This window comes from Carcharodon carcharias, chromosome 7 (assembly GCF_017639515.1).
Source record: "Carcharodon carcharias isolate sCarCar2 chromosome 7, sCarCar2.pri, whole genome shotgun sequence".
In the NCBI taxonomy this organism is placed as follows: domain Eukaryota; kingdom Metazoa; phylum Chordata; class Chondrichthyes; order Lamniformes; family Lamnidae; genus Carcharodon; species Carcharodon carcharias.
The window spans coordinates 145,411,306-145,483,394 of NC_054473.1; the positions used below are offsets into that span (position 1 = coordinate 145,411,306).

At 41.5% G+C, this 72,089-nt stretch overlaps 1 protein-coding gene across 1 annotated transcript; it reads left to right on the forward strand.

Moving 5' to 3' along the window:
- The first annotated feature begins 18,639 nt into the window (after positions 1 to 18,639).
- On the forward strand, positions 18,640 to 47,795 carry n4bp1 (nedd4 binding protein 1). Its single transcript, XM_041191261.1, has 7 exons — positions 18,640 to 19,163; positions 20,727 to 22,288; positions 36,413 to 36,543; positions 37,004 to 37,100; positions 38,621 to 38,728; positions 43,838 to 43,945; positions 45,900 to 47,795. The coding sequence occupies exons 1-7, from the start codon at positions 18,840 to 18,842 to the stop codon at positions 46,168 to 46,170; spliced, it is 2,601 nt and encodes an 866-aa protein (XP_041047195.1). The 5' UTR covers positions 18,640 to 18,839; the 3' UTR covers positions 46,171 to 47,795.
- Positions 47,796 to 72,089: the final 24,294 nt, after the last annotated feature.

A 72,089-nucleotide genomic window follows, 5' to 3' on the forward strand; every position in this document is an offset into this window, starting at 1 on the left:
ACCCACGCCCTCCACCAGTGCAGAGACACACACCATGGTGAAACTTAGCTTTAGAGTTGCCTTGGGATCACAACCTGGTGAGCATATTGCACTTTTGGATCCACAGCAGGCAGAGGCAGGGACTTCCCAGGTCCCCGGCACTCGGAGGACTGTTGGAGACCTGAACATTGCTGAGTCCGAGTCAGGTGATGAGCCTCTGGACTCGGTCATGTCACAGTTGCTGGAGCTGCAAAGGCAAGCTAGGGAACATCAGGAAGGGATGGCAGCAGCATTCCTCAGATTGCAAGGTGCAATGGAGGAGTCCATCCATCTTCAGGCTGAGGTGATAGCGCCAGCATTGCAATGCACCGAGGTCAACACTGACAGGATGGCAGCTGCAGTGGAGACCTTGGTCCAGGACGTCACTCCTGCACTGCTGCGCGGGCTTAATTCCACTGCTGATACTTGGCCTCCAACAGTGTGTACGCGAGAGGGTTTCTGAGCAGTTTGACCTCATTCCAGCTATCCCTTCCACTCATGGAGTCAGCCAGGGGTCCTCGGGCACCCAGAGGGAGAAGGATCAGCAGATGCACACTCCGGGGCCATCCACGCTGTTGACTCTGGGAGTGACCGGCCCATCTGACTCCCCTCTTCCTGTGACTTCCGCAGCTCCAGCTTCACAGGCCAAAGAGGGTGTCTCTGCCACACAGCTGGACCCTGAAAGCAGACCATGGCCCACCAAGTCTCAGCCTTCCAAAGGACACTCGCCAAAGTCATCACAGACAGGGTCTCACAGTCAGCAGGCTGCCTCCACCTCTGCTGTAGATGTCCAGGGAGAACCAAGATGTAGCAGCAGGGTCAGGAAAGTTAGGTAAAAGCAGTTGCACGGCCTGGCACAGATGTTGATCACTTGTACATAATGTTCACAATTGTCAATGAAGTCCTAAGAATGTCTCCCTGCCTATGGCCCCTTGTCCTGATGAGCAGTGTTCTTGTCATTCAGATGTGAAACATTTCAGCACAAGATAAAGGCAGATGTCTAAGTCCAGGGCCTCTTCCCTGTGCTCTGTGTGGCCTTCAGACCACAGTGAGGGTCCAGCCATATACTCCCTGGAAACATTACTGATGCCTACACCTCAGTGGTGCTGGTCATTGCTGCCAGAATGTAATGAGCAGGCACCACAGTGTCTTCTCATTCTCTCCATGTGCTCTCAGCACCTTTAAGGTGGGGCTGGCCCCCATCACACCAGCATCTACGACCTATGATGCTGTGCACCAGCTCTTGAAGGGCTGAGGTGCTGAAGGCCTCCACTCTATGACAGGAGCATTCTCACAGAGGGTATTGGCGGTGCCATAAGCCAGACTGGAGACAAACTGCAATGTGAGGATCTACGGGGACACCTCACTACATGTCATCATCACCCTCCACAAATCTGGCAGCTACGAGGGCCTCCTGAATGCGCCTGCCTTGTATAGCCAGTGCGAGAGCCTTATTCCCGTTATCATCACCACCACGGACCCCCTCACCCTCATCCCTGTTGGCATCCTCCTCATCTGAGGAGACCTCCAGCTCCTCCATCTCCTCCTCAGCCAGCTCGTCTCCCCGTTGGAGTGCTAGGTTGTAAAGGGCACAGCAGATGACGATAATGCGTGGCACCCTCTGCGGACTGTATTGCAAGGCTCCACCAGACCAGTCCAAGCACAGGAACCGCATCTTCAGCATCCCTATGATCTGCTCCACTAAGTTGCGAGCTGCTGCATGAGTCTCATTATAGTGTCTGCTGCAGTCTGAGTCCACCGCACGGGTGTCACCAGCCACGGCCTCCTTGTCCCCGAGGAGGCAAAACTGCAGCCTCTGTGGACCCTGGAAGACTGCAGGGATCTGCAAGCGACTTGGATGTAGGCATCGTGCACACTCCCTGGAAACTGTGCGCACACCTGCAGGATGCATTTCTGGTGGTCTCATGCCAGCTGTGCTTTCAGTGAGTGGAAGCGATTGATGAAGTCCACTGAGTGTAGCGATGGGGACCTGAGCTCCACATGAGTGTTGTCAATCGCACCCTGCAGCTGTGGGAATCCCGAGATCAGGGCAAAACAATAGCCCTTGCATCCTGGCTGTCCCGGTCCCAGGCAAAATGCACAAAGTTGTGTGCCATGGAGAAGATGGCATCCGTGACCTCATGGATCCATTTGTGGGTGGCAGATTGTGAAATCCCACAGAGCCACAGAGGTCACCTCTGGAGCCCTGAAAGGAGCCACTGGCATAGAAATTGAGCACCGTGGTCACTTTCACAGCCACTGACAGTGGATGCCCTCCATGTCCCCTTGGCGCCAAGTCCTGCAGTAAGTGACAGATGTGAGCCACCAGATCTCTATACATGCGCAGTCGTCAGCAACACTGGTTCTCAGTCATCTGCAGGAATGGCAGGCGGCATCTATAGACCCTGGGTGTCACTAGGAGCCAACCAGCCACAGCTCACTGTCGCTTATGGGCAGTGTGTGCGGGATTCCCTGCTGTCCCTTCTTCATGAGGTTGCTGCTCCTGCCTTTATGCAGCCAGGCACCTCAGTTGCTCTTTCCTCCATCTTCTATGGTCTATGTGGGCCATCAGGCATACAGCTAGATCACCAGGATTCATGATCCTGACGTGGTCCTCCTGCAGCATGGAAGAGAGAGAGAAATGTGGTTATCATGGATGTACTTAGCACCTTTCTTGGCCCTGTGTGACCGCCCTTTAATGTTTCCCGGAGAGTGCTGGTCACCTCTCGGATGGTCAGAGATGAGTGTGCTGCATGGCTGCCCTGTTAACTTGTGACATGGGGGACACTGGTCCAAACCGGATGCTGAGATTGCAAGGGAATGTGAGCACTTTCAGCAGTGACTGCTACATGGCGAGCATTGGCAAGAAGATTGTGCAACGTGTGCAGTCCAACTGCTCCGCGGTCCAATAAAGTGGTGGTGGACTCGAATTCTATGCTGGGGGTTGGGGAGGGGTGGGGGGGGTTGGGGAGTGGGGGAGGGGGGGTGGCGCGGGGTTGTTGGATGTTAAGTTATGGAGTGCTTGATGGCCCTTTGATGCCACCATGTTGTTTGCATGGGCGGGCAGACTAGGAACCCGACCCCAATCATATCACTTTGGCTGCGCCTGATCGGTCTCAGTTGCAGAGGCATGGTCAGTTTATACAGGTGCCCCTAATGTGTGGACACTTCTCATGCTTACCCCCCTGACCCCCACCTCAATTGCCTGTGCGCGGGATGCAGTGCCAGGGCAACACTTGACCCTCCCCCACACTGACAATGGTCGCATCCGAGGCTGGCCAGCACTTTTCCCGCCCCCTCAGCGTCCCTAAGGCCTGTAAACAATGAGCGAGCTGTGGAGAACGCTGCTGCTCACTCACCTCAGTTCCCCCAAAGTGAAGGCCCCCATGTGCACTTCGCCTGCGTGCTGTTGTGAAACACATCGACATGCTATCCCGTCAACATGGGCAGATGATATGATGGGATACCAAGAGCCTGGCGGGATGGCCTTTTAATTATAAGCTGATGTATTACAATTAGCTCCCCACCGACCGATAGCGGGAAATGCAGCCCACCATTGGCGGGCTGAAGGGACGATCGCGGCATGCCTTTACGCTGTCGTGAAGCAGGTCACGCCATATTTTCTGTGCACGCCACCTGTCATGCCCACCGCCAGCGGGCTCAGAAAATTCCGCCCTAGGTTTCTGATAAGGAGATTTAATATTTTTGGAATAGAAAGGGGAGAAACATCCATGCCAGCGAAGGAGCAAGGCACGCCTAAGACAAACCAGTAGGCAGAGAATTCAGACTGGCCTTTGACCTCCCTACCTAAGGAACCAGACCAGGGTTTTGCCACAGGGCTTCAATTGCGCCTCGACTGGAGTGGAACAAGAAAACTGCTACTGCAAGCAATAAACATCAGCAAACCCTTCTTCCTAAAACTTCTAAACTCTTTTCTTCAATGAGCCAAAAAAGGATTACATCATTTTCAATTCTTCACCCTGAGGAAAAGCAAGTGTGATAAAGAACTCTTGAAATTTTAAGACCTAAATTGCATGCTACCTTTTGTAATCATAATCTGCTCCAAGGAGCCTGGTTGGTATTTTGAGTCTCAGGCCAGAACCCTCAGCGTATATGAACATGTGTATGTCTACAAGTGTACGAGTGATTGTAGTTGGGTAACTATTCGGGTGTTGAATAATAAACATTTATTTTTCTTTTTAAAAACTTAGGACACAATTGTCATGTGTCTGTTCTGACAGTTATAGCACTCAAGGGGTCAAAATACTTTTTTTTTCTGTCTTTGGTCATTTGAGAGGTGAAAAGGGGTGGGGGGGGAACCATCCTTATCATCTCTCCCCTGCCTGTGACTACAGCCTTGGTTAGAAGACAAGTGCCTTCCCAGCACTGCTCATGGCCCTGGAGGAGCAGGAGTGCTTTCTCCCATTCCCACCAAGCTCCCCCGCCATCGGATGAACACTCCTGACAAAAACACCACCCCATCCCACCATATCAGGGATCAGACGCCCCCACAAATGGATTCTAGTCCCTCACACTGAGGTCTGCATTGGATAACGCTTCCCTTTGATCAGGAATTGAACCCTACTGCAGAATCAGACACCTTTGGGTCGCAGGTTGTACGCTTTCAGGATCAAATCCTTCCAGAGTCACGGATCAGACCCATCCCTCTACCATCCTTTCAAGATTGAATCCTCCCAGGGGCCAGAAATCACCACCCTCCCCCCTGCAACCCCCCCACGCCATCCCCCCCCCACCACCCTCCCCTCCCCCACCAACATTCAGATCTGTTAGAATCATATCTTTCAAGACTGATTTTTTTCTTTTACAAATGGAAGGGCATGGTATGACCTGGACATTTGGATGTTAACCTGTATATTTTTAAAAAGGTCATATGTTCACCTTGGAACTGTCAGCAAGCAAACCTCTTCCAAGAAATCACCTGAGCTTTATGGTACTTGAGGAAGATTTGATTGTTTGTTTTGAGCTGCAATCATTTTAATTAATGGAGAAAAAAATGAAAAGGAAGTTTGGTAACTTGCTGGAAATCACATAAGTAAGAGGAACAATCACTTAAGTTGTGAACCTGTTTTGAAGGCAGTCTTGTTAGGGAACAAGCTGAGGAAGGAAAGCTATCTTAAATGGCTCCATCTCTCCATGTTGCCTAAAATTGCGCTATCAACCTGTAGCCAGAAAACCCTCATTTGAGTGTAACTAGTCTGCATTTGGGCCTGCAAGGCCAAGACCAGTTGGTGAGAACTTCCAGACGTCCACCAGGACCAGCAGCCTGTTTTCACACAAGGGAACTCCAGGTATACAGCGTCAAGACCCTGCAGGCTTTATTCTTTCTATTATAATGCCCATCCTCTAAGCCCATCTCTGCAGAGAAACTTTATTTGTTTGTCCTTTGTTTGTCTGTGTGAATGTCTGTGTGTGTGCTGGGGGAATTCTTTAGGAAGAGATAAATAGTTATACTTCGTGATTGCAATTGTGTGTTAACTTGTTCTTGAAACTTGTTTAAAAGGAGTTTTGTTTTATAATAAATTAATTATTCTGAGTATTTTGAAAGAAGCCTGGTCAGAGTTTCTTTTCTTCTGGGTACTAGAAGTATAGGTAAACAATTGGCCATATCGGTGAGAAAATTAAACATTTAAATTAATGGTATGGCCTACGGAGTAGTGGGGCTTGATAATTCACGCGACCCCTCGCATCCTGATCATAACAGATCGGATTGCCGCCAGAGGGGTCAGGAATTAAACTCCATCAGGAGCGGATTAGAACCCCTCCCTGGTGTTAGATATCGGATTCCCCTTCCTGATTGGTATTCCTTCCAGGGTGGGGATAAGACCCCTCTTTGGTATTGGACCATCTCACCACCATCCTGCACCGAATTGGGGATCAGACTACCATGTCCTGCAGCCTCCTCTGGACGACTCCCACCAGCTTCCAGTCCAGGAATGTATCAGAGTCAAAAGTTGTATGTTTTGGCGTTAAAACTCCACTGCTTGTGGGGGAACCCAAAATTCCAGATTCCCAAGCTCTACAAGACTCCGCCCTCCCACTCCCTGCTCCCAGAATGACAGCAAGTACAAATTCCGGCACTGTGTCCCTGTTTACATTGCTCGATCAGAAATCTCCCATGTAGCTCTGTAAGGGAACACCTAGTACTCCCATGGCCTCCTGAGAGATGTTTAGGGCTCAATCCACAAACTGCGATTTCTAAATGAGCATATTACTCATATTGTCATAAGTGAATATGCAACAGTAATTTTGAAGAACCCAAGCATCTTCATGCAGTGTGAGTTTAATTTGGGCCAATTATGTAAGATAGCATTATACATGTAAATATTCTTTTTAATGTTATAGTAGCAGATGAGAGGCAGCCATGTGATTAATTTTCAGCCACATCAGCCTCCTGGCCTAACAGTAGAAATATAAATTAGTTTAATTGACGTAATAAATAATTTTTCTAACTGTGAATGTTTTAAAACTCTATCATTCTTTTTTGTTTTTAGCAAAATTAACTGATTTCATCATCATTAATTGTATTAACATTGATGGTAATTTTCTGAATTGGGGGCATTAAGTATCTTTGACAGTTATCTGGCAGTAAATTCCTTCACTTATCATCCACAGTAGAATGCTGAAAACTCTGAAAATCAGCTGCTGAAATTCCAACTGAACAAAGTTAAGAGATCCAGTGAAATCTTGGTTGTAATAATTCAAATTGATGGCCTACCATATGCTAATGTATGCCAATGATTGCTTGAATGTGACACTTATGGTAGTAGTGGTATCAGTATAGGAACAAAATGGTGTCCAGAAAGAAATTGCGATGAACATATTTCTCAGAATCTCAATTGTTTGTTTCAATCAATTTGAAAGAATATTCAAATGTCTTTGAAATTCAATTGATGCCTTCTATTCCACAAGATTATCACCTTCACCTTCTCAAGGGCAATTCAGGATAGGCAACAGCTGTTGGCCTTGCCAGTGACATTCACATCCATTGAAAGAATAAATAAAATTATGCACAGGTTATGACTTTTTTTTAAGTCAGTAAAATGTTTCTAATTTGATGAGCAGGCTTTCATAATTAGGATCAAGTCAATAAGGAATACAAGTCCTTACTTAAAAATGAGTCTTTTCATTTAAAGTTCAGTTTACAACCAACCACTAAATTTGCCTCTTTCATGAAACTGACCGAGAAATCCCAATGCTAAAAGTCATCTTATTTCAGATTTACATTGAAATCTTAACGAATTATGATTGTTTCCATATTGAATTGGCCAACTTGGAGTGGCAAAAGCATTTACTTGTTTCAGGAGGTGCTAGTTTCTCCAGAATGCAGTACAATGATGTGAAACTCTATCCATATTAGCAGAGAGCACCACTGTCCCAGCCATCTGCCATATATCATAGAAGAGGCTATCCAGAAGCTCCATGTGTGTTTGATGCTCTGCTAAGTAGTTTTCATTTCATGCCAGGATCTCAGTGATCACCATCTACATGCTCTGTAGCCAGGGGCAGAAATTTCTTAAGCCTCAGCTGCTAAGCAATTCATTTCCACATCTGTGTCCCTTGGCTTTTTTGATCTCTGTGTCTCTACACAATTCAAATTCTCATCTACATCCTCTGTACACCTGAGACTAGCAAGTTAAATTAAAAAGGCTGGAGTCAATTAAAGGGAATGGTTAGATTAGGGGAACAAAAATCTGAAAACTTTTAGATAGCCTCAGAAGACTTCATGGCCAAAGGGTCAAGGAGTTGAAAAGTGGCAAACTAAAATCAAGATGGAAATTCTCTGTGTAGGCATGAATCTTCAAACATTTCACACAGCAGCTGAGCACCAGGCCCACAGTTTGATAGCTGCTCAAATAAAGGTGGTTCTATATTAAAGGCTTTAAAGACTAAAAATTTGATATGGTGGTTTTCAGAAAGGGGATCATACTTTGTGATCACCATATGCCCATGCAGCCAAGGCAATGCAACCTGATAGAAAGCTTCACAAGACTGATGTCAGATTAGGGCCACTACTTTTCTTGATTTATATTAATGACTTAGACTTGGGTTTACAGGGCACAATTTCAAAAATATAGATGACACAAAAGTATAGTGAACTGTGAGGAGGATAGTAACAGACTTCAAGAGGACATAGACAGGATGGTGCATTAGTAAGCCTGCCACAGAGCCTGATGTCATTTCAAGGAGCGTGGAGGAGTTGGTTTGAACTCAGTTCACAGGGCTTTACATAGAGCTTGGAGCCCATCCTTTCCATGAAAATGCTGGCCAGCTCCATGAGAACACTTGCAGACCTACCTGTGACGCAGCAGCTGGTGGTAAATGTCTCAACTTCGATTGCAGCACAGGCAGAAGCCACCACCTATCTGAATGCTGCAGCAGAAGTTTAGACTGAGGCATGAGATCCATACTTGTTTCCATGCAGGCCCAGCTTGGTGTGATGCAGGCTCAGAATGCCTACAGTTACCAGTGTTCAAAGGGGTACAGGCTCTTGCTGCAGTCCAGCAATCAATGCTCCAGCAGATTAGGATTGCTAAAGCAACAAGCAGGAGAATGGCAGTGGTTCCATGATTTGCAAACATGCTGACCTCTCTCAGGTGGAAAGCGTTCATGCTCCGACCACTGCCAGTCCGTCAGTGCCATTACTGTTGCCAGCCCAAATCATTGGCATCCATCAGGAGGTGGTGCAGCCCGAGGCTGAGCCCTCAAGCTCTAGTTGCTTGAGAGAATCCTGCAGTCTCCCTCACTGAAAATCAGTTGCCTTTCACTAGCCATGCTGCAGCCACTGTGCTAACACTGCATTGGAGCACAAATTCAGGCAAAGGGAGCCACGAGACAGGCACTAAGGGAATGCACATGGGTGATTAGTTCAGTTTTGTACATATTATTGAAAGTGTTGTTGAAAGAAGTTGTTCTGGAATGGGGTTTTTTTGGGCATCTTTTATTTCAGGGTTTTAGCTAAGAGGACACTGTTTTGGTCCATAACAGAAGGATGAATAAGTGGGGAATTGTGGAACAGCGGTAATATGGGGATGATTTTAGGAGAACAGATTAATGGTGGCTGCTGCTGAGAAAATGGGCATTCACCAACATGATGCTTTCTCATGATACTCTGTGCATAGTTATACACTAATTGCATATTGAGTGGTACACCTTGTGATTCCTGTACATCTCCCTGTTGATATGTGGCACCTGCATAGACACATCATGCAGGCAATGGCTCCATACACCATTACGAATCCTGCTAGCTTGGTGAATATATGTACTCACTCCTTCTGCTTCTCACTAGCTAAAGATGTTATGAAATCCCCACTCCTTGCAGACAGGGCCTGTGTTCCCATCCAGATGCAGCAATGCATAGTGAACTGAGAGGTTTTAGCAATATGACTGGCCTGGAAGAAAGCACTGGTATACAAATTAAGGTCCATGGTGATCATCACAGCCAATGGCAGCACCATCCTTGTCCTGCAGCTGTCAGTTCAGTTGAAGGAGGTGGCACAGTTCAGTCACCAACTCCTTGATGAAGCGTAGCCACCTCAAACACTGCTCATGGTTGTGATGGATGTAGGAGAAGTGCCTCCTGAAGACCCTAGGAGGGTACAGACTTTTACTGGGAACCCTCCCACACCTCTCTTTGAGCACAGTTTCCCCTCTCTGCTGCCTGTGCTTTATGTCCCTATCATGTTGCACCCCAAGAGGAACTGCAACTAGAGCCCCCACGGGTGATAGTCGGCTTTCTTCTGACAGGCTTTCAAACTCCATTGAACTCCTTGGAAAAGTCCAGCACCGACCCCTTCCAACTCCAACAACTTTTCAAAACTCCTTCAACAACACAGTACTTTCACTGACTCTGCATCAGCAAAAGAAGATCAAAAGCACCTCACCTGATCATCCTATGCTAACTTCTTTTAAATAGCACTAGTGGAGGCAGGGGGTCCTCATGCGGCTGAATCAGAGATGGCATTAACAGGACCTGCAAAGCCCCAGACTGGCAAGTCCAGTGCCAAATCAGCATTAGATTCTGTGTGGTGTCACAATCTGCCCTCTCTGCATGTTTCCAGCATGAGCCCACTAATGCGAAGCATGACGTACACAATCCAAATTATTCATTGAGTCAATCCTCATGGGAAGTACTGGACAACACTGAGTGAAATTATTTCACTTCTTCTCATCAGAGTCAAAGGTGAAGTCTAGCATAAAGATGCATTAAGTTTTACAACTTTATTTTATAAAGAGCTATGCTATTACACTTAATACCAATATTGAGTTAAACATTGAGAATTAAGTAAGTACTTAGGTATACTTTATAGACACAAGTCTATATGACATAATGTCATATGACACAGACATAAAGTATTTGCTTTCTTACGGCCTGTAATCAGTATGTTTTATATGGAAAGAGGCATGTCTTTTCTTCCCCTTGGAATGTGTATTCCAATTAAATAATTCAGCAGCAGGCTTTTGTGAGTTTAAACTAAAGGTTATTTATAATCACACACCTACCCTGAATTAAAGCAATATCATACACACAGTCTCTCTCACACACACACACACACACACACATGCAGTTCTGATCCAGGTAAAGGTAGTGTACTTTTTTTTATAGATTACAGTTAATTCAGTCTCTTATTTATGATTGCCAGTCTCCCATGTGGCAGGCCTCTGGTTTCTTGAATGGATTCAATGATTTAAAGTTGAAGTGAGGGTCTTGTAATGCGAAGGGTTCACAGCAGATTCTGAGCTTTCTTGTAGTCAAATATCTAAGAGGTTAGTTCTCAGGTGAGCTTTGAAACTGGAACAGGTTAAATCCTTTGGCTGCTTGATGACTTGCAGCTAGTTTCAGTGTCTGGTTCTCAGACTAGCTAATGACTGATGGTTCTGATGGATCTACTGGGTCCTAGGGTAAAAAGGATGCAGTTCCTGAAACCAGCTTCAATCATGAGTGATAAGTTAATACTTCTGAGGCCCACCCAGTGTAATTTGGATAGGGAGGCCATCAGGACACAAAGGGAAGTTGATAATGGCCATTGAATTTCATTCTTCCCTTTTGCCTAATATGAAACATGGAGACAGGCAGCCTGGAAACTCCTTGGTCTATCCTTAAACAATGAAATGTGTTATTTCCACAAATGGCTATGAGGTACTCTCACCTATGGCCATATTTAATTAGGTGTCTGATGGAGACTTGATACTCTCTTTAGTCCAAATGCTAAAAATCACATGATTTGTGACAGCTATCTTAACAGCTTGTTTCTGTCCAATTTTTTAAAGTATTGACTGAAGGTTTATAATACGACATTCCTTTACTGGCATGACAAGAATCTAAGGCAATACAGACAAAAATGTAATTTAAGCATAGCACAAAACTCAGCAGTAACTAGGTTTTCTTCATCATAATAGAAAGGCATCAGATTGCAATATAAGGTTAGAAAAGGAAAATTTTATTCAAAGTATCACTGATTTTAATAGATATGAGTACAAAGATACAATATTCTCCTTATAAATTTTTTTGTAATATAGACTGTTTGACTTCCTCTGTTTTGTCCATCTTTACCTCTCTGGTGAGTCGCTGTCCATGGAAATTATCTTTTCTCAGCCTTCTTCTTGTCCCTATATATACATGTTTCACTGTATTATTATAATGCCAATTTGATCTTGAAATATGGTTCCAGATATCAAAAGTTGTGACACACTTTGTAGACCAGAACTAGGGTGCTTCCTGAATTGCATCTGGATCTCTGAATAATTACGCAATGAGCCAGCACAGGAAATGTGAATTTCTTTAGCACTTTACCATACTCGTAAGATTAACATTAGTATATTACTACTTAGACCAAAGTAAATGAAAATTAGCCCCACAGACTGTATCAAGAAACTGGTGGGTAGCCATGAACACCAAAGCCTGTGTTGGAGAAAATGCCTAACCCCATAATCAGAGCAAATTTTCCTCACCACTTTATGTCTCAGAGCTGGACTGGGGCAGCGTGCCCAAAATTTTGTGTCTTCCCCAGCTGAATTGCATCTTAATTTAGTAACCCAGGCTATTACTGGGGAAGTAAAAGCAGCACAAGTTCAGGAAATTCAACCTCATCTGTATAAACAGATGGAAACGTGTTTGTACTCGAAAGAGTTTCAGGAAATTCTCAGACAACATCAGGGGATGTAAAGGTCTCCACCCCCATTTTCCTAACCTTCATATCCAGGAGGTGGATGTTCCTTGGAGGAGAAGGTCAGGAAAACTTGCACTAATAACGACTGCCAATTTTGAACAGCTGTCGAAATGTCTATAGGCTTGGGGTACAATGAAAAACCTATAATCGGCAACGTTTTAACTATTCAGGAGCTGATGGAGGAGCTTCTCTGAATCTCTCTCAGCAGCTGAGATACTCCAATTCCTTTACTAGACGGCAAGGCTTGCTGGGAGAAACCGAAAGAATATAACAATGTTACGTTTCAGTCCTCAGACAAAAACATGTTGAACATTTTAATTGGGAAGCACAACATTGACAGATTACAACAAAAACATAAAATGCTGGAAAAACTCAGCAGGTCTGGCAGCAGCTGTGGAGAGAGAAACAGAGTTACCATTTCGAGATGTGCTGTCATCACATTTCCACTTCTCTGCAGCTCTGAAGAAGGGTCATATGGACTCGAAACATTAACTGTGTTTCTCTCTCCCCAGATGCTGCCAGGCCTGCTGAGTTTTTTCAGCATTTTCTGTTTTTGTTTCAGATTTCCAACATCCACAGTATTTTGCTTTTATATTGAAAGATTGCAGTTCAATTTCTGTTACTTCCTTTGTTAAAAAAAAACTGTGAGCAATTCTTAAAAAAATATTTGGGGGAAAGGCTGGTGTAGAGTTGCATCCTGTGACGTTCCTCAACAACTTTGAAATTTTACCAATAATCCTTGCTAGCATTTGCAGTGCTAAGGAATGCCTGCTGGTGACGCTGCTGAGTATCTCTATTTACTGTGCTTAACTGCACCACCAATAGGAAACTAGTAGTACTGCAGGCTTCAGTTCATGACAATTGTCAATTTTGCACACCCATAGTTGTGTTAATGATCAAAAATGCAAAAGTAGGCAAAAATGTGGAAAATAAATGATGGAGGCTGCAAGATCTGTATTTAACCCTCGACTTGTTAGAAACATAAATAATAATTTATTTCCGCTTTCTGACTTATCTATCTCTCTCTCTCTCTTCCTTCTAGCCTGAACTTTTATTCATTGACAATCTAAAGTGAAGAGCCAAGGACTAAGGTTTTCAAAAGCAAAATAAAGTGAATACTAGAAAACCAAAATAAAAACTGAAAATGCTGGAAATACTGAGGTCAAGTAGTACCTGTGGAGAGATAAACAAAGTTCTGACAAAAGGCCAACGATCTGAAACATTGTTTCCCTCTACATAACCACTTTGTTGGCTGTAAAGTGCTTTGGGACATCCTGTGGCCATGAAAGGCGCTATATAAAGGCAAGGTTTTCTTTATGATTCACTGATCAGTGAAAATAGTTTTCCCCTATTTGTCTTATCAAAATCCATCATAATTTTGAAAGTCTATTAAAGCTCCTAGATTTACAAGCTTTAAAAAAAGAAACCCAGTTTCTCAAGTCTCTCCAATTTAACGTTTCCCAAATCCCAGATTCACAGTGGGCAAAATCCTGGGATCTCAGAATATATAAATACCTGAAAAAGCACAGAGCACATATTTTATTGATAACATTATTGAACATTCAAGCAATTTGTTCTGACAGATTAAACTATTTTTTTTGTACTAATTTGGCAGTATTTAATTTTATATTTCCTTTCCTGTCACAAGGAACATTCTACCTCTTCCAAACATACAAGATGTTTTGTGGAACATTTTAATAGGCTATTATGATTTCCATCAACTCGCTTGACAACAGTACCCAGGTTATTGAGGCTACTGAAATTTTAGAAATGTAAATAACTTATAGAATTGAATGTAGTGGCAAATTAAGTGCATTACCAATGTATACAATGAAGGCTATTTACTAATATACAAAAAGTAAAAAATACAAGTTCTTCCTGTTTTGGCAAGAGTCCCATCAAATAGCAATCTAAAGATCACAAAAGATCATTCATCTATGTTTTGAGGGTCTGAGACGTGTTTTTGGTTGCTGATAATAGTCATAAAGAGATTGAAGAGCTTAAGTAGACAATATAACCATGGTAACAGAATTATTGTAAGAGATGGAGATGAACATGAGTGTGTCTTCTTTGGTCCTTGTCATCTGAAGTCTGCATTATATGTCTTTTAATGTACTGTAATTTAGTGTTAGCATGCATGGAATGTAGGGATCAAAGTAGAATTGCTATAAATGTTTTGAGTAAACCACTGTTTACTGTAGCCAGGCTGAAATTGTGAGCATTGTATCTTAATTATTCTTTCACGGAATGTGGGTGTCTCTGACTAGGTCAGCATTTATTGCCACCTTCTTGAACTGTAACAGTCCACATGGCATAGGTACACTCACAGTGCTGTTAGGAAGGGAGTTCCAGGATTTTGACCCAGCGACGGTGAAGGAACAGTGATATAGGTATTAATCAGGATGCTGTGTGGGTTTTTTTTAGTTCATTCACGGGATGTGGGCTTCGCTGGCTGGGCCAGCATTTATTGCCCATCCCTAGTTGCCCTTGAGAAGGTGGTGGTGAGCTGCCTTCTTGAACTGCTGCAGTCCATGTGGTGTAGGTACACCCACAGTGCTGTTAGGGAAGGAGCTCTAGGATTTTGACCCAGTGACAGTGAAGGAACGGTGATATATTTCCAAGTCAGGATGGTGAATGACTTGATGGGGAACTTCCAGGTGTTCCCATCTATCTGCTGCCCTTGTCTTTCTAGGCAGTAGTGGTCGTGGGTTTGGAAGGTGCTGCCTAAGGAGCCTTGGTGAATTCTTGCAGTGCATCCTGTAGATGGTACACACTGCTGCTACTGTGCATTGGTGGTGGAGGGAGTGAATGTTTGTAGATGTGGTGCCAATCAAGCAGACTGCTTTGTCCTGGATGGTGTCCAGCTTCTTCAGTGTTGTGGGAGCTGCACTCATCAAGGCAAGTGGGAAATATTCCATCACACTCCTGACTTGTGCCTTGTAGATAGTGGACAGGCTTTGGGAGTAAGGGGGTGAGTTACTCGTCATACAATTCCTAGCTTCTGACCTGCTCTTGTAGCCAATAGTATTTATATGGCTAGTCCAGTTCAGTTTCTGGTCAATGCCAGCCCCCCGGGTGTTGATAGTGAGGCATTCAGTGATGGTAATGCCATTGAATATCAAAGGGAGATGGTTAAATTCTCTGTTGTTGCAGATGGTCATTGCTTGGCACTTGTGTGGTGCGAATGTTACCGGCTAGTTATTAGCCAAGCCTGAATGTTGTCCAGGTCTTGCTGCATATGGACAGTATCTGAGGAGTCGCAAATTTGCTAAGCATTATGCCTTCATCAGCGAACATCCCCACTTCTGACCTTATGATGGAGGGAAGGTCATTGATGAAGCGGCTGAAGATGGTTGGGCCTAGGACACTAGCCTGAGGAACTCCTTCAGTAATGATCTGGAACTGAGATGACTGACCTCCAACAACCACAACAATCTTCATTTGTGCTAGGTATGACTCCAACCATTGGAGAGTTTTCCCTGATTCCCATTGACTTCAGTTTTGCTAGAGCTCCTTGATGCCATACTCGGTCAAATGCTGCCTTAATACCAAGAGCAGTCACCCTCACCTCACCTCTGGAGTGCAGTTCTTTTGTCAATGTTTGAACCTAGGCTATAATGAGGTCTGGAGCTGAGTAGCCCTGGCAGAATCCAAACTGAGTGTCAGTGAGCAGGTTATTGCTAAGCGCTGCTGATGTCAAGGCTACCGCTTCATTGGTGCATGCTGTGTTCCTGCCAATCCTGCCCTCTAATATGGCAACATGGTATCAAGAAGAAACGGCAGATTCACAGCCCAGTTCAAACTTAAAGTCATTGAGATGCAGAGCAGACAAATAATTGTGTTGCAACTAGAGAATTCAAGATATCAGAGAATTAGAGATTGGAAGTAGCTCTCTACACAGCTTAAACAGGTGCCTAAGAATAAATGTGCAAAGGAAAGCCTAGTTGGGAAATGATGTTGCAAAATACGTCATTGAAAATGCCAGAATGCATTGTCAGTTGCTCGCAGACCTATCCAAATCTTCACCCTGAAACAAGCAAGAAAATCATGCATTGCAGATTTCAAAGCCAGGCCTGGAAGGTGCACCAGGTTTACGGTGAGAAACAATTTTGTCCTGATACAGAAGACCAAGATTTCACAGCATCACCCAGCAGAACCTGATGACAGGCTTATCACTTTTCAGCAGTTTATAATCAAATGTCAAGAAAAGAATAGATACAGACTGGCCTGTATTGGGAACTGAATGAGACTCCCATGAGTTTTGACATCCCAGCCAGTCAAAGAGTGAGCAAAGTTGGAGAGAAAACAGCGTTAGTGAAAAAAACCAGCTATGAAAAAATGAAATTGTATAAATTTGTGTATATAGTTTTTGTTTTTGATAAATTTAGACTGTTAGTTGAAGAGGAAGAATGTGCAGGGTTGTGGAGAGAAGATGGGAGAATAGCATTAAGTGAATTGCTCTTTCAGAGAGCCGGTGCAGACACAATGGGCTGAATAGCCTCCTTCTGCACTGTAACAATTCTGTGATTCTGAATTTAGTGTACACAAATTAATGTCTGTCTCCATGGAAGTTATCATTTACTTATTTATTTATAATTTAATATTCAATAAAAAAGGTACTTTATGCTCATTTTGTGTTACTTTTGGCAATGAGGTTGGTGGAAACAGTCCCAACCTGGCAACTCTGCAATAGTGAGACAATGGGAGAGGGTGGTTTCAAACCCTTGAAAATATTACTCGTAAAAGTCCACCGCTACTTTTTGGCTAAAATTGAGTCTTAGAAACTCGACTTTTACACAAGTATATACAGTACCAGTAGTCACTGAACAACTCTTTTGTTGCCTATTTTCTAGCCTTTCTTTTATTTCACCTGCATATTCACTGACTAATTTCCTGCCTTCCATTTCCGGCCTTGTTTCTCTCCCTTCTGAATCTATGCTCAGCTTTCCAACCTTCTGTCAAGCTAGGTTTCACCAGCCCTAGTAGCACCAGCAAACCTCCATGCAACGACATTGGTCTTGGTTTTGTTGAGGTGCAATCTGTCCTGCCTCTACAGGATCCATCTTCCCCAGAACCTGTCCCAGAACCTGGAATCTAAAGCTCTCCCTTCTGCAACATCTCCCGAGCCAAACATTCATCTGCACCATTGGGCAATGGTGAGTCAGGGAGAAGGGGAGTTTGGGTGTTCAGGGGAAGAGAATGTGATTGGTGAAGAGAAAGGGAGACTGGAGAATAGGTTCGACATGGGGACCAATATTCTCTGCAGAGGCAAGAGCAGCAGTGACCTGGTGAATGGGAGCAGCACCATGAGAGGAGAAACCAGGAAAAAGGTGCGTAACTTGGTATCTTATCTTATTACTGTTGGTTATGAGGAAAATTTGAGTTTTACCAGTATGACTAGCAGTAGGTTATTATTAATTATTGGTGGAATCAAAAGTCCTTTACACCTCTGGTTTCTCCTGTGTATCACTCCCCTGCTTTTGTTTTCCCTTCTTCACCTGCTTGTGGGTGGTATCCAGGTTCTTGAATCTTCTCATACAACAGCTGCTTCTACAAAACAATGAGCAGAGATACTCAATTACAGGGAACCCAACAAAATAAATATAGTAACAGTTGCTGATGTGGTAAGAATATTTAGAGGGGATGGTAGGATAGTGGTATTATTACTGGACTAGTAATCCAAAGACCCAGACTGATGGTCTGGAGATGTGAGTTCAAATCCCACTGTGGCAGTTGGAGAATTTAAGTTCAATTAATTAATAAATCTGAAATAAAATGCTAGCTTCAATATGATCATGAATCTACTGGACTGTTGTAAAAACCCACTAGTTTAGCTAATGTTCTTCCTTACCCAGTCAGGCCTATTTGTGACACCAGACCCACAATTATTTGGTTGTTTTTAAATGCCCTCTGAAATGGCCAAGCAAGCACTCAGTTGTAGGCAGTTCATCACGAAGGTGCTCAAGGTGGATGCAAATAATGTTGGCCTTGCCAGTGACACACACATCCCAAGAGCGAACATTAAAAAAAATCAAACCTCAAGGAATGCCTGCACCAGAGTTGGCCAACCTAATGAGGTCCCCATATGATTTGACAGCATTCATGATGCATATTGCAACAAAAACACATTTTTTCATGATTGTCCCTTTAATAGTAACCACGATCGGAATTATTTTTTTTTTCCTCGTGACATACCCTGTCATTTGTAGTTTGCATGCATAATACATTAAAAAAAAGCCCCTGCCATGTCACTGTCATCCATGCAGTAAGTGGAAAGTCCCAGTGCTGTTCATGCCATGGGGGCGCTCGCGTTGACTCAGGCGGGCGCGCGCGCTCGCTCTCCCGCTCGCACTCGCGCTACTGCCCAATGATTCTACGACGTGGGGACGCTCGCAACGTGAGGACGTTCATAGTGTGGCGACGGCCGCAGCGTGAGGACGCCGGCGCCACTGTGACATCACGGTTCGGGGGATTTCTCGCTCCCCTTCCCGGAGCAGTGATGTCGGAGTTTAGAGACGTCGCCTGTTTTGGATTTGACGGCTCGGGGAACAGAGCAACGCTTCACGGTTTTACCACCATCAGCCGTCGCCGCGTGTACCTGTAGTCTCGCCAAGCCCACTGATCGGTCCAGTTATGGCCGGTGTGGCGACTTCGAGCGGTCACCGACCTAAAGCACAGCCCCATAGGCCTCTCGCTGCTCCCGAGGCCGTCGCCGCCGCCGCACCCCCTCCTCCCGGCTGGCAGGCGCAGGCTGGCGACATCAGCGACGAGTTCGCGGTTTGCAGCGACAAGCAGGATCATCTGGAGAGTAAGAAGGCCGACATCGAGGAGCTTTTCAAAGTGGTCCTGGCCATCTCGCTGCCTCTGTCGATGGCTCATTACCCATCTGAGCCTGCTGGCTCCCAACAAATCTGGGTGCAGCTGAAGGGGAGACGCGAGCAAGTCAGAAAAGCCAAGGTACGTTTGGGGACCGGGTTGGTTCTGTCCCTGGAACTAGAGGAGTCTCCATTCGCTCGGTCTGTACGGAGGGGGTGGGGAGGGGAGCAGAGCCGGAAATGTACAAGCTTTAGTCACTCTTGAAATGTGATAGGTAGTTTTAAAAGTAAACAGTGCCAAGAATACACTTTGCTGAAGTATAGTAATTGTTTTTTTGAGCAGGAAACTTGACCTGGTGTTTCCCGAGAGTTTGGGATGCTGTTTATTGGGGACTTTTTGTGTAAGAAGTTAATTTTGGGGGTGGGAGACATTAATGACAGAATCAGAATGGAATGATTCTCATTATTTTACACTAACCGTGTCCCATCAGCGGGAGGTTATGTTGCTGAAATAGATTTGCTCCAGAACTTTTAGTCAATACATATCAGGAATCTTGTATTTTTGGTAATAGTATTTTTTGTGGATGTCAACAGCTGAACTTGGTCATTTTAGCAACAAGTTGTCTCTTTAAAGTTGCCTTTTTCTCAATCTATGATGTTTTTGTTCTAATGCAGATTTATTTAATCGATTATAAAAACAGAAAATTTGTAACCAATATAATTTTTATTGTGTGGTAAATTTGATTGTAACATAATTACTGATTGGAACTAGACTCAACTCTGAAAGAAACTAAAGTCCCAAATCTAGTAAGATGACATGAAGTGTTGTTGAATGTTTTTCAAGTCTACATCGAATGTGTTACTATGGAATTCTCATTGAATTACTTGATAGTGACAGAAAAATTCCACGGTTGCAACATTTGGAAGCCAAGATCATATAACCTTGTTTGGCTGCTAAGCAATGGTACTATAAAAGGAAATAAGATGCAAATGAATGTAGGAAGTCATAATTTTGCTTAGCCAACCAATTGCTGTAAATTTATATTTGTTTGGGCTAGGTAGCTTCAGTTACAAAACAAGTAATTTTGCTAAGTTCCCATTGACTATGCTATAATGTGCGCTTCTTCTATTGACATATGTTTTACGGTGTATTGAACATTACCTCAACAATAAATATTTTAAAACTTGTGTGCCCCTAAGCATAGAATGTGTGTTGACTTTGGTGTGAAATAGCTTTTGAAATTGTGTTAAACTTATAGATGCAATCTCAACAGCAATAAGCAATTGGTTTATTATTACTGTATTTAATTTGTCATTGAGACAATTGAGGGAGTGAATGTCACTGTTTTCAGCAAGTGAAATCAGTGTTTGAATTGGAACTTTTATCATTGCAAATTATAATTACATATTTACAGAGTACAAGTGGCTTAGAATATTCCACCTGATTCAATATCCTTGTCCACAGGTCCAAAAACAGCAAGTCATTCTGAGCAGGCCAGTTGGATCAGCAATGATCATCCTACCTTTCCTCAAATAGTTAGTTTACAAGAAGTTTATTTCAACATTTGCTTGATTTTCTTCCTCTCCCCACCACCCCCACCCCCGCAATGAGTAAGGAAACTGAAGTTTTGCAAACAAAATTTAAAGTGTAATTAATTATGCATTATTGATCAACAGTTCTAATAGCCTCTTTTACATTTTATAGGAATATATCAAGGGTGTTTGTAATCCAGAATTTCGCCAAATTGAGTGTTATCCAAAGGATATGAATTGTATTTTTGAAGGAGCCGAAGGCTTGTTTCTCAAATGTCTGATACAAGATACCTGTGCTGATATCTCCATGGCAAGTGCTGGAGTGATTGCCATTACAGGAGGTACAGAGGCGGTGATCATGGCAAAAACTCGAATACAGCAGTTTGTGCAACTCTTCAAAGATAACCAAAGTTTACCAAACAAAAGGGAATCCTCGATTAAGAGGAACTTCAAACGTTTTATAGAATTACATGCTGATAAATATACAATGGATTTGCTGCTCTTGCCCAGTTCTGTAAAGGAGGAACTTATGAATCTTGCTGAAGATGTACTTCATCATGAAGAACTTATAGATCTTACTTTGGAAGCTGATGATCATTCACAAATTGTTAATCATGAAGCATTTAACTCCTCCCAAAACACTGAGAATTCTGAGGCAAAATCTAAAGACCTGCTCTCCCTTGAAGAAGCTAGAAAACAGGCTGGCACACCTGTATCTGAACTTGCTCAGCAAATGGACACAATGCTTACACAAGTAACTCAAAAATCATTTGGTCCAGAATCCGAGCAAATATCTTGCGAGGCAACTTCAGCGGGAAAGGAGAGACTGTCATGCAAAAGAAGATCATCTTCTAGCGAGGACAGGCATACAAAGCGTCAGTTTTCAGGAGATATTGATGAAGTTGCAGCAGTTGTCACAACAACTAAAGTGCCTTGTAATAACTTGGTCACTGATGATCTCGATGTCTGTAATGCTCTCTTAATTGAACAGCAAGATAATCAAATTGAAGAAGATTCAACAGATACTACACCAGAAATGGAATTCAACATGCTTGTAGAATTTTTTAGAACAATGGGTTATCCCAGTGATATTATAAAAAGAGTCATTATTGAAATGGGACAGAATGAAGAACCAATGTTACTGCTTAAAAGAATTGTTGAAGAAAGTAAACATTTGGAAGAAGAGGAAACTGCTGGTGTACATCAGGCAGCTGTTCCAAGTAGCTCAAGTGCAAGTTCAATGAATGAACCAAAGAAAAATCCACAAAGAGAGAGACTGGGAACTTGTACTTTCAGAACTGCAAAAGTTGAAGAAAGTAACACACAGTCTAAACCAGTAGCCAATTATTTACAAGACCAATGGAACAATGAGACACTACATCCTGTAAATGTAGCATTGGTCAGTAATGCCCAGGGCAACAAAGATGAAGTCTTAAAAATGCCTCCTACATTCAGGTTAATTAATGACACTGAGAATTTTCACCCAGTCAAGCATTGTAATAATGATTTAGTTACTGAGAGAAGATTGTTAAATGAAAGTGATATTGTAGCAAGAGGCAGTTCCGAACAGCCACTGTTGCCTGTGTCTTCCAATCGACAAGTGGGTCCTTCAGTGACTGGAGTTCAGCGGTTCAATGATTTACTGAAAAGCCCTTACACATTAACCCTAACAGGCGATCCAGGGAAACCAAATTTAAAACATATTATAATTGATGGAAGTAACATTGCTATGGCGTGAGTATTATTAAATTACCTTCAGATTTGTGCATTACACAGGATGTGGCAAAATTTTGGACAAGTGTTAGTTTTGACTCCGTTATGGTGCCCTTCTTTGAATAAGCTTGAATTATACTCCAGCATATAGTCACTCAATCTTTACTCCAACATTTAGTTATTCCAGTGCAGTACTTATTGAATATTACCTTGCTAGAGGAAATGTTTTCTGGAGCAGACTGAGTTCCATGGCAATGCTAAACATCCCATGGCACTATTCAAAGAAGGGGAAAGAGCTCCTCTGGCCAACATGATTCCCTTAACCAAGTCTCAAAAAGAGTTAACTGATTATTCTTTTCTGTTGCTTGTGAGACCATGTGTGCAAAATGACTGAAACAAAGTGTCTAAGTGCATATTACTCAAATTTATTCATTGCATTTCAAGTGCTTTGAGTTGTTTGAAAAATATAATGTGTTAGATAAATGTAGAAGTGTTTTGAAGGCTCTACCACTGTATACTAGGTCTATGCTGATTTGAAATAGTTAAAAAATTGAATACATTTCTCGAATGAGCCAGTTGGCATTGGCATAATTGAAATAACCAACCAGGTTTGCAAAATAAATACAATTGACAAGTTTATTAGTTGAGGTTAAGTTTACTGTTTTAGCAATCTTTTATTTCATTATACTTAATGTCGTAGTCTTCACTCATTGCTGATGGATCACATTTCCAAAGAACTAAGTTTCAATTATTCAATTTGATTTTGAAAAACTGGACAAAAACCAGATCCAGCTAGGCCGGATGTAGAATTTATAATTTCTGTGGCAGACATGTTTGTATTGTGAGCAAAACAAATAGCTATCTTCAACTTGCTTAAAAGTGATGAATGCTTGAATCTCAAAGAACTGAATGATTAAATTGATAATTGCAAAGGCTGTGACTATTCGCTATATACTCAAGCGCTATGATAATCCTAACAGGCCCTTTAGACAAACACCTTTGGGAAAATGTACAAGGTTACTTCAAATGATTTTAAGTTCTCATCAAAGAACATAGAGGCAATAAATAGGGTTTTTTCATAGAGAGAAGTAGATTCCGGAATAAAGCTGTAATCAATTAATGAGTTTTCAGAAACAAAAACAAAAAATGCTGGAAAAACTCAGCAGATCTGACAACATCCGTGGAGAGAAAGACAGAGTTAACGTTTCAAGTCCGTATCACTCTTCAGAAGAAGTCTGAAGAAGAGTCATACGGACTCGAAACATCAACTCTTTCTCTCCACAGTGCTGTCAGGCCTGCTGAGTTTTTTCAGTATTTTTTGTTTTTGTTTCCAATTTCCAGCGTTCGCAGCATTTTGCCTTTATATTATAATTTTTCAGAGGTGGTTTCAGGCTAAGCAATTAAAATTAACAATGTATGTGGCAATTTCTGCAGTTTAAAGTAGATGATGGTAATTGTGTTACCAGGTGCTGGAATCCATCATGAAGTGAAGAAGCACGGGTTTAATTTTCCCACTCCTCTGATTGCTTTGGGGGAAGTGAAAGAGAAAATGCCAAGGCTTTGGGAGCAATCAATAATTATCTACTGATTAAATTATCAACCTCTGGGTCTGTAGCCAGGTGGTCAGTGGAAAGATGATGGGTAAGGGATAGCAAATAGACTTTAAGGTGGAAAAATATATGGAAATGCATGGTAGTATAGGAAATGTTTGTGCAGTGTATGACCCAGATTTCACAATTGGCAACAAAGTGCCTTACTTACTGCTGACCTCAAAGAAAGCTTCTCACTATAGTCAAGGATGTTTTTTTGCCAGCCTGCACTAGCTTTCTTTAGGAGATTGTTAGACAGTCATGAAAATTGTGTGTTGTTATTTCAATTATGATCTTTTCTTGCTTTTCATTCTTAATTATTTAAGGGTATATTTACATAAGAATTTTAGAGTTCTTCTCTCCTGTATTAGAATTGGAGTACAGACAGGCTTTGTCCTGGGATACCCTCATCGGAACTGTGAAGTATTGATCATCATAGCTGCACCCCGCCCCCGTTCAAGTTAATAGTGTTTGTTTATTTCTATGAGAACAGGAATAAGGCCATGTTTCTCTGCTAGCCATTCAGTTAGATCATGGTTGTCATGTGTCTTAACTTAATCTTCCTTGCCTTGGTTCTGTAACCTTTATTATCCTTGTCTATCAAGAACCTCCAATCTCAGTTTTGATATTTACAATTGGCAGCTTTTTTGGGCAGGAGGAGAGAGAAAGAATTTCTCATTTCCCCTGTGCTTTTTGTGAAGAAGTGCTTCCTCACACCACCCTTAACAACCTAGGTCTAATTTTAAGATTATGACCCTGGTGGACTTTCCATCCAGCAGAAATATTCTCTTTCTCTCTCTCTCTCTCTTTCTATCTCTCTGTCTCTGTATTTACACCCATTCTGCATTCATTTGCCCTGCAGAGAAAAAAAGAACAATATGAGTGAGTGGCACAGAAATTGTTTTGTGAAATGATAGATCTACTTATTAGGGTGATAGCTTGCTTATATGTTCTGCTACTGGGGAACTTTGAAGGCATTTCTAGTATGCCCTTGATGATGAACTGCTTCGTAATTCAATAACAGGAGCAGTAATAGCTTGTCTCCCTGGCCAACACAGATTCAATGAGTTTTGTGTGTCATCCTTGCACAGAGGCCAGTAAGTTGGTAGTTTATTTGCTGCTGGTGCTGAATTGAATAAATAAACACCTGGCCTGAAAGCACTGCTGATCACCCTCTACATTGCCACATGAGGCAATCCAACAAGGCACCTGTCACGAAAGGGATTTCCTTCAGTTTTTAAACGATTAAACAAACATGAAACAAAAGCAGAATGTGCTCTAAACACTTGGGAGCACAAGAATTGAAGTAGGCCATTCAGGCCCTGGAGCTTGCCCCTCCATTTAATTAGATGATGACTGATGTGTAGCTCAATTCCTCCTCAACACTGTTGGTCCATATTCTCTGATATCCTTGCCTTATAAAAATCCTCGATCTCGGTTTTGACCCAGCATTCACATGCTTTGGGGTGGAAGAGTTCCACATTTCAACCACATATCTTTTTTATCAGATCCTTTTCCCGATTTAAACACCTTGATTAGGACACCCCTTAACCATTTTAAATTCTAGTTTACGTACCCTGCCCTTATAATTTGATCCTTTAAGCCCTGGAATCATTCTGGCGAATTTACAAGAACAGACAGTAAGGTAAATCTGCAGTTTTTTTTAAGAGACTGAGTTTGTTACCTTGTCTGTCCTGGTTAGTTTGTTGTATTTTTCCCAACACTGGTCACTAAACCCACCCCCAGAAATCCCCAGTAGCCACTCACGATGCCTTTCTGTAAATTACAACTGTTAGAGCAGCTTGTAGCTATTGTCTCTGTTCCAGGAATTAGGGTTCAAAGTACAGTTTTAGTTTTACAGACTTTATTATAGAAATTGACACTCGGGGGTGCCACAATGACAGTGTGAAGGCTGCAGGAGACCTCTGGTTTCAGGTGCTGAGCTTGGTTACAAGATGATTTAGCTATCCAATTCTTCCATACCTTTAGGAAGGTTTTGTTTTAATAATAGCTGAACTGCCTCATGAACTTCACTTTCACATTTGCAGCTAACTTGCATCAACTTCATTCCAGGGAGTGGGTGTCATAACAAATTCTGTCCTTACAAGTACAGAAAAGATAAACAGATTGTCGTCAAACAGATGGGTATATCTATTAGACTTGGTTAGCTCTTATCATCTATCAAGATGTCAATCAGTACAACGTCAGAGATTTGAGCCATTTGTTATTCTACAAATATTGCTTGTTTAAAAGTTTTTGAAAATCCAATTTTTATCTTCAAATGGAGCTCTTTAATAAAACCTTTCCTGCTTCTTAATACTTACCAGCAACTGAAGGAACGGGTCCCTATTAACAAAACTTGACAGCTCTTATTTTGACTTTGTCTTGCAACTTCTGTAAAAATGAGCATTCAGCCTCTGAAAATTACATTTTTGCAGTGTTTTCCAACAATTTTGAACTAATATTTTGAGTAATTTTAAACAAGAGATACAACATGATAACACTTGCCTTGATTTCCAAGCCTCAGGAATGGCGTATGGTGTTTGTCCTGAGCTTTTTATAGTGGCATATGATTGGCTTAAGGTGTAAACAATTGTCTGCGGTGGTTCTGGGGCCTCTGATTTGTAATTATGCCTGCTACAGCATGTTAAAATTATTTGAGGAAGTTTTGATATAAATTTTCAATGCAGAGATTAGATTAGATTACAGCTAAGCTGTAATCTAATAAATATAAGCATGGCTCATATTTCACAACACTATTGCCTGTTAGGTTAGATAAGCAAACTGGCCCAATTGCACTTGGTCAAGGGGAAAAAAAACATCAGCTATTAAGAGCTTCAAAGTCTAATTTCAGATCTTTGACTCTAGTGTAAACATAGCTTCAGCATTTAAAATTTCAAACTTTTCTTTGTGAACAGGTTTGTAACATCCCAACAATGGCATCATGAGGTTTTAGAAAGAGAAAGTGGACATGAATTTTGAAGAGCCAGTGTACATTTATTTTCTTTGGAACAATGTTCTGTTCACTTTTTAAAAAAAAGAACTGCCACTAGCTTTTCATAAGAAATAGGAACAGGAGTAGACCATTCGACCCCTCGAGCCTGCTCTGCCATTCAATAAGATCATGGCTGATCTTCTTGTGTTTCGACTTCCAGATTCCCATCTAACCCCAATAACCTTTGATCCCCTTGCCCAACAAGAATCTGTCTACCACGGCCTTAAAAATATTCAATGACCCTGCCTCCACCACCTGAGGCAGAGAGTTCCAAAGTCTCACAGCCCTCAGAGAGAAAAAATTCTCCTCATCTCTGTTCTAAAGCAGTGCCCCCTAGTTCTGGACTCACCCACAAGAGGAAACATCCTTTCCACGTCCATCTTGTCAAGGCCGTTTAGGATCTTGTATACTTCGATCAAACCACCCCTCACTCTTCTAAACTCCAGTGGAAACAAGTCCAGTCTGTCCAACCTTTCCTCATAAGACAACCCACTCATTTCAGGTATCAATCTAGTAAACCTCCTTTGAACTGCCTCTAATGCATTTACATCCTTCCTTAAATAAGGAAATGGCACACAGTATTTGAGGTGTGGTCTCACCACTGCCCTGTGTAGCTGAAGCATAACATCCTTACTTTTATGTTCAATCCCTCTCATAATAAATAAAGGATAGCATTCCATTAGCCTTCTTAATTACTTGCTATACCTGCATATTAACTTTTTGTGACTCCTGTACTAGAACACCTAGATCCCTCTGCATCTCAGAATTATGCAGTCATTCTCCATTTAAGTAATCCTCTACTTCTTTGTTCTTCTGCCAAAGCGAACTTCATGTTTTCCCACATTAAACTCCATTTGCCAGATTTTTGCCCACTCACTAAACCTATCTATATCCATCTGCAATCTAACGTCCTCTTCACAACATAACTTTCCGACCTCTCTTGGTGTCATCTGCAAACTTAGCTGCCACGTCTTCACTCCCCTCATCTAAGTCATCGATGTAAATCATAAAAAGTTGAGGCACCACTACAGACCCCTGTGGGACTCCACTCCTCACATCCTGCTGATCAGAAAAAGACCCATTTGTGCATAATCTCTGCTTTCTGCCAGCCCGCCAATCTTCTACCCATGCTAATATATTGCCCACAATACCATGCACTTTTATTTTCTGTAATAATGTTTGATGTGGCACCTTATCAATTGCCTTCTGGAAATCCAAGTACAACACATCTACAGCCTCAATTTTATCCACTGCGCATGTTACTCCTTCAAAAAACTCCAATAAATTGGTTAAACATGATTTTCCTTTCACAAACTCATGCTGACTCTTCCCTATTTCCTTGAGCTCTTCTAAATGCCCAGCTATAACCTCCTTAATGATTGATTCTAATAACTTCCCCACAATTGACGTCAAATTAACTGGCCTATAGTTTCCTGATTTCTGCCTCCCTCCCTTCTTGAATAGATGGGTTATATTTGCTACTTTCCAATCTGATGGAACCTATGAAACTAGCAAATTTTGGAAAATTAACACCAGTGCATCACCTACCTCATTATCCAGCTGTTTTAAGACCCTAGGATGTAGTCCATTGGGACCCGGAGATTTGCCAGCTTGCAGCTCCATCAATTTGCTCAGTACTGTTTCTCTAGTGATTTCAGTTTCACCAAGTTCCTTTCTCCCGTTCACCTCCTGATTTGCAGCTATTACTAGAATGTTTTTTGTATCCTCTATAGTGAACACAGAAGCAAAATATTTGTTCATTTCTTCTGCCATTTCCTTATTATCTACTATTAACTCATCACTGTCACTCTCTAGAGGACCAACGCTCACTTTAGTTACTCTTTTCCTTTTTAAGTACCTGCAGAAACTCTTACTATCCATTTTTACATTTCTAGCTAGCTTCCTCTCATACTCTAACTTCTTTCCCCTGATTAACCTTCAGCCCCACTCATCAGGGAATCCCAATTCCTATGACATTCCTAGCAGCATCTAATCATGTCCCTTTCATTCACTCCACTTATGGTGGCTTAATTTATACTTGAATATATCTTTTTGATCTGTATTAAAGTTTTTTACATCTATGATAACCTAAACTATTTAACTATAAATTGCATAGCCAGCTAAAGTCAAGAGCCGAAAAAATAGCTGGCTACTTGTAATGGGACTGATTCTGTTAGGAAATAGCTGAAATATTTAAAAGTCAATATAACATCTGTAAGCAAAAAGACATTGTGATGAAGCTAATGATCTTTGCAAAGCAAATAAGGATTAATAAGTAGGTAGAAAGTTTGAAAGCTGGCTTTTGCATCATAAATGGGAATAAGTAGTGCTGTTTTTGTTTTAGGTTTGTTAAATATCTCCTCTCTTTCAACTTCTTCAGCTTTAAGATATAATAATTTATTTTCCTTTGCACTCTATTCCATATTAAGTTTCCTGGTAAGCTGATTAATTCAGCATTTTAAGAACATTAGTGCTTATGAAAAAAAAGTCAGCTTTGAGATTAGCAGGAATTTGTAATATCCTGCTCTTACGTCTTATTTTCCACACATTACAAAAACAAATTGGCATTTCATTTTTTGAACTGTTTCACACACGATCAAAATCTGTGCACTTAATTCATAATCTGCATCTTATTAGTTAATTACAGGAACTCAAAACTCCTTTCTATAATTTTGCAGATCATAGAGTATCCCAATGCAGCTGACTATGGTTTTTCTAAGAGTTAGATTTACAATTTTCATTTTTGTCCCATACCAAAGGGATTCTCAATTACCCAATTAAAAACCATACATGAAGCTAGTGTGAGATATGAGACTACCCTTTAAACAGATTCTATCAAATGTTTCAGTGACCAAAGTATGATTAACATTTTTTCCCTTCCACTCTGCATACTTGTGAAGAAGTGGCGGAGGCGTGTCACTCCAGAGTATAAATTCATACGTAGATGTACTATTCACAGTAAAAAAAAAAGCAAATAGTCATGTCAATCTGAATCATATCTAGATTCTTTGTGTCACATGTAATTGTGTAGTTAAGTTGCAAAGTATATGCTATTTGGTATTCTGTGGAATGAGTCACTTAATCACCATTTGTGTTCTAATTGGGGGATTCCCATATTACCACATTACCATAAACATCACTGCTTTGCAGTAACCTTCGGTATTCTGTACTTTCCTGCCGACAACTAGGTGAACAAACTTTTGACAACTGCTTTTATAGGTTGTTGTTTCTTGAGAAATGTTTCCAAATCCTTAATTTAGTTGCACAAGTCTTCCTCCTACTAAAGCATATAGAAATCCTAGCATGGAACTCCTGGGAAGTTATTTTTGTTCTTTTTTTATTAGTGACAGAGAATTCTGATTTGGAATGCTGGGCACTATGTTGCAAAATGTTTTTTCATTGGACGTGTATGTTTCTTCCATAAAAGCTATGTTTTTCAAAACTATTGGGAATGAAGAGAATTATGTTAGTTTTTAAATAAAGGAAATGTAATCAGTACATGCTGAAAAATTATAACCTTGAAAGCGGTGATTGATATCTCCGATGGGAATTTCCACAAATGTGTGTTTTTTGGCCCTTCTGTTTTTCTATAAGAAAATATGAGAATGAGCCTCAGAACTCATAAGTGTACAATATAGCCTTGCATTTGCAAGCATTCCTTGTTCACAAGCATTACTTGTATCTGGAAAAGTACATCATTGTACGTCCATTTTATGGGCACAGTTTGCCAATAACTCTAAAGTCAATAGGTGCTTTTTGGGAAAAAGGATTCACAGCATTTTTGGATTAATTGAAATTTTTGATATCCAAAGTAAATTTTCAACAAAAAAAATCTAATTTACTTATTTCATGGTAAATTTATTAATTGAATTGTTTTTGCCTTTAAAATTCTCATTAATTTCTTAATTTTAAGATACCAGGTTTTCTTGAAAGCATATAAATTTTGTTCCAAGTGCTGAATGTTTTAATTTAAGGCAGATCCTGCAATCTGAGCATATAGAATGGATACAATTTCCTAAGATATCACAATACCACTTAAATAATGTTTCTGTCTGTCCCCAATAGAATCTTTATTTTTCAAAATTGTTTGATGTAAATCTAGAGGGCAATTATCACAAGCTTCATTCAGGTAACACTTGTATTAAGTTTCTTTTTTTTAAATATTGTTTGTTTGTTGTGACACAGGTACACAGAGGCAATGTCTTTCCTCATCCTAAGTAAAGTTCTGTTCGCCTACAAAAAAAAATTCAAATTTGAAAGCGAACAAAGTTTCAAGATTCACAATTGTACATCATGTTTAAAGTTTAGAGTTATCTTTGTTATAAAACCAGTGCTGCCAGTTGTGTAACACCCTCGTTTCCTCACCTCCCTAACAGTGCTGTTTGATCCATGCTTTCCACCTCTGTTTACTCCTGACAGGTGCCAAGGCTCCAACTGTGAGTCATATCCAACATTTCCATCCATATGCTGCTCCACCCCAGAAGCCCCAATACAAGTGTTGCTGAATTTAATGACTCCCCACCATAGTGTTATCCAAGACTACCCTGCAGAATTACCCAAGTCCTTGATTGCCAATAGTACAGCTAAAGCCTAAAGCCCATTCCCCTTGCATGCTACAACAAAATAACAGACTTATAACTCCAACTAGGATACTTTGCATACTAGTTTGCTGTGTTTTCTTAACATTGACACTGATAAAGTGTAAAGAATGATAACCTAAATAAAAGAATACACATTAGCCAATCTGCCATTGTGTTATATATAGTAGTTAAGACCAAATGCTGTATTCAAGACCAGTAGGGTTAGAAGGTGAAGGAAAATGGAAGGTTAATTGAATTGGGCAATGAATGGGGAGTGAGGAGGAAGCTGTTCAGATGGTGGAGAAAAGGCAGAGACGAGGGAGAAAGGTGAGTAAGGAATAAGGAGAGGAAGAAGAGAAAGGAGAGGCAGAGGTTGGTATAAGAGGATGGAAGGAGGGGTTGAAGCTGACCTGTTAAGTGATGAGCTACATTACATAATGCTTGGCTGATCAAGGAGAAAGGGAAAGATGATATTGCCTTTGAGTTCAGGGACTGTTATGCTGCATATTGCTTCAGTGAGTCTCAGGGGTGAGAGGGAGGGTTAGTCTACTTCGTTCAGATGGTTGGGATTGGTTGCTAAGAGGAGGGGTTTGTTGTATTAAGATGCTGAATTGTTGAAAGTTGTAGGGTTCAAACTTACAAAGGATTGATGGTTGGGAGCAACATTTTTTTATTTGTTCATGTGATGTGGGCATCATTGACATTGAAAGTGATGGTGAGCCGCAAAATGTCAAATTGTGGCGGGGTGGGGAGCCAACTTGATTGCTGTGGGGGAGAAGGTTGCTGTGTGTTATTGGAAAGATACTCAATTTGTGGGACTTGTGGAATTGTTAATTTGTGTGGACACGCCAGAATTTGGCAAAAGAGTAAAGCAGCAGGTCTGGCAGCGTCTGCGGAGAGGAACACAGTTAACGTTTCAAGTCCTTATGACTCTTCAACAGAACTAGTTGCAATCCTTATCCTGTGGAATTAGCTCCTTGTAATTACGATTTCTCATCCCTGTCAGATGCTGCCAGACCTGCTGAGTTTTTCCAGGTATTTTTATTTTTGTTTTGGATTTCCAGCATCCGCTGTTTTTTGCTTTTAATGAGTCAAGCAGGATGTTTATACTCTCATCAGCAATGTTAATTATTAATTGTCAGAAATATCTACTAAATTAATGTTTGTTTGAAAGTAGATATCTACTTCGTTGAAGACCATGCAGTTAGGGAGAATGACTGTGGACTGAGAAAACATGGTCCTATCACTAAACAGCTGTCCTGCTACGGACTTCTATGAGAAACCCAGATTACTTCTTGGTGAATATTGGACTGCAGCAGTTCAAGAAGGTGGCTTATTGCCATTTTCTCCAGGGCAATTAGGGATGAAAAGTAAATGCAGGCCTTGTCAACCACACTCTCATCCCAAGAACAAATTTAAAAATTACAATTTATTAACAGTGGTTCCAGGTAATAACGTGCATATTCTCCAGACCAGTTTCTATTATTTGTGTATATTTACTTGCTTGTCTTTTCTTTTGAAAGAATGGAAGTTTGAGGAACAAGCAATAAATGGTTTTTGAAACCTAATCTTTTAAAAGCAAAATAAGGATTGCAATGTTCAAGTATATTCAGAGGAACATTTCATGGACCGTATGGAAAGTTGAAATTGCGTACACTTAACTCATTTTTACAGCAAAGAAGAGAGGCTTTTCCAATGTTCAGCTTACAGGGAATTGCAAGATAAAGAACATCTCCAGAAAATGGGAGGGTGAAGAATACAGTCATGCTGAGGTTGGAAGGACCATTCTCCTAAAGGGTCACCAATCCAAAATCTTAACTCTGTTTCTCCCTCCACAGATACTGCCAACCTGCTGAGTATTTCCAGCAGTCCTTGCTTTATATCTATTCCTGTGGAATTAGCTCCTTGTAATTACGATTTCCCATCCCTGGCATCACCTTAGTGAAGCTACACTGTTTTAATGCCCCTTCTCTAATTGGACCTCCAAAACCTCACGAGTACACTCTGAAGTAATCATTGTTTATGTAAATTAATTATTACTACTTTACTGTTTTACTGTTGGCCTCTATTTGTAAAACCTAAAATTCTATTGATGGTTTTATTTACCCAAAGTTGTCTCTGCCCATTCAGTCTCCAACGTCTCTTCATTAATGGAATAGTCGTATTCCTTGTTTTATCTCCCAAAATGAGTTACCTCTTACTTAGCCACATTAGTTTGGCTTACCATTCTACTAGCTTTGTCTGTTTTTTCTGAAGTCTTTTGCTGCCCTCCTCACTTTGACAAACCTCCAACTTTAGTTTTGTCACCTGATTTCATGATTGTGTTCTTTATTCCCAAGCCAATACCAGAAATAAAAGTGGGCCCAGCAATAGACCCCTTGACTACAGCACTTTCACTCTTTCTTTCCAAGTAATGCCCATTTACTGCAAGATTTTACTGTGCATCAACTAACTTTCTATCCATGCAGTTCCATGCTTGAAACAAGAGAAACGTGGCAGTGTGAGTAGATAGTCGGTTAATGGACAGTGAACAAACTTTTTGTAAGATGCCTTATGGTTTTCAAAGGCATTCTATATACACTGCATTTATTGCAGTACCTTTAATTGGTCACTATTACACAAGAAAACTTGATCAAGAACAGCTTGCTTTCAGCAAATCTATACCAGCTGTTCTTATTGAAACATAGAAGATCCTAAGAGGACTTGACCAGGTGGATGCTGAAAGGATGCTTCCCCTTTGTGGATGAGACTAGAACTGGGGGACACAGTTTAAAAATAAGGGGTCTCTCATTTAAGTCAGAGGTGAGAAGATTTTTTTTCTCTGGCGGTCATGAATCTTTGGAACTCTCTTTCCTAGAGAGCAATGGAGGCAGGGTCAATGAATATTTTTAAAGCAAAGGTAGATCGATTCTTGACTAGCAAGGGAGTCAAAGGTTATTGGAGGTTGGCGAAATGTGAAGTTGAGGCCACAGTCAGGTCATCCATGATCTTAATGAATGGTGTAGCAGATGCAAAAAGCTGAAATGGCCCACTCCTCCTAATTCGTATAAATGTTCATAAGTAACCAGTACATTTCAAACTGTTTATGAATTTTACCTCAAATTATTGATTCTGAATTTGTGTAAACTTGATAATTTAGGTCAGTAGTTAGCAGATTTGTTGCCCTTCCATCCAACCGCATAATTTAAAAAATTGATGAGGATAAAACAATTTTGTCTAGTACCTTGGTTATCTCCCTTCTGTCTTCGTCAGCCAAGAATGCATGCCATCAGGACCTGTGACTTGTTTTTTTAAAGAACAACCTAGAAATAATTCCTTTTCTGTAGTTCTGTTACTCGTTCCATATCCCTAGTGCATTGCTTTCTCACTTCCACCATAGTTTGTAAAAACTCATGGAAAATATTTATTCAATATCTGTGCTATACTTTCATTCTTCACTCTTAAACTCCCTCCTTCATCTAAACGTCCTTACTATTTCCTTTTAATGTCTGCTAACTTCTTAATCTTTTTTAGGCCTTCTAACCTTTTTTTCACCTCCCTCCTACACTTCCTTTCATGTTTGTTTTGGTTTTAATCTGTGTCTTTATTCACAGATCTCTAGACTTTGCATCACCTTTTCATTATATAGAAATTTTTTTATGCTCCACGTTTTTGCTGATTTTTTTTCTGCTCACTTAATTTATGACAGCTCCCTTTTTATCTCAAAGTTTGCTTCATCCAGTTCAGCATCCTTTACTTTTGACTGTTAATTTTTCTGTTTTTACATGGAGCCTGTGTCATAGTCACTATTTCTTAATTGTTTTCCTAATCTCATCAACTATTTGTCCAGTTTTATTTTCCAGAATGAAATGCACTTTGTACATTTTTAATTTTATATAACAAAACTATTTTTTTTAAAAAGGCCATTAAATAAAAACAAAGCACAGAGGTTCACTTCTAGGGCAATAGAATTGAAAAGAGGAAGTGTTATGTTAAACTTTATATATAAACTTGGCTAGACTGCATTTTGAGTATTGTGCACAATTCTGGTGTCCATATTACTAAAAGAGTATCGAGGCACTAGAGAAGGTGCAAAAAGGATTTACTAGGAGGAGGACACCAGGATACTGGAAATTATCAAGAAAGACCAAAGAGCCTAAGGCTCTCTCATCTAGGGGAAAAAAAAAGTGCTGAAGGTCAACCTAACTGATGTTTTTAAAATTATGAAAGTTTAATAGAGTAGATAAACAGAAGATGTTTTCCACTTGTGGGGAGTCCAACACTAGGGATCATTAATAGTCACCAATAAATCCAACAAGGAATTCGGGCGAAATTTCTTAACTCAGAGCGGTTAGCATATGGAACTGCCTAAGCATATGGGTAATTGATGCAGGTAACAAAAATGCATTTAAGGGGAAGCTGGATAAGTACATGAGGGAGAAAGGAATGTTAGGACGCACAGATATGGTTAGTTAAGATAGAGTGGAAAGAGACATAGACCAGTTGGGTCGAATGACCTGTTTTTATGCTGTAAATTTACGTAATTAATGGAGTTCAGATTATATCCTAAAACCTCTTTGTAAAGGTTTCATTATGCCAAATATTGTGTGGCTGTCTTGAATTATACATTAAAAAAACAATTAAATTAGATTTGCTTGCAAATTACTATTTGAGACAGACATCAAATAATTTTTCTATGTAAGTGATTTTCTAATTCAAGTTATGCTCTCATTTGAAATCCACTCTTACTTTTGAAATTGCTTAACTGTACCTATTGTGCTTATTGAATGGCTGGGTAATTCTGATATTATAAGGGAAGAAATTACTTTTAAATTCGTAAACTGTATGTGAATACTGACATTTGTCATTCAGAGAATCTCCAGGTTCTTATCCTAAGCAGCAATCAGGGTTGATTGAATTCATATTGCAAGAATTTGTGGCACAAATAAACCTTTGTGTCAATAGTTTTTTAGTTTATCATGTTCTGTTTTTATTCTCATAGCCATGGAATGAAAAAAATATTTTCCTGTCGTGGTATTGCTATTGCAGTGGAATATTTTTGGAATCGCGGTCACCGAAAAATAACTGTGTTTGTTCCTCAGTGGAGAACCAAACGTGATGCCAAAATAACAGGTATGTTCGAAAAATAAAACCTGCATTAAATATTTAAAATATTGGGATCTCTGTGCTTGAGTGTCACTATATTTTGTATTTACTGAATTTATAAACGTGCTGACATTCTTGAGGCCATAAGTTATTGACTGTTTGGCATTGCTGATAACCATAGAGCTGTAGAAAAGTTACAGCGCAAAGCGAGGCCATTCAGCCCATCGTATCTGTGCCGGCAATTCTAAGTCCTAACGACGTTCTTAGTTCTATTTGGGTTTACAAAAACTGTGTCTTCCTTATTCATTTCCAATCTGTGGCTTTTTGGAGCTGCATATCTGTAAGTATGAGTCTGTATAAATTTGAATAAAATTTGGACTGTGAAAGTCATAGGTTTTTCAATACAATCAATTTTGCTCATCATTTTAAGTTCTAGTCTGAAAATTATAAGATGAATGTGATAAAACCATCTTTGTTTTTCAAACAGAGCAGCATTTCTTAACTGAACTTGAAGATTTGGGTGTGCTTTCTTTCACACCAGCTAGAACTGTGTGTGGAGTAAGAATTGCATCTCATGATGACAGGTAAAATTACATGAACTGCACATCTTCACTGTATTCTTACTCCAAACCAATGCTGATGAACTTTGAGTTATTTGAACTCAAGTTATTTCCTGATATGTACTTTTTCTTAAATTGCAATTTTTTTTTAATTCTGTAATTTAGAATGAAGCCTAAATCAATTCAAGTACTGCATATTTATTAATAATTAATTTAAAGTTACTTCTGCTATAAAATTCTACAACAAGCTGTTTACTATGTTAGCACAGTACCAGCAATTACACTTCAGATGCCAAACTTGCAGTTGCCTTAAAAAAGATCACTCGAATTACTTCTTTATTCAGGTTCCCATTAAAAAGAAGTGTTTTCTTCCCCCATTGAGTGAAGTGTTCTATAATATTGTGAACTCTGTTGCCCACAATGTTGGCAACTTAACTTGAGTGTTTATTTATAGTGTCAACATGACAATAGAGTTTGCCATGTGGTCCATTTTCTTCTGTATGTGGGTAGTCTTGAGATGAATCAAGTAGGAGATCCAGGGTGTTGTAAATTAAAGGATCCATGTAAGACAAATTAGAGGAAATGATGAGAAACCATAAAGCAAATGGACTGAAACTACAAACAATTTGAGCCAAATTAAAAACTACAAAGGAAGGCAGGAAGGAAATTTAAATAAAGAAGCATGAAACTTAGCACAGTTGTTACTTTCCAAAGATGGATATGGGTTATTCAAAAAGTAATATTAGTCACCCAACACTACTGTATTTATTGATTTGAAAAGATCAGATGCAACTACTGGCTCTTCAATCAGTTGACGTCTGAATGATGAAACAAGTTGGATGTCTTTAAGTGTAAATAATTATAATAAAAGACATTTGTTGTAATGAATGGCATTATAGCCAGCAGAAAGAAAAAATACTCCACAACCAGCTTGGAAGCCTCTTGCCTGGCAACAATTTACTTTCCTATCGGTACTAGCATGAGGAAAGTTGTGATGGAATACAAAAAAGTATTGCAGTGGCATAAGGTGCAATCTATTGCTTAACCCACCTCTAATTTGTGAAAGAATTCTATTGGTATAGAAGTAATATGATCTAATGAGCCATAAGTCATAAATGGCCAAGCTTCGCTCAAATTTTCATACTATTCCTAATCCCAGTTTATCATATACATTCCATATGAATGTAATGATTTGAATTCTTGTAGCCTCTGTAACGTAGCAAAATGTCACAAGAAAATCTGGCACCAAGCCAAGGGATGAGAGATGACCAGAAGCTTGTAATTTAAGGGCGGGGAAAAGAGCTTAATGTGTGATCCAATATCAGCGGCAGAGTTAGGATGGGCCTGTTCATTTGGAATTCAAGCCTGAGATAGTGACAAAAAGTAGGAAATCAGAGGGATTGTGATGGGTTAAGTATGGATTGGCAAAGTGAAAAATCTGAAAGATATACTGAAGTGCTTCCCGCTTCCAGTGCTTCAGAACTGTAGTTTACGGTTTATTCTAATATTTCCAAACTATTTTATGTACACTTCCCGTTTTACAGGTTCCTGTTGCACCTCGCTGAGAAAACTGGTGGGATTATTGTGACTAATGACAACCTGAAAGAATTTGTGTATGAATCTCCAGCCTGGAAAACAATAATTCAAGACAGGTAACCGTATGGCAGTTTTGTTCCTTTGACAGTATTATACCAGGTATGCAGTGAAATAAAGGCTGTTGGTGTATGGTTTACGTCAGGGCGTGTTCCAGCGGAGTCAAAGAGGGATTTTGGGATCAGGGAGTATTAGCAAATCAGTCTTGAAGTCTGAGAGCATTAGGGGCAGCTGTGAGTTTTTGGAACACTGGGAATGCAGTCCAGTGGCAGAATATTTCCTTCGGCGTGCGCGGGCGGGCCCGACATGCCGATGCGCAATAACACCAGGTGTGTGTCCCGAAGCCATCGTGCACCATTTCGATATTTTGTTCGGCGGGCGCTCGCTGGAGGCGGCTGTGTGTCCACCGAACTGTCAACGGCCTATTAAGGCCATTAAAAAAGCAATTAAAGTTGTTAACCACGCTGCCCGTCCAACCTTAAGGTTGGCAGGCAGGCGAAGAGCCCAAGCGGCCTTCATTTTTTCAGGAAACCTCATCCACGGGCTGAAGCTTGTATAAACTAATTAATTAAATTTTGCTAAATTCACAAACTTCCCAGCTCATGTGACACTCTCATATGACGGGGCATGTTTAAATAATTTTTTATTTCCTTTATTAAGAAGTTTTATCATCAACTTAACCTCCCTGAGGCAGCTCCGTGCCTCAGGGAGATTGCTGCACGCATGCAGGCCCCAACCCTCCCTCCTACCCCCTGCCCGCACAGGTAGGGCTGAGTGCTATGGAACGCATATTACACTGTGCAGGCTTTAATTACTCTGAGCAGGCTCCCACCCAGTAAGTGGTTCTCAAGTCCAGCAGGACTGTGAAGTAATTTTGGAACATGAGAATGGCTAAATGCCTCATGGCACTGATTGGGGTTGCAGGAGTCTTGACAATGCTGAATGGAGCAAGGTCTAACTGCCCTGTGGATGGGAGGCAACAGAAGCATGAAACCTAAATTACCATTGTTCACTTTCTAACCATCAGATCCCCCAACGCTTTCTCCCTATGTTCTCATTATTGTTTTCCTTCATCTAACCCATCCGTTATTTTCTTAGTGCTCTCAGGTGTCCTGTCCATCACTTTCCTATTATCAGTTCCTGTCTTCGTTAATCCTGCTTTACAACACATAAGCAGAACTTTTCTGCTTAAAATAACTGGATGGGTTACATAATTTCCTGATGTGCACTCCAAACATGTGCCAGCAGTTCAGAAATAAACAATTTAGTGCACCCTTGTGAGGTGACTGACTTTCGCAGTCGTTATTAGACAAATTTCCATAAATAGAAGTTAATTCAAAAGTTCATCATTTATATAATTTCCATATTTTAGTATTTGAAAAAGATCCTTATGCTTTAACACCGATTTAGAAGAGATTTAACTAAAGTGAATAAAAATTTTACATTCACAATTGGCAGTCTGTTCACAGTTACTGTCTATGTGGTAATTTCTTCATCTAAATATTTAATGCATTTAAATAAATGCCAGACACTCTTGAGTTAAAGCTTTTGAGAATCTTGTCCCCTACTCCTTTCAAAGTCTTAGAAAAGGCAAATAAAGTTTCCGATCCTCATTGACTGAGAAGTGCCTTACTACCTTTCAACAAAATTCTGCAAACTGAATAAGCTGAGTGCACAGAAAACAGCCACTTTTTAAGCAAGTTTTGACCCCGCAAACCTTGACAATGAAGAAAACATCTTTCCATCATGAGTATTGTTTTTGATATTAAATGTTGTGAATAATAAAAATTAAGACTCAAAATCAACACATTAAGTTTTGTGGAGAGGCATTCTGTGTGAAATGCAAAAAATTTAATATAATTTTCCGCATTTCATTCCTTCTAAGGGTAGTGACACATAATATAGTTGCACAGGCACCAGTAGTCCTTAGAGATCTTACTAAAATGGCCAAAACTCATGGCCAATCTTCATAAAAGCAAAAAACTGTGGATGCTGGAAATCCAAAACAAAAATAAAAATACCTGGAAAAACTCAGCAGGTCTGGCAACATCTGCGGAGAGCAACACAGTTCTGTTGAAGAGTCATACGGACTTGGAACATTAACTAAGTAAAAATAGAAAAGAGGTGAAATATAAGCTGGTTTAAGGGAGGGGATGGGACAGGTAGAGTTGGATAGAGGGCCAGTGATCGGTGAGATAGCCAAAAGATGTCATAGACAAAAGGACAAAGAGGTGTTGAAGGTGGTGATTATTATCTAAGGAATGTGCTAATTAAGGGTAGAAAGCAGGACAAGCAAGGTACAGATAGCCCTAGTGGGGGTGGGGTGAAGGGAAGGGATCGAAATAGGCTAAAAGGTAGAGATAAAACAATGGATGTAAATATATTTAAAAATAATAGAAATAGTTGGGAAAAGAAAAATCTATATAAATTATTGGGTAAAAAAGGGGGGATCAAAAAAGGGATGGGGATGGAGGAGAGAGTTCATGATCTAAAATTGTTGAACTCAATATTCAGTCCAGAAGGCTGTAAAGTGCCTAGTCGGAAGATGAGGTGCTGTTCCTCCAATTTGCATTGAGCTTCACGGAACAATGCAGCAGGCCAAGAATGGACATATGGGCATGAGAGCAGGGTGGAAGCGACAGGGAGGTCTAGGTCATGCTTGCGGACAGACCAAAGGTGTTCTGCAAAGCGGTCACCCAAACGCAGACTGGGTGACCGCTTTGCAGAACACCTTCGGTCTGTCTGCAAGCATGACCTAGACCTCCCTGTCACTTGCCATTTCAACACTCCACCCTGCTCTCATGCCCACATGTCCGTCCTTGGCCTGCTGCATTGTTCCAGTGAAGCTCAACGCAAACTGGAGGAACAGCACCTCATCTTCCGACTAGGCACTTTACAGCCTTCTGGACTGAATATTGAGTTCAACAATTTTAGATCATGAACTCTGTCCTCCACCCCCATCCCCTTTCCAATCCCCCTTTTTTTTCCAATAATTTATATAGATTTTTCTTTTCTCACCTATTTCCATTATTTTTAAATGTATTTCCATCCATTGTTTTATCTCTACCTTTTAGCCTATTTTGATCCCTTCCCTTCACCCCACCCACCCCCACTAGGGCTATCTGTACCTTGCTTGTCCTGCTTTCTACCCTTAATTAGCACATTCCTTAGATAATATCACCACTTCTTTGTCCTTTTGTCTATGACATCTTTTGGCTATCTCCACCTATCACTGGCCCTCTATCCAGCTTTACCTGTCACACCGCCCCCCCCCCACCCCTTTAAACCAGCTTATATTTCACCTCTTTTCTATTTTTACATAGTTCTTTTGCAGAGTCACATGGACTCGAAACGTCAACTGTGTTGCTCTCCGCAGATGCTGCCAGACCTGCTGAGTTTTTCCTGGTATTTTTATTTTTATTTTGGCCAAACTTCATGTTGAGTTTCGCTGATATTTGTTGGCTTTATCCATGAACTACAGCACCACCTTGTGACCGGACCATGCAAATGGACCTTCCAGCAAGAGCAACTGGATAATAACTGGGAGCAGAAAAACTGCCTGAACAACTTATTTTTTCCCTTACTCGCCCCAGGGCCACAGGTTCCAATTGTAGTGCAGCAATCATTGCTTGGCTGACGTTAAATAATTTGTGTAGACCATCATAATTGTGTATCTCAGTACAACAACAACATCTTGCATTGATATAGTTGTATAATGCCATAATTGATGCATTTACCTATTTAAGCAATTGGGGGTATTATTTTTGTCTCTTGTAATTGGGATCAATAAAATCATATGTCTGAGTGACACCCGGTAAAATGCTATAATGTTGGAAGATTAGCTTCATATTGAATTTGAAGCTATTCTAATATCTGGTACAAAATTTGATGATACAGATCTGTGCTGTTAAATGTTTGAAAGACTATATACATTGTTCAGCACAATTCGAGAAGCAGTCCATGTCCAAATGCAGCAAAACCTTGACAATATTGAGGTTTGGGCTGACAAGTGGCAAGTAACATTCGCACCTTCCAAGTGCCAGGCAATGACCATTTCCAACAAGAGAGAATCTATCGCCCCTTGACATTCAATGGCATTACCATCGCTGAATCTCCCACTATCAACATTCTGGGGGCTACCATTGACAAGAAACTGAACTGGATGAGCATATAACTACTGTGGCTACAAGGGCAGGAGAGAGGCTAGGAATCCTGTGGCGAGTAACTTGCCTCCTGACTCCCCAAAGCCTGTCCACCGTCTACAAGGCACAAGTCAGGAGTGTGTTAGAACACTCTTCATTTGCCTGGATGAGTGCAGCTCTAGCAACACTCAAGAAGCTTGACACCATCCAGGAGAAAGCAGCCTGCTTGATTGACACTTCACAAGCATTTACTCCCTCCACCACCAACGCCCAGTAGCATCAGTGTGTACCATCTGCAAGATGCACTGCAGGAACTCACCAAGGCTCTTTAGGCAGCACCTTCCAAACCCATGACCGCTACCATTTAGAAGGGCAAAAGCAGCACCACCACCTGGAAGCTCTCCAAGCCACTCACCATCCTGACTTGGAAATATTCACCGTTCCTTCACTGTCGCTGGGCCAAAATCCTGGAACTCCCTTCCTAATAGCACTGTGGGTGTACCTACACCACATGGACTGCAGCGGTTCAAGAAGGCATCTCGCCACCACCCTCTGAAGGGCAGTTAGGGATGGGTAATAAATGCAGGCCTAGCTAGCAACTCCTACATCCCAGAAATGATTTTTTTTTTAAAAATGTTCATCCAGTTTGTACTTTATATTTAATGGTACATCTTTAATTACAGTTCTAAAGTTTAATATTATTTGTTTTCAAAACTATTATATACATATTCATTCACATTGATGAAGTGGCATCTAGATTCCTCAATTTATCAAACTATCTGATTAGATGGAAATTAGTGCTGGAGTTCACAGGCCCTATAATTTGCCACAAAGTGAAGTTTTAATCTGATTTGATTTCCAATTTAAGCAAATATTTGTATGATTTTTAATGACAAAACACCTCCACTTTTGTAGGGAGAAATTAGCAGTTATTTTCCAGAAATTCAGCTGGAAATATTCTCGCGGTGATTTTTAAAAAGTACACATTTGTTTTGATACGCTGTAAACTATTTATTTATAAACTAGGTTACTACAGTATACATTTGTTGGAGATATATTCATGATACCAGATGATCCCCTTGGGAGGCATGGACCCGGATTGGAAGCTTTCCTGCATCAAGCAGATGCTTGCAGGTACTTGTTACAAAAGCACTGTATATCATATGTTCATACTGCGCAAAATGGTCAGATTATTTATGACTTCTTCCACAATTCATTTTTTTTTAAATCAGGAACACCAAGTCTTTTTATATTTTTAAATTTTTTTACTAAAAGTACTGACTCCTTGTTGGCGCCTAGTTTCATGAGCACTAAGAATCTACAGTATCTTGCTGAAGTAGCTCTTTATGCTTGAATATAGGTATTGTCAGTAGTGTCAACAGTGGGAGCTGTGGTTATGTGTTCACCTGACATCTGTTATGTTCTTTAGCCTGGGAGCACTGAATAGATTTTTTTTGTCTTCCTGGGGTACTTATTCCAGCCATGACACTTCTATTGTCAACAATACTGAATCAGCAGTGTCCAGGGATAGAATATGGAACCTTCCTGCTAAATGTTTCAACCAGCTGAGCCAATATAGAATCACCATCTATTTTCATAATTTTTGCTGGAAAAAAGGGGTTTTTTTGTTGAAGCTTTTTGTCTTGCATTCATCAGGACAATTTGCAAGAAAATGCCAATGCCAGGGAAAACAGCAATTTATGCTGCATGAGAAAAAGAGGGGCTGATTTGTTGGCAAGTGGACTTTGGTCGAGGCATTGCCATGGAGAATGCATGGAGATGGTGACTGACAGTTAACTGCCAAGCATTGTTTGAAATTTAAACCAGGCAGCTTGACTCTGCCCTGGGGAAAGAACCAGCGAACGGCTGTCACTTGTTCAATTGAAACAGACGCAATGTATGTACATGTTCTTTCTGTCTGCAAAGAACAGGACCCTATGTATTAATGTATGTAGCTTCCAGTACATGCAAATGCGCCACACTGCGAGCCTGACTGACATTGATTGTCAGCATAATTCTTAGCACACTGAAGATTAGCACTATAAGATTGGCCTTATCGACAACCTCTTAAATAGGGCCTGAGCCTTTTGCTCACCATGTAAGCTTGATGCTGAAACATGATGCATCAAAGCCATCCTGCGGGATAATGGCTACTCTGATCAGATCATTTCACACAGTATATTGCACAAACTTACAAATGGGCCCAAGGCTGTCACTTTCGGCCCTGAAAAGGGCCCAGTCTACTTCAGATTACTCTGGAAGGGCAAGGTATCTCAACAATCTGAGCAACAGGTGAAGTTAGCTGTTTCATGCTGCTACTATGCAGTAGCAATATGACTGGTATTCGCCACTAACAGGATTCTGCCGTCAAGCCATAAAGACATTCTGCCTATCATACAAATGAGTATTGTATATGAATTTAAGTACCAGTGTGATACTAGGTATGTAGGCCGTACATCTCGTAGACTGGCAAATCGTATCAAATGGCATATCCCTTCTGCTGTTCGCAACATTCAAGGTACAGACCATACCCTAATAGTCTGTGCTTGCAAAACTCAAAACAGTGTCCAACGTTAGACACTGTGATTCCACGAATGGGCAACATTTGCTAAATAATCCTCAGTGAAATGGCTCTGACATTCCCTGCAGGAGCCATTGAGCCTAATCCCACTCCAGGAAGAGGAAGTTGCTGTCATGTGGTGAAGTATTCAACAGATATATTGTTAAACCTGTAGGATTACCTTTCAGCTGGAAGTTTTCACTTCACCAATCACATCAAAGTTCACTATATCGAACAACCCTGGCAGAATTTCATGCAAGTCTATTTAACAGGATATTGATGGACTTTGCATTCAGAAATATGAAAGGAGTTCATAGTATTACTATTTAGATGGCAGGTGTTTGATTACAAATCCACTTGAAAAGGAGTCTTTCAACCAAAAGAGTTTGAGAACCACTGGCTTAAAATCATGTTCATGTAGAAACAGCTGAACATGTGGCGATATAATCCATTATATAGCAAATTGCACTTCTAGCAATTCTTTGAATTGAAATTAATGCCCTTTTTACACTTTTGTTTTCTTTTTAGGGCTTTACCAGAGAGGGCAAATGTAATGCTTAGTCAAAATATACCCTTTACAGCAACATCTGCCATTTTTCCATTCATCTTGAGACAACCTGGGATCCCCCCTTTACGATCGAAGGAGGAAACTGAACAGCTAAAACAAGAGTTGTTGAAGATATTTCCTGAATTCAGACAAAGGCAGAAAATTGATCAAATTTTAGCAGCACACCCACACATGAGGGACCCTAATGCCCTGTCTGCAATGGTGCTGGATCAAGAAGAAATTGCCATGTAATGGACCTTGAAATGTTCATAATGTTAAAATATTATTGGTCATTTTTTGGGTACCAAGTCTAACTTCACAGTTGACCAGTTGTAGAGGGGTAAGGCTCTTCTTCAAAGCACCATGATTGCTTGTCTCAGAGTTGGGGCAGAAGATGGCCTTTTATCCAAAAACATTGAGGCTTTTGCCCAGTCAGTGGCTGGAGTATTTCTACTGGACAATGAAACGAAACTTGTGGCAGTTTCTATGAAAATACTTCCAGCTTACATATCCTCCTCCTATGACGACTGGAATAATGTTGAGTCAGACATGTTTTTATTTTATTTACCTCTTTTCAGTCAAGTATCTGTGATGATGGAGATAGCTTGAAGAACAGGATGAGGAAAATGTGGTGATGTTCTTCAATTTCAACCCTTCAACATTACTTTACATAAAGTGTGAGATCAGAAGGAATGTTTAAAAAATAGGTTTTTAGCAATAGGTTTGCAAATACTGAACATCCACTGCAAGTTCATTTGTAGACAACTCAGTGTGCACACAGGGATGACATTTTATTTAATTACTGGCTATAAGAACATGTAAATAGTACAAAAAATATATATTTTTGTTCATATACCCAAGTGTAAATTTCAAAGCCAAATTCTTAGATTGGTTAGCAACACGTTTTGAGAATGTATTTTGTTAAACAAAAATTAGCTAGTAAAACCGTTGTAAACATTGAACAAAGTGTTGAGAATACTCCAAATTGATCACTACTGAAATGGCTAAAATCAAATTAAATTTACTTTAATACTTTGTTTTTCTAGTATACTACTTATTTCTAACCTACTTTCTAAAATGTTGTATTCTTGTTGTCAGTAGACAATAAGAAAGCTGGCAATCGAGTTAAGGGATTCCCTGATCATTCTGCACATTTATCCAGTGGCCAGAGCTGTATAGACTAAGATAATCTAGAAATTTTATTCCTTAACCCTGCTGCATGAACCGATGACATCTGTGGGCTCGTGTGATTAATGGCCACCTTTATGTGGTAATGGAGAGTGGGTAATTCTGTGAAATTGGAGCCTGAGAAGCAGTTAATGACTTCTAGAAATGTGAGGGAGAAAAGAGAAAACTGCAAACATCTTGTAAGCTCTTGGAAAATTACAATTACAGCTAAGTGTACTTTTCTTTTAAGAAAATGAGTAATATGTATTGGATTATCATTTTATTTTTCTGCAGCAGACTGGATTATTGGGATATTATGTGGGTTTAATATCATTTGCATCTAATAGGATGCTGATCTAAATGGTTTATTTATCCAGCGTTTTGTATAATGTTACTGCCTTTCATCAGTTGTAAAATTTGTTTCTTAGTTTGTAAATAATGTTTAAGCACTGCTTTTGCCATTAGCTAAAGCAAGTGCTGAAATTAGAAACATTTTTAAAGCCTTTTTTCAGTAACTTGTATGAAAACAATTCATAGGATATCTGAGGATTGGCTGTTTATTCAATTTTTTTGTATTTGATCTGAAACTGAAGCACTCAGTAATATTTTTATCTTTAATTTTGCAATATTGTACAAATGCCATACTTTACAATTCAGCAAGTTTAACTTGTATCCTCCAGGGGTAAAGTAAACTTGACCTATTTCAGTAAGATCCATTGCATCCTTCTCTGTATTTTAGCTGAGCTGCTCCTTTGAGGGCAGTTGTCTCTCAAAATTTTTACTTTTTATCAGGACTTTACTGAATTCAACCAAACAAAATTCCAGGTACTTTTTGTCGTCTCGGTGTTCGTATGGTGAATTTTTTGAGTGTTCATTCATGTTTACCGACCCAAATCTTCTAATGTGTATATGGAATGCCTGACCTTGTGCTCTATGTAGCTAAGAAACAAACTTTGCTACTTATGAGATTTTTCTATTGTTGCTGCTCTCATCAACAAATAATAATCGAGAGAAGTTGCCATAGCCAGGACGTAATGAGTTGTATTTTGTAAACCCAATGAATAGACTTCAAGAATTTGGCAGTACACTATTTCATACACTTCTTATTACTGTTTTTTAAAATATTACAAACCCAAAGATAATTGACAATCAAATTAATATTACAAAAACAATGATTACACATGGAACTGGTTGAATATAATAAGATTCAATTTGAGGTGGTGGCGTAGTGGTGTTGTCACTGGACTAGTAATCCAAAGACCCGCAGTAATGCTGTGGGAACTGGGGTTCAAATCCCACCATGGCAAATGGTGGAATTTGAATTCAATAAAAAATATGCAATTCAAACTCTAATGATGACCATGAAACCATTGTCGATTGTCATAAAAACCCATTTCATTCACTGATGTCGTTTAGGGTAGGAAATCTGCTGTCCTTACCTGGTCTGGCCTACATGAGACTCCAGACCCACAGCAATGTGGTTGACTCTTAAATGCCCTCTAAAATGGCCCTAGCAAGCCACTCAATTGTATCCAACCACTAAAAAGTCAATAACAAGAAATAATACCGGATAGACCACTTAGCATCGACCTAGGCACCCGAAACAACAAACCCAGCCCTGTTGACCCTGTAAAGTCCACCTTACTAATATCTAGGGGCTTGTGCCAAAATGGAAGAACTGTCTCACAGACTAGTCAAGCAACATCCTAATATAGCCATACTCACGGAATCATACCTTACATTTGATGTCCCAGACACCACTATCACCATCCCTAGGAATGTCCTGTCCACCGGCAGGACAGACCAGCAGAGGTGGCGGCACAGTGATATACAGTCAGGAGGCAGTTCCTCCAAGAGTCCTCAACATTGCCACTGGACCCCATGTAGTCCCATGGCACCAGGTCAAACATGACAAGAAAACCCCTGCTGGTTACCACGTACCGCTCCCCACCACACCCCCCCACAACCCCAGCTGCTGAATCAGTATTCCATGTTGGACACCACTTGGAGGAAGCACTGAGGTTGGCAAGGGCACATAATGTACTCTGGGTGAGGGACTTCAATGTCCATCACCAAGAGTGGCTCGGTAGCAGGACTACAGACTGAACTAGCCAAGTCCTGAAGGACGTAGCTGCTAGACTGGGTCTGCAGCAGGTAGTGAGGGAACCAAGAGGGAAAAACATACTTGACCTTATCCTCACCAACCCGCCTGCTGCAAATGCATCTGGCCATAACAATATCGGTTGGGACGATCACCGCACAGTCTTTGTGGAGATGAAGTCCCATCTTCACATTGAGAATACCCGCCATTGTATTGCGTGGCACTGCCACCATACTAAATGGGATAGATTTTGAACAGATCAAGCAACTTAAAACTGGGCAACCATGAGGTGTTATGAGACATCAGCAGCAGAATTGTACGTGACTACAATCTGTCACCTCATGGCCTGGCCTTTTCCCCATTGTACCATTATCACCAAGTCAGGGGATCAACCCTGGCTCAATAAAGAGCGCAGGGGGGCATGCTAGGAGCAGCATCAGTCATAACTAAAAATGAGGTGTGAAGCTACAACACAGGACTACTTAAGTGCCAAAAAGGCAAAAGCAGCAGATGATAGATGGAGCTAAGTGAATTTGCAACCAACGGATCAGATCTAAGCTCTAGAATTCTGCCACATCCAGCCGTGAATAGTGGTGGATGATTAAACAATTCAGTGGAGGAGGAGGCTTCACAAATATCCCCATCCTCAATGATGGGGGAGCCCAGCATATCAGTGCAAAAGGCAAGGCTGAAGCATTTGCAACAACGTTCAGCCAGAAGTGCTGAGTGGATGATCCATCTCAGCATCCTCCGGAGCTGCCCAGCATCACAGGTGCCAGTCTTTGACCAGTTCAATTTACTCCACATGAGATCAAGAAACGCCTGAAGGTACTAGATTCTGCAAAGGCTATGGGCCCTGACAATATTCCGGCAATTGTACTGAAGACGTGCTCCAGAACTTGCCGTGCCCCTAGCCAAGCTGTTCCAGTATACCTATAACACTGGTATCTACCTGGCAATGAGGAAAGTTGCCCAGGTATGCCCTACACGCAAAAAGCAGAGCAAATCCAACCCAGCCAATTATCGCTTCAACAGTCTACTCTCGATCACGAGAAAAGTGATGGAAGGGTTCATTAGCAGTGCGATCAAGCGACACTCATCAATAACCTGTTCACTGAAGCTCAGTTTGGGGTCCGCCAGGACCATTCAGCTCCTGACCTCATTACAGCCTTTGTTCAAACGGACAAAGGAGCCGAACTCCAGGCATGAGGTGAGAGTCACCGCACTTGACAACAAGACAGCATTTGACCAAGTGACATCAAGGAGGCCTGGTGAAACTGGAGTCGATGGGAATCGGAAAATCGCTGCTGGTTGGAATCATACCTAGCAAAAAGGAAGATGGTTGTGGTTTTGGAGGTCAATCATCTCAGTTCCAGGATATCACTGCAGGGGTTCCCCCAGTTAATGTCCTAGGCCCAACCATCCTCAGCTACTTCATCAATGACCTTCCTTCCATCATAAGTTCAGAAGTGGGGATGTTTGCTGATGATTGTGCAATATTCAGCATTATTCACAACTCCTCAGATACAGAAGCAGTCCATGTCCAAATGCAGCAAGACCTGGACAATACCCAGGCTTGGGCTGACAAGCAGTAAGTAACATTCACGCTACACAATTGCCAGGCAATAACCATCTCCAACAAAAGAGAATCTAACCATCGCCCCTGCCCCACAGAACTCATTTCTCGTTATCTTGACTCCCTTCTCTCTCCCCTTGTCCAGTCCCTTCCCACCTATATCCGTGATTCCTCTGACACCTTACGTCACATCAACAATTTCCAGTTCCCTGGCCCCTACCGCTTCCTCTTCACCATGGACGTCCAATCCCTCTACACCTCCATCCCCCACCAGGATGGTCTGAGGGCCCTTAGCTTCTTCCTCGAACAGAGGCCCGAACAATCCCCATCCACCACTACTCTCCTCCGTCTGGCTGAACTTGTTCTCACGCTGAACAATTTCTCCTTCAACTCCTCTCACTTCCTCCAAATAAAAGGTGTGGCTATGGGTACCCGCATGGGCCCCAGCTATGCCTGTCTCTTTATGGGGTATGTGGAACATTCCTTGTTCCAGTCCTACTCCGGCCCTCTTCCATAACTCTTTCTCCGGTACATCGATGATAACTTCGGTGCAGCTTCATGCTCTCGTCAGGACTTGGAAAAATTTATTAATTTTGCTTCCAATCTCCACCCCTCCATCATTTTCACGTGGTCCATCTCTGACACTTCCCTTCCCTTCCTTGACCTCTCTGTCTCAATCTCTGGTGATAGACTGTCCACTAATATCCATTACAAACCCACCGACTCCCACAGCTATCTCGACTACAGCTCCTCACACCCCGCTTCCTGTAAGGACTCCATCCCATTCTCTCAGTTCCTTCGCCTCCGTCGCATCTGTTCCGATGATGCTACCTTCAAAAACAGTTCCTCTGACATGTCCTCCTTCTTCCTTAACCGAGGTTTTCCACCCACGGTCGTTGACAGGGCCCTCAACCGTGTCCGGCCCATCTCCCGCGCATCCGCCCTCACGCCTTCTCCTCCCTCCCAGAAACATGATAGGGTCCCCCTTGTCCTCACTTATCACCCCACCGGCCTCCGCATTCAAAGGATCATCCTCCGCCATTTCCGCCAACTCCAGCATGATGCCACCACCAAACACATCTTCCCTTCACCCCCCCATCTGCATTCCGTAGGGATCGCTCCCTCCGGGACACCCTGATCCACTCCTCCATCACCCCCTGCTCCTCAACCCCCTCCTATGGCACCACCCCATGCCCACGCAAAAGATGCAATACCTGCCCCTTCACTTCCTCTCTCCTCACTGTCCAAGGACCCAAACACTCCTTTCAAGTGAAGCAGCATTTCACTTGCATTTCCCCCAACTTAGTCTACTGCATTCGTTGCTCCCAATGTGGTCTCCTCTACATTGGAGAGACCAAACGTAAACTGGGCGACCGCTTTGCAGAACACCTGCAGTCTGTCCGCAAGAATGACCCAAACCTCCCTGTCGCTTGCCATTTTAACACTCCACCCTGCTCTCTTGCCCACATGTCTGTACTTGGCTTGCTGCATTGTTCCAGTGAAGCCCAATGCAAACTGGAGGAACAACACCTCATCTTCCGACTAGGCACTTTACAGCCATCCGGACTGAATATTGAATTCAACAACTTTAGGTCGTGAGCTCCCTCCCCCATCCCCACCCCCCTTTCTGTTTCCCCCTTCCTTTTTTTTTTCCAATAAATTATATAGATTTTCCTTTTCCCACCTATTTCCATTATAAAAAGAGAAAAAGAAAAAAAAAATTTTTTTTTTACATCTTTTATGCTCTCCCCACCCCCACTAGAGCTATACCTTGAGTGCCCTACCATCCATTCTTAATTAGCACATTCGTTTAGATAATATCACCAACTTTAACTTTAACACCTATGTGTTCTTTTGTACTATTGTTGTTGACATCTTTTGATGATCTGCAGACACTTCCTCCTACCTCTCCCTGGACCATGACCCCACCACTGAACATCAAGCCATTGTTTCCAGGACTGTCACTGACCTCATCTCCTCTGGGGATCTCCCTCCCACAGCTTCCAACCTGATAGTTGCCCAACCTCGGACGGCCCGCTTCTATCTCCTACCCAAAATCCACAAACAGAACTGCCCCGGTAGACCGATCGTCTCAGCTTGCTCCTGCCCCACAGAACTCATTTCTCGTTATCTTGACTCCCTTCTCTCTCCCCTTGTCCAGTCCCTTCCCACCTACATCCGTGATTCCTCTGACACCTTACGTCACATCAACAATTTCCAGTTCCCTGGCCCCTACCGCTTCCTCTTCACCATGGACGTCCAATCCCTCTACACCTCCATCCCCCACCAGGATGGTCTGAGGGCCCTTAGCTTCTTCCTCGAACAGAGGCCCGAACAATCCCCATCCACCACTACTCTCCTCCGTCTGGCTGAACTTGTTCTCACGCTGAACAATTTCTCCTTCAACTCCTCTCACTTCCTCCAAATAAAAGGTGTGGCTATGGGTACCCGCATGGGCCCCAGCTATGCCTGTCTCTTTATGGGGTATGTGGAACATTCCTTGTTGCAGTCCTACTCCGGCCCCCTTCCACAACTCTTTCTCCGGTACATCGATGATTATTTCGGTGCTGCTTCATGCTCTCGTCAGGACTTGGAAAAATTTATTAATTTTGCTTCCAATCTCCACCCCTCCATCATTTTCACGTGGTCCATCTCTGACACTTCCCTTCCCTTCCTTGACCTCTCTGTCTCAATCTCTGGTGATAGACTGTCCACCAATATCCATTAAAAACCCACCGACACCCACAGCTATCTCGACTACAGCTCCTCACACCCCACTTCCTGTAAGGACTCCATCCCATTCTCTCAGTTCCTTCGCCTCCGTCGCATCTGTTCCGATGATGCTACATTCAAAAACAGTTCCTCTGACATGTCCTCCTTCTTCCTTAACCGAGGTTTTCCACCCACGGTCGTTGACAGGGCCCTCAACCGTGTCCGGCCCATCTCCTGCGCATCCGCCCTCACTCCTTCTCCTCCCTCCCAGAAACATGATAGGGTCCCCCTTGTCCTCACTTATCACCCCACCAGCCTCCGCATTCAAAGGATCATCCTCCGCCATTTCCGCCAACTCCAGCATGATGCCACTACCAAACACATCTTCCCTTCACCCCCCTTATCGGCATTCCGTAGGGATCGCTCCCTCCGGGACACCCTGGTCCACTCCTCCATCACCCCCTACTCCTCAACCCCCTCCTATGGCACAACCCCTTGCCCACGCAAAAGATGCAACACCTGCCCCTTCACTTCCTCTCTCCTCACCGTCCAAGGACCCAAACACTCCTTTCAAGTGAAGCAGCATTTCACTTGCATTTCCCCCAACTTAGTCTACTGCATTCGTTGCTCCCAATGTGGTCTCCTCCACATTGGAGAGACCAAACGTAAACTGGGCGACCGCTTTGCAGAACACCTGCGGTCTGTCCGCAAGAATGACCCAAACCTCCCTGTCGCTTGCCATTTTAACACTCCACCCTGCTCTCTTGCCCACATGTCTGTCCTTGGCTTGCTGCATTGTTCCAGTGAAGCCCAACGCAAACTGGAGGAACAACACCTCATCTTCCGACTAGGGACTTTACAGCCTTCCGGACTGAATATTGAATTCAACAACTTTAGGTCGTGAGTCCCCTCCCCCATCCCCACCCCCTTTCTGTTTCCCCCTTCTCTTTTTTTTTTCCCAATAAATTATAAAGATTTTCCTTTTCCCACCTATTTCCATTATATAAAATAAAAAAAAACCCACTAGAGCTATACCTTGAGTGCCCTACCATCCATTCTTAATTAGCACATTCGTTTAGATAATATCACCAACTTTATCTTTAACACCTATGTGTTCTATTGTACTATTGTTGTTGACATCTTTTGATATTCTGCTTCTATCACTGCTTGTTTGTCGCTACAACCACACCAACCCCCTCCACCTCTCTGTCTCTCTATCTCTCCGCCCCCCACACACACACCTTAAACCAGCTTATATTTCAGCTCTTTCCTGGACTCGAACTCAAGTTCTGTCGAAGGGTCATGAGGACTCGAAACGTCAACTCTTTTCTTCTCCGCCGATGCTGCCAGACCTGCTGAGTTTTTCCAGGTAATTCTGTTTTTGTTTTGGATTTCCAGCATCCGCAGTTTTTTTGTTTTTATTTTTGCTTCTATCACTGCTTGTTTGTCCCTACAACCACACCCCCACTCCACCTCTCTCTCTCTCCGCCCCCCCACACACACACCTTAAACCAGCTTATATTTCAACTCTTTCTTGGACTCGCACTCAAGTTCTGTCGAAGGGTCATGAGGAATCGAAACGTCAACTCTTTTCTTCTCCGCCGATGCTGCCAGACCTGCTGAGTTTTTCCAGGTAATTCTGTTTTTGTTTTTGTTTTGGATTTCCAGCATCCGCAGTTTTTTTGTTTTTTACTACTTTCTCTTGTTCTTTAATGATTTATCACAATAAAGCATTAGCGAGTGCTTGAAATTAATTGGTCTTCACGATTAGAGTTCCAATCAAACTACACAAACATTAGCTGTCCAACCAAATACCCCTACAGCACTGACTCCATCTGCATTTAATTAAAAACTAGAATTTTCAATCTCTTCTTCATTTCAAAAGAAAGGCTAAGTAAGCTAGATAAACTTCAAATCATTATTCTCCTGTTAATTGTTTTTCACAAACTTCAAGAAAAACCCAAATTGTATAGTTCTTCAACAAGCTAAGGTAATAATTGGGTTCAGGCTGTGAAGATAATCATTGATAAAATGGATGTTCTTTTGCTTATTTGGGAAGTTACTTATCAAGAGTGTTTTTACAGGACCATAAATGATTTTCTAGCATAGAAGGCTTCGGCTTTCAGCAAGGTAAATAAGTATTTCATGTGGAGGCACTGAAAGAAGTCCCTTAAGGTCACCAATTGCTCAATCTGGATTTGACACTTGGAAAACTGGAGATTGTGTCATGATTTCTTCCAGATAGCAAGGCTTTGTACTGGAAGTGCACATTTGAAAAAGTCATCTGATACTATAGTGAAATAAACCCTGGTATTGCTAATTTAAACTGGATAGCTTTGTCACTTCATGCTGAATCAAAATATCTGTGCCCTGAGGTCCACAATTTGCAAGAGCAACTGACGCTCTTTAACAGTAGTTAAATCCCTCTAGTAGAGAAATGTAGCAGCTCTTTTATACACAACATAGATTATCAGACTACCTGTTATTTTTGTTATTTCCATGTAACATAATGCAGAGTGGTGTGCGTTTTAAGGCAATAACCTGACTGATTTAGGACTGGTGTAGGTCGTTCAAAGGTGTCACTAAGCAAATGGGGATATACAACCTGCCCGACAACTTGTGAATGTGGAACTGAGCCACAGACTATGCAACATCTCCTGCAATGTCTATCACTAGAGAAACCCTGCACTTTTGCAGATCTTGCCGAATTCAACAAGAAGGTGCAAAAATGTGTCCAGTTCTGGCTGGGCCATGTATAGACTGTCCGTGGACATGATAAGAAGAAGACCTGACTGACTAATCTGCAATAAAATTAAGTGTTGAAACTGCACAACATATCAGTTAGTATATGTAGAGATCTGAGCATGTGATCTATATTGATATGTCCGTGCACTACGGTGGGAGCACTGCAAAATCAGAGGTGTCATCCCTTCAATTGAATCATTGATCAAAGGCCCTGCCTGTCCTTTACAAGTTAATGTAAACACCGAATGGCACAATTTTGAGTAGGAAAAATCAACATTTATTTCTTCACCAATATCACTTTTAAAAAGAAACAGATTGCCTTGTAATTTATCTTGAGTGTAAAATGGCTGTTGCATTTCTCTACAACAATGATTGCATTTCGTAGCCAAGGGATGTCAAGAAAAGTGCTATATAACCACAAGTTCATTCTTATCGATCTTGTGAATTAATGGAGAAAGGGTGAAAGAGGGTAGAGTTAAATAATGGGCCATAATTTGCTGTGATGAGAGCATCTAACAGTGTTTGCCATTAACAACAGCAAGATACTACAGATGCTGGAAATCTGAAGTAAAAACAGGAAATCTGGAAATAGTCAGCAAGTCAGTCAGCATCTGTGGAGAGAGGGACAGATTTTCAGTTTGATGGCCTTTTGTCAGAACTGGCAAAAGTCAGCGTAACTGGTTCTGAGCAAGTAGAGAGGCAGTAAGAGGCAGTGAAGTGAGGGGAGACTTCGGCCTGAGTGAGACAGGAACTGAGTGAGTATATTTGGGAATTTGGTTCAAAGTGGGAATTAGGTGCACAGGGAAAAGAGGTAAGGTTTACTGCAAGAAGTAAAATGTGCTGAGTGGAGAGTTCAGTGAAGAGTGGGGAGGAGATGCTTTTCTTCCACTCTTTTATCAGCCTCCAGTATTTAATTTCCACTTTGGTGCAGCAGAAGGAGCAGGTAAACCAGTAACTGGAATTATTAGTTTTATCAGTATTGTAAGTACTGCATTGTTTTATCAGTGTTGTAATGTTTACTGGCAGTGCGAAAACCTATTGGGTGGTGTAGGCTTTATTAATTATAATTAATTAATTAGCAATTATTAATTAGTTAACACATATTGGAGATGGCAAGGCAGGTGATGTGCTACGATTGCAGGGTGTGGGAGCTTCTGGATACCAGTGTGATCCGGGGCAAACACATCAGCAGTAAGTGTTTGAGGCTGCAGGAACTTCGGCTCTGAGTTATTGAGCTGGAGGCCAAGCTGCAGACACTGCAGCACATCGGGGAGGGGGAAAGTTACCTGGACACTTTATTCTAGGAGGCGATCACACCCCTTAGGGTAGGGCCTTCTGATTTGGTCAGTGGTCAGGGACAGGAGGGTGTGACTGCAAATGAGGCAGGTAAGGGGACCCAGAGGGTAGGGGGGACAGGAACCTCAGCCCTTGGAATTGTCCATTAGGTTTGAGGTTTTTGATCTTGTTTGGATGAGAATGGGGGCTGCAGGGTGGATGTGTTGTGGCCATGACTATAGTACAGGAAGCCATAAAGCGGGGAGAGTTATAAGGAATGTAATGGTAGTAGGGAACAGAATAGTCAGAGGGATTGACACCGTCCTCTGAAGCAAAGAATGTGAGTCCAGACAGCTGTGTTGCCTGCCCAGTGCCAGGGTTCAGGACACCTGTTCGGGGCTGGAGAGGAGCTTGCAGTGGGACAGGGATGACCCAGTTGTTGAGGTCCATGTTGGTACCAATGATATAAGCAGGACAAAGGAGGTTCTGCATAGTTAGTATGAGGAGCTTGGCACCAAATTAAGAAGCAGAACCTCAAAGGTCATGATCTCTGGATTATTATCTAAGCCACATGCAAATTGGCATAGGACAAATCAGATTAGGGAAATGAATGCGTGACTCAAAGACTGGTGTGGGAGAAGTGGGTTCTGGTTTGTGGGGCACTGGCATCAGTACTGGGAAAAATGGGATCTGTACCATTGGAATGGTCTACACCTGAACACACCTGTGCTGGGACCATTGTTCTTGCAAGCCACATAACTAGGGAAGTAGAGAGGGTTTTAAATAAGTAGTGGCGGCAAGGGATCAAATTTGGGAAGATGTGGTAAATCACAGAATAGAGACAAGGCAAAAGATTACGGGAATTAATATGGGAAATGAAAAACAGACTGTGATAGGAAGGAATAGAGAGTACAAATCTAACAGTAAATTGACAGATGACACTCGAGGTTATAAAAAGAATAAAAGGATAAAATTATAGGCTCTGTATCTTAACGTGTGAAGCATTTGAAACAAAACAGATGAACTCAGAGCACATGTAGAAATAAATAAGTATGATTTGATAGATATTAAAAAGACATGGCAGGAGAACATAAATTGGGACCTGAATGTTAAAGGGTATAGGACATTTAGAAAGGACAGGAAGCAAGGAAAAGGTGAAGGGGTGGCCCTGTAAGTTAATGATGGTATTAGCACAATAGAGAGGAATGACCTAAGTTCAGGAAACCAGGATGTGGAAACGGTTTGGGTCGAGATGAGAAATAATGAAGACAAGATGTCACTTGTGGGAATCATATACATGCTCGCTAATAGTAACTACATGGTAGGTTGGAGCATAAAGGAAGAAATAATGGGTGCTTGTCAGAAAGGCACGGCGATAATCATGGGAGATTTTAATCTACATATAGACTAGAAAAGTAAGATGGGAAAAGGTAGCCTAGTTGAGGAGTTCATAGAATGTTTCCAGGATAGTTTCTTAGTACAGCATGTTCTGGAGCCAACCAGAGATCAAGCTATATTGGACCTGATATGGTGCAATGAGATGGGATTAATTAATGATCTCATAGCGAAGGCGCCCCTAGGTAGTAGCGACCATAATATGATTGAATTTTACATTCAGTTTGAGGGAGAGAGGAGTGGGTCCAAAACTATATTTTTAAACTTGAATAAGGACAATTATGAGGGCATGAAAGCAGAGTTGGCTAAAGTGAATTAGCAAATTAGGTTAAGGGAAAGGTCAACAGAGATGCAGTGGCAAACATTTAAGGACATATTTCAGAATACACAGAGTAGATACGTTCCAATGAGGAAGAAAAGGTCCAAGTGATGGACAGACCATCCATGGTTAACTAGAAAGGTTAAAGTTAGTACCAAACTTAAAGAAAAAGCATATAATAGTGCTAATATAGGTGGAAGATCAGAAGATTGGACAGAATATAAGGAACAGCAAAGGATGACTAAAAGATAAATAAGGAGGGAAAAATTAGAGTACAAGAGAAAGCTAGCCAGAAATATAAAAACAGGTAATAAGAGTTTCAATTAATATTTTGAAAAGAAACTAGTTAACAAAATGAGCATTGGTTTTATAGAAAGTGAGCCTGGAGAATTGATGATGTAAAACAAGGAAATGGCAGATGAATTGAACAGGTATTTTGCATCAGTCTTCACTAAAGAGGTTACAAGTAGCATCCCAGAAGCAGCTATAAATCAGGAAAAGGAAGGGTGGGAGAAACTTAGGAAAATCACAATCACCGGAGAAGTGGTACTGAGTAAATTGTTGGAGCTGCAGGCTGACAAGTACCCAGATCCTTATGGACTTCACCCTAGGATCTCAAATGAAATGGCTAGAAAGATAGTTGATGCATTGGTTTTAATTTTCCGAAAGTCCCTAGATTCGGAGAAGGTCCCATTACATTGGCAGATAGCAAATGTAACTCCATTATTCAAAAAGAGTGGGGGAGACAGAAAGCAGGAAACTACAGGCCAGTTAACCTAACATCTGTCATGAGGAAAATGTTAGAAGCTATTATTAAAGAAGCTATGGCAGGGCACTTAGATAAATTCAAGGTAATCAGGCAGAATCAACATGGTTTTGTGAAAGGGAAATCATGTTTAACCAACTTATTGGAGTTCTTTGAGGAGGAAGTAAAGTGCTGTGGATAAAGGGGAACCAGTGGATGTACTGTACTTAGATTTCCAGAAGGCATTTGATAAATTGCCACATCAAAGGTTATTGCAGAAAATAAAAGCTCATGATATAGGGAGTAACATATTGGCATCCACAGAAGATTGGCTGGCTAACAGGAAGCAGAGAGTAGGCATGTATGGGTCTTTTTCATGTTGGCAAGATGTAATGAATGGTGTGCCACAGGGATCAGTGCTGGGACCTCAACTGTTTACAATTTATATAAACTAATTGGATGAAGGGATGGATGGGATGGTTGCCAGATTTGCTGATGTCATAAAGATAGGTAGGAAAGTAAGCTGTGAAGAGGAAAAAAGGAGGCTACAAAAAGATATAGATAGATTAAGTGACTGGGCAAATATATGGCAAATGGAGTATAATGTGGGAAAATGTGAAATTGTCCATTTTGGCAGGAAGAATAAAAGAGTAGCATATTATCTAAATGGCGAGAGATTGCAGAGCTCTGAGATGCAGAGGGATCTGGGTGTCTTAGTGCATGAATCACAAAAGGCTAGTGTGCAGGGACAGCAAGTAATTAGGAAAACTAATAGAATGTTATCATTTATTGAGAAGGGAATTGAATACAAAAGTAGGAAAGCTTTGCTTCAGATATACAGAGCATTGTTGAGACCACACCTGGAATACTATGTACGGTATTGGTCACCTTATTTAAGGAAGAATGTAAATGCATTGGAAACAGTTCAGAGAAGGTTTACTGGACTAATACCAGGAATGAGCAGGTTGTCTTATGAGGAAAGGTTGGACAGTCTAGGTTTGTATCCCCTGGAGTTTAGAAGAGTAAGAGGTGACTTGATTGAAACATATAAGATCCTGAGGGGTCTTGACAGGGTGGCTGTGGAGAGATTGTTTCCTCTTGTAGGAGAATCTAGAATTTAGGAGTCACTGTTTAAAATAAGGGATCACCCATTTAAAATAATGATGAGGAGAATTTTTTCTGAGGGTTGTGAGTCTTTGGAACTCTCTTCCTGAAAAGGCAGTGAAGCAGTCTTTGAATAAGGCAGAGGTGGATAGATTCTTGGTAAGCAATGGGGTGGTAAGTTATTGGGGGAAGGTGGGATGCAGATTTGAGGTTACTATCAGATCAGCCATGATGTCATTAAATGACGGAGCAGGATTGAGAGGTCGAATGCCCTACTCCTGCTCCTTGTTTGTATGTTCATAGGGGAAGGAGGTGAGGAGGAAAGAACAAAAGAGAAGATCTGTGATAGGTTGCAGGCAGGAGAGATTAATTGACAAAAGGAAAGTTATTTGGAATTGCCTTTGCACATTTAGCACATTTAGGATTTTACATTTTTTGTGGTGCAAGTCACAAAGTGCAACCTGATAACATCACAGAGAGGGAAAAGGCATCTGGGACCTGAGTAAATGAGGCATACAACTGTGTATCTCTTTAACCAATCAGATTGAAGGATTGTGAGATTAACAGTGCAAGGACTGAGAAGAAAATGCAAATTAGAGTGGCTGAATTTAATGTCGAATCCAGTACAGAAAGAAATAAAGGGAGTGGAAGAAAAATTGGGTTGAGAGAAAAACAGTCAGTAAAAATTGAAAAAAATAATTACATTTTTTAAATCAACAACTAAAACCTGAAAGAATGAGACTGAACATTTGTAATAGTTAACTTTCAGTGCCAGAGAGGTTGATTGTCAGTAATTAATTTTCCATGTCTTTCAAAGGGTTCTGAATCTGAAATGGACAGGACTTGAATTTTTGTAATTGAAAACAGAAAATACTGAAAATACTCAGCAGGGCCGGTCATATCTGTAGAGAAAAAAAGTTAATGCTTCAAGTCAATGACCTCTCATCAGAAGTGAAAAAGTTAGAGATGTAACAGATATTAAGTAAATAAAGAGCTAGGGAAAAGAGGGAGGCAAGGAAAGAGGAAAAGAGAAGGTCCATGATAGTTTACATTAACTTTCTGTGGTGAGCTTAGTGCCTATCTACCATGCAGAAACTGCAAATTCATGTCATTCAATGGTGAGGCAAGGTATTGGTCATCTGATGCAACTTGTGAGAGAGGTTAGTACTCTGCTGTCTTCAAGACCCTGGTGCATGGTTTATGCTCTTATATCGACATCCCTCACCGCCCCAGCCTCCACTCTTCCAGGTGACAGGAAGCCCTTTGGTCATCTAGAATCATTAGGGTATAAAAGGGTGACTTTTGGCCCATCAAGTCTATGCTGGCGCTCCAATCCAATCAGTCTTATTTCCCCTGCTCTATTCCTGAAGCCCCTGGAAGTTTATTTCAATCAAGTACCCATCCAATTTCCCTTTTAAGTCATTCATCATCACTTCCTCCACCCTCATAGGCAGAGAGTTCCAGGCCATTAAAATGAAAGTTCTTCCACCTGACATCTCTTAGTTGCCTCTGGTTCTCACTTGAAGAATTCATCTGAACTGCATCATATGCATTTCTTTTTGTTTCATCATACTTTATATCACCCTCATCATCCAAGGAGCCCTTTGCTCCTTTATCTTTCACCCTTGTTCCCTTGCCTTTCACCCTTGTTAGAATGTACCTAACCTATGCCTGAAACATCACTTCCTTAAGGATCATCTGCTATTTTATTACAGTGTTTTCTGTCAAACTTTGGTTCTATTTTACCTTGGCTTGGTCCTTCTCATCCCATTGGAGTTAACTTCTTCCAATTTAGATAGTCTACTTCATCAGTGGGAAGAAATAAAGCATGTGAATGTCATGGACTCAGGACACACTGCAATGGCAGAAAGAGATTTATGGTAATAGTATTACTCCCTCTCTCTGTTTGGAGCTGCACTAATTATAACACTTATAAGACTCCCTCCCTGGTTCCTTTCACTCCTAGAATCACTGTATCACCTCTTACTTACGCTCTCACAATCACCATTATTACAGCACTCAGCTTATGGTTGCATCCTCCAAACACCTCACAATAACACACTCTTCTTGCAGAAAAAGCTTGCACACAACTCCAGACAGTAGGCTGTTACCAGAGAAGAAAAAGCCCTAAATCCCCATTTTCACCCTTGAAGAAGGTGTATTTGTCAGACTAGGTTATAGGATGTATATATAGTAATTTACTTGGTGCAAGTGTTGTTGGAGCTTGGGCAAGGGGCAATGATACCACTGATGCCAGCTCTGTGTAGGACTGTGTCATAAGCTGGTTCTAATACAGAGGACTCATACTTATGTTGCATGAGTCCTCTGCAACTTGCCTTGTGCAAAGCCTTGTGTCAAGGCTTTTCACTTGGAGATCATTCTCTCCAACATAGACTGAGCTGTTAGCCCCATTAACAACACAGTGGTGCTTCTGCTGTCATGGAAGCTTAGACGGATGCCATTTCGGCCCTGGAAGCTAAAGTTAACAGGGACTTCCCAAAGCACCTCATTACTGCTACACTCTGTTCTTTTGCATATCCATAAGATCATTAAGGCTCTATCCCACACTTTGTTCTTGGCACCATGGAAAAGGCACCTGCCAACCTCTCAGGACAAATAATCCCTCCAGCCTCTCTGCCTGTGCCTTGCTAATGCCATACAGCCAGACTGCTCCAGGCTACACTGAGATACTGCAACTTGCAGCCAGGCTCTCAAGGCTCACAGCTGCACAACGTTCCCACTATTGCCAGTTGACATCTCCGCAATAGAAGCTCAGCAGCCTTCTACCTCCCAAGCTGCAATGACTGGGATAACCCACTTTGGAGCACTAGAATGGGGAAAGAAACTTGACAGAGAGGCACTGAGGACTTAAACAAGGGTGACTCTTAATTATTTCTGTGGACTATCACATAATGAGATAACTGAGTTGATTTTTTTTTATTCTGGAGTTGGTGTTTATTTTTGTAGTGAAGTGGGTGCAAGATCCTGTCGTCTCGACAGAAGGAAGACACTCATAGTGGATGTAAGAAAAGTGGTAAGGTTTTAGGATGGTTGGTGTATTTGGAACAAGAGAATGGATTTAAACGAAGAGCTCATTGATGAACTGGTCTCGGGGCTCTGTAAGATGGAGCACTGTCATCACAGGTTGAAAGAGTCAAGAGTGCTGCTGGAATAGCAGGCACGTGATGTGCTACCAGTTCCAAACCAGCAGTATGCTGTGGGAATGAAGTTCCTTTTGATTTATAAGTATGCCAGGCTAGTGATACTGGGCACTGAAGACAATGTGTTTGCTGCCTTTGGCATCTTGTACCCTAGGGAAGCCTGCCATGCTGGAAAAACAAAATGCTTTGTTGTGAAATGCAGCTGTTGTCATCTGTTGTAGCCTGGAGGGAGCCTGTGGCCTAAAAGCTGAGGGGTATGGTGACTAGAACAGGTAGAACTCTCCGTGCCCTGGCTCAAAGGTCAAATTGTGACTGCAGCAGGTGACACAGCTTGGTGATAGCATCCTTTGTGAAGCAAAGTTGCCTCCTCAGTAAAGTTAATATAGGAGAAGTGCTCCCTGAATACCTGCGATGAATATGGCCTTCCTTGCAGTGCCCTCTCCCTTCTTCTTCCGGTTCTGCTCCTGCTCTATGCTGCTCCCCCTCATCATCTAGCTCTAAAGGTAGCCTATCAACCTCTGCCTTGAAAATACTCAAAGATGGAGTATCCACAGTGGAATAGAGATGTCCAAAGATTCATAATTCTTTCAATGAAGAAATTTCTCCTCATCTCAGTCCAAAACGGCCAACCCCTTATCTAGATTCTCCAGGCAGGAGAAACATTTTCTCAGCATCCACCCTACCAAAGTGGATAAGTTCTCATCACTACAAACTGTTTGTTTAAACAAAGTGAACTTTGAAGAGTGATGAAACACAGCAAAAACATTCAGAGCTAAACAGCTGGCTGAACTGAGAAACAGCAATAAGCACTGTACAGTTCCTTTAAACACCACTGGTGAGAAGACCATCTTGCCTGTTAATGCCATGTTGTGCTTTGCAGGTAAAACATGTTCAAAAATGAAATAAGTGCTGGGGCATTTGAAAATGGAAAATGGCTTCTACAAGTAGCGCAGAATTTAATTTGAATAACTTAGTCCCAGCACTACCATCTTAATCAATATGGCACCTTTCCTACCATATTGGGACCTCAGCTCGTTAGTACCTGAAAAACAAGTGCTGCACCACTGAATGTCTAAGTCATTGACCCAAATGCTTTTTTCACGGCTAACAGTAGATTCTAAGGAGATGAAAGGTTTGGTATCAAAGGGCAGGATTGGCAGGCCAGGGAATGGACTGCCGCCCACGATCATCCCCCAACCGCAATTTCACACTGGGTGGCCAATTAACGGCCAGCCAGCGTGAAGCATGTGGCAAAATGCTCAGCGCTGCCAGGATGGGGGCAGGAGGAGGGCTGGTAACCTAAGCGCAGGCATAGGCAAGTGCTGAATGAAAGCTCCCTGAAGGCAGAGAGCTGCTTCAGGGAGCTGAAGACTTCAAAGCAATTAAATAAAGATTTTAAAATCTGGAAAAAAAATGCCCACGCATCACAGTCAATCATCTGAACACATACATGATGAAAATTCTGTCCACACATTTTAAAAATTTAATAACGGAAACCTCATCTCATACTCGGATGAGGTTTCATTAAAAATGCAAAGTCCGCCTGGCAGATTCACCCTTCCACCAACCATAATGTTGGACGGACCATGAAATATCGGGGACAATTGGAATTTTAACAACTCTAATTGTCTTCTTAATTGTCAGCAGGCCCGCTTCCGACACTAGAGCGCACCACCAACTGAAATATCGCGTGAGCGTGGGATGACATCAAGACACTCGCCCAAAGTCATCTCGCGCAATTTTGCATCTGATCAGGTCAGGCATGCACCCACACGCCAACCTAAAAATTCTGCCCTATGTGTTTCCTGACTGTATGTTTTTACTGTGATCTATTTGAGATTGTCTAGGTTATTCTGTTCCTTTTGTAACTATTTAATAGTTAAACCGTCAGCAGGGCTATTATGTCAGTTCTGGAGGCTGGGCAAGAGGGAACTCACTTCAGTATATATTCTGGGTATTTACTGGTTTGGAGGAGGTGGTCCTCCTCACTGCTCACACTTCTTTTGAACTGGTACTGTCTGGGTTGTTGTGGGATGGAACAGTATCCAGTGGCAGGATTGTGCACTGGATATTAGGACTGCAAGATGCAACCTGATAATCAAACGTACTGCCACCCCCTCGTATTTAGCAGCTGGTCTTCTGAAAACCAGCAAGCACACTTTGGTGAAACCAGAAGCGGGTAAAGGGCTGCTTGGCACCCACCTTATACCTGACTCACTTGCATGTCTTTGTGGGTTTGTCTAGCTTACTTACATGAGAGGGACCTGTGCCAGTATTTGGAGCTTATGCAACTAACGAGGGCGTAAAACATGAGTTAAATTGTTGGGAGGGCGACCAGCACAGCAAGCGGAACTGGCCACTGTGGCCTATGTCCCCCAAATGCCAGTAGGGGAAAAGCCTTTAACTATTTTCTCTGACAGTCACTTTACCTGCCTTTACCACTTCACCAGGAGAGCAAGCATCAATTCCCAGAGACTCCCAGACAATCCGGAGGGTTTCACAGCCCTTTTTCACTTGATATGCAATTTAAAGCAGGGTTCATCATAACAATTAATTGAGGGAAGGAAACCCTGATGGATTATTTCTTCACCATTCCTCCAATCTAGGGACACAAAAGGCAATTGTAGCCACTCACTGTCTCAGGTCTTGACTGAGATCAGCAAACTTGTTGCACACTGAGAAACAAACCCTGGATTTTCCTCAGCTGTATGGTTTAGAACCACACCATATATTTACTCACAGCCATTTTTTTTCATAAATGAAATAACTCAGGGCTTGTCAGTGCTGACTTATGTAGTCAGTTTCATGGGTGGAACATAATTGGTATTTGTAATAATGCATCAGTTTGAATATATAAATTTGGAGATAGTCCTTTAACACCACTCAGTACTTTCTGACTCTTTTAATTAGGTACCTTATTAAATTCAGGCTGAAATTTGTCGGTAAGACGTTAGCAGAAACTGTTGAATGATGCTGTATTTGAAGTTCTCTGAACCAAATAATAAGATTAGTTACTTTCACTTCATCATTCAAACCTGGGTAATTAGGAACCCAAATGATAATACAAGAAGCAGCACAGAAATACCCCTGTACAGTACAGGATTTTACTGCAACCTCATCTCGTCTTTTCTCATGATGTTTTCATTGTGAGTATATTTATGTAGTAAAAGGTGTTATCATATTGCAACTGTTGCTGACCTCAGAGACTTAATGGCACTTTTGATTTAGATGTTTATATACAAGTCAAGCCATCCAGCCTATTTGAAAGTACTGAATGCATTATTTCAGGTTTCTCTACCTTGTTCCTTCTTATTATGCACTTCAACCACTTGCTCACCAGCAACTTACTCTGATTCACAACAAATCTATTAGAACTAACATGTGAATTTATATATCATACAAAAAGGCTGAATGGTTTAGCTTCAAAAGTTGCTTTGTGCCCAATTTATGTACTGCAAGTAGGCCTGGGTAATAGTGTAATAGAGTTTTAGTGTAACTTGACTATTGATGGACCATTTTCACGTTATAATCACTCTAGTAAGCTAACAAGGTCAAGAAACCAGTTTATACCAATGCTGATAGGCCAAGGGAGCCATTTTGTGTTCTGTACCTTATAATCACTCACATGTATTAATTAAGAATTGCTGCATAATCAGCAACCAGTGATGGAGTAGTTATAATTGAAGAATTAGTAATTAATCAAGTAGTTTTATTATTAAGATTGGGCTAATTTAAAAATCTGTAAGTTTTAAAAGTACTAACATGCTGCTGTAAGGCTCTGCCTGTGGGCACAGCATGCGATCAGATACTGTGCTAGCTTAGCATATCTCTGGCCGTGACCATAATGCAACTGTGAAATTGACCAATTACTAAATTAATACCTGATTCAAGATGAGGTAATGGCAATTTAGGGGTTAAAAGAAGAGGTTCCAAGTGAGTCGGTCCAGGGTTCGCACATATGCAGTTCACAGAGGAAATTGGCCATTTAAATCACCAGCTGCCTACACTGAAGTGGGATTTTGTAGGCCAGGACTGTGAAACCCAGAGTGTGCAGATTAGAACAGATAACAGGAGGTCTGAACTTGGTGGATTCCTTTGGCTAGCCAAGGTACCCCTTTGGATAGGGTCCAGGGGCAACTTTAGGAGAGGTAAGGCACCCTTTGGGATTGTTAAAAGTGAACATGATTATGCACTTACTACTCACAAACTCATTGGAACTGCCCAGCTGTCAAGGAATTGTCAAAGCTGACAATGAATTGTAAAAGCTGTCAAAGCTGTCCAGGAAGGGTCAACGCTGTCAAAGAACTGTTAAAGGACACTAGGCAGGTTGGAATAGAGGGGGTTAGGACAAAGGGAAGTGGGTGATAATCATGGGTTGGCATGAGTTGGCAATAAGTTGGCTCAGGGGGTATGAGGGGCCATGAGGGAGGGTGGGGGAATGGGATGGTATAGGTTGGCATGGATGGGACATAAAGACTGTGTAGGAGGGTGGTGAGAGCTGTTTTTTTGTTTTATTCTTTCTTGTTTGTTTATTTCAACTCAGTGCCAGAGCACAGATACAGGCCTTCCAACCAGCCCGCTCTGCACCTAGCAGCCTCCATACTCATTCCAGAGGCGGCAGGCCCAACTTCCAATCAAACTCTTCCCCCTTGAAATGGAAATCTGACCTAGGGGTGGCCATTTTGAAAGGTCAGGTTGGCAGAGCTGGGAATTCCCCTGTTTCTGCTCACCTGACCAGGGGTGAAAATTTGGGCCAGTGTCATGGGATCTTTTACATCTACCTTAGAAGAAAAACAGGGCCTCAATTTAACATCTCATCCAAAAGACAGCATCTCCAAAGTGCAGCACTTCCTCAGTACTACGTTAGGGTGCCGACCTAGATTTTTGTGCTCAAGTCCTGGAAATGGAATTTGAATCCATAACCTTTTGACTCAGAGGCAAGTTTGCTTCCAACTGAACCATGGTTAATACCTAGGTTCTCTTGCTGTTGTTGTATTGAAAGAGTTTTTTTTTTATCTGTTATAATTTGCCTCAGTGGCTTTGTTGTCTTCAAGGTCTGTCTTGCCTTTCATTACCCCACTTTCAGTGAGCTCTTTCTCTCTGCTTGATTTAGTTTCCTCTATTTCACTTTTTAAAAATGTTTGCCAATGCATTTTGGGTTACAATTGTTTAGTCTAAGTTTGCTGAACTTGGTATGTGCATGCCCAGCATTATTTTTACAAAATGATCATTTGTCTTTTGCTTGTGCTTAGCCTATGGTGATGCTGTGCCTCGATTGCTTCAATAATAACATTACAAGATGCATCTGCCCTCTAGCCTTGCAGCTATAGGACCTTTGTAATGGTACAGACGGTGAAAGTAACAGGTCAAACATCATCAGTTGATCACATTTTGAACTGCTGCTCCCCTGATATAGTTCCTTAAATATATTTCAGGATTGAAGTCATAGTTCACCACTGAAACCAAAATTAAACATTAGGTCTTTTGTTACATTACAAACACTACTAAAAACTAAATGTATGTTTAGTTTTGTGCATTTTTGCTTTATATTATTATTCACCATTAAAATTAGTAATTATTTTGGCATGTCATGACATGCCTGTTCTGTGGTTTAAGTTTTGTAAATGGCCAGAAAATATTTTTGTGACATTGATTAGGGATAAATATTGACCAGGACACCAGGGCTAACTACCCTGTTCTTCTTGAACATAGTGTCATGGGATCTTTTACTTCCACCCGAGAGGTAAAACAGGGTCTCTGTTTAACATCTCATCCGAAAGACAGCACCTCCAACAGTGCAGCACTTCATTCCAGTCCATTACCCTGTCTCACGCTTCACAATAGCTGACATGTTGAATAAATAGTCTGCTGAAATTACTTCCTCGGGAATTTCTTTATTAAACGTTTTAAAAATGATAAAGTTGCTACGTTAAAGCAATTAACTTGAAGGTTGAAAGACACTTTATGAATATCTAGACTAGATTCAACATTCTCCAACCTTGCAATAAATAGTTGCTCAGGAACAGCCCGGATATTAACTCTTTCGTCCCTGTAGAAGCAAACTAACTATTATTTGATCTGCAGCAGTGATGACAGGATTTTTAAGTTTTGTTTTTTAAGATTTTCTAGGTGTTTCTGTTAGTTTCTATTACTTCAATGACACTGAATGTTACCAACAAAGTCATGCATACTGTGTTGAGTTTACTGCACTCCTACAAACTATCAGGTGTGATCATCACTCATTGATCAATAATGCCACTGACCAATTGTTCAGGCATCATAGAATGGCAGCGTTCAGATATCTAGGGGCAGAATTTCCCCTACTGTTAGGGTCAAATAGGGGTCAGAAGCTGCACTGTGTAGGGAATAGTCACCTGGCTGTGATTTTCCCTGAATTGCCAATCACTGGACAGAGGGCGGGCTCGCCATCCAATTAAGAAAGGCAGGCATGCTCTTGAAGTTGGAGAGTCAATAGGAAGCCTTCCAGCTCCGAGAAAGTGCGGGCTGCCTTTTCAGTTAAGATACTGGGGAGGCGGAGGGGTCCCAAAACGGAGGCAGCCTCTCTCTAACTTTATTAACTTTAACATAAAAAAATGCTTTCAGCAGCCAGGCCACCATGGGGAAGGTGGCCGTGGCTCCACCTGGTGTCAGACAGTTGGGATGGCCTCAAAACCAGTCTGGGATGCTGCCCACTACTCCACCCCCCACCCCACCCCAACACCCAGTCTGCTACCAGGACGCCACTTCAGGCAGCTGGCCTAGCCCTGACCCCTCCAGAGTCTTGGAGACCAGTTGGAAAACTCCAATCAGCCTTTGACAATTGGTTCTATTAAACCTTTAACAAGCTTGATTGGCACCCCATTCATCACCTTCAACGTTCACCCCCTCCAACACTAATGCACAGTAGCAGCTGTGTGAACCATCTATAAAATGCACTGCAGCAATTCACCAAGGCTCTGTCCTTTAACTACACCTTTGAAATATCAAACTATCTCCTAGGAGGACAAGGGCAGCAGATGCATGGGAACACCACCACCTACATGGCACACACCATCCTGACTTGGAACTATATTGCCATTCCTTCACTGTCGCTGGGTCAAAATCCTGGAACTCCCTCCCTAACAGCACTGTGGATCTACCAACACTATATAGACTATAGCAGTTCAATAAGGTGGCTCACCATCACCTTCCTGAGGGCAATTAGGGGTGGGCATTAAATGCTGGTCTAGCCAGTGACACCCACATGTCATGAAAAAATAAAAAACTCACCCCAGCCCCATCCTGTCTGGCAAAAATGGCCCAAGGGTTAAAATAAAATGCTGATGTTTAATGGCTTTGTTCCTTCACTGTTGAGATTAGGCTTCAGGGAGAAAAAACAATTTGAGTAAGCAAACATTGTTAATCATTCAGCAAAAGCTGATCAGACCATTGGGAATCCCTCTGCCTGATAATGACATGCATTTCTTCTCAAGGATCAATAGAGGGCAATGTTTCATTAAAAGTCGCAATACTGGACATTCCAAACACCCTAGTAACCTTGGTAGCATGGGATGTTTGGGCAAGTAAACAAAATCAGTGTTCCAGAATTCAGGCTATGTCCCTTACAGTCTATGTAACTCGTAATTCAGTAACAGTTGTCACGGCATACATATTACTAGTAATCCAAACTTCTCAAAACATTCTCAATGCTAAGAACTGTATAAATTATAAATGTGTTGTATTGCCTACATTTAATTTAAATAGCTTTAATCTGGCAGCTGAGAATATTTTGATTTAAAGTCTGAACTATTTATAGGACAAGAGGGTCATTTGAAAGTATGCCACAACCCTTGACTTCAGTAAACACTTTGCACATGGGAAATTGGAATGCA

Bases quoted from the DNA above. Each gene is read 5' to 3' on its own strand.
- n4bp1 (XM_041191261.1), top strand. From the start codon at position 18,840: ATGGCCGGTGTGGCGACTTCGAGCGGTCACCGACCTAAAGCACAGCCC. The intron at 36,544-37,003 runs GTATGTTCGAAA...TTTTTCAAACAG, and splicing joins ACGTGATGCCAAAATAACAG to AGCAGCATTTCTTAACTGAA. The intron at 38,729-43,837 runs GTAACCGTATGG...TTTATAAACTAG, and splicing joins AAAACAATAATTCAAGACAG to GTTACTACAGTATACATTTG.